A 72,089-nucleotide genomic window follows, 5' to 3' on the forward strand; every position below is an offset into this window, starting at 1 on the left:
AAGACTAAAATTACAACTCTATTAAAGCTCCTTCAATAAATTCAAGAAACTAAACACTAATCAAATCCATAAAAAATAACCAAGTCACTAAATCATGTCAAACCCTAAGGTAAACTACTCTATAATTATGGAGAAAGTCATCACAAATATAATTAAAGAGTGAGAAAAAAATCAATCTAACGTTACAATCCAAACTACCGTATTGAATTGATAGAAAGATGATGAAATCCCGTGTCTTGTAGCCTCCAATGCTCTCCCAAAGCTTCCAAGGTCAAAAGTCCTCTCAAAATTATATTTTTGGTGTATTTGTACCATATAGGAATGAGCCCGGACGAAACTATCCTTTTCAAGCAGAAGTGGGAAAATTGGACCGCAAAAAACACTAATGTATCGCGCCTCACGTCGTGCTAGTGCAAATTTTCAGAGAGCAGATTTTTGTTCGACGGGCCATTTTGCACTGTAGCGCAGCGCCTCGCGGCGCCCCATGCGGCACAGCTGTGATGTTTTCTTAGAGTAAATTTTTTTCTCCTCTTTTTGATATCCAGACTTGGCTCCCGACCCCCTAATGTGATCCCGAATTAATTTTTTGAGTTTTTACTCAGATTTCAAAGCTCTAACTTATTCAATTTAGCTCCACATTACCTTAATATCTCGAAATCATTTTCTGCAAGGCATAACATATGTAATAAGTGCAATTTACTATCATTTGAGCTCAGACACATGTAAAATGCAGTAATTAGAGTGCTAATTATGACTAAAATATGGGATTCTAGCCTACCATCAAAAGAGTAAAACTAAGATAAAAAAGGCGGGCATGGAGAATATAACTTCATTCTTCATAGATTAAACATCTCTTCTCATCCTCAAGTCATCCAAGGGTTCCCATACTAACCTAGGATGAGATTTTAATGCGATTAACGTTAGAATACTATTTTCAATATCAATTTTAACAATTGTCCATCTCGAAATCGCTAGATTCTCAACAAGAATTCAAGAACAAGATCTCTCCGCCAGCCTAGGGTTTCGCGATTCAAGGTATGTTTCATAACCGCCTTCAATCAATATTGTTAGAGAGGTTTATGGTTGATATTCTTTCCTAGAAACTACTACAAAAACTTAGATTAACAACGAACCTTAAAAATTGAGAAAGATAAAACCTAAGGTTTCTAAAGCTGGAAATTTTAAGACTTTTATAATTGAATGTTATATTAACTATATGTATAGATTGGTTTGATGAGTTGAACCCATTGAATTGGAGTAAACGGAGGTATTCAAAGCAAGGAATAAAGTGAGTAGAAATAGTGCTTTTACTAAAGTTGTCTTCTCATAAAGATCATGACATAAGTTATTGTTAGAGTGTACATGATGTTAATATGGGCTCTGAATGGAACTAGCAGACTCACTTCATCCATTAGAATTGTAGAAAAGATCTTAGATGATTATCATGTTTAATAACTCAAGAATCGTCTGTTGTTTCATAAATCATATCTCATGTATTCATGACTTGCATATGTTTTCTTAATGTTATAGACTATTGAAATTTCTTTTGCATAACTTTATGGAATTGTTTTGATGAAAACTGTGAAGATAGATCATTATTTTAAATTTCGTTATGTAAGAATTACTCAGAAAAATATTTTGGTAGTTTCCTTAGATATATGAGAAGGGTAGTGGTTTATGTTATCCCGAAAATACTCGTGCCAGAGTAGGAGATTAGTGTGTTGTTGGTTCGAACACCATAATAGAAGTACCCTGGTAAGGCACAAGAACGCGGGCATGCTAAAAACTTGAACTATGAGGCACCACAAGAGTAAGGTCTAGGCGATCGTGCTGGATCGTCCATCATACTCATCATATGGTGACATTTTTCAGAATAAGAATAAGAATGAATGTCAGAATCAATAGTATTCTCCAGCAAAGAAAATAAAAGAAAAGAAAGAAAATACTTTAGAAAATTTACAAGGATTGTTTCGAGAAAAGTTTATATATTTATTTGAGTTTTATATTTCCCTTAGAAAAGAAGAGAAAAAAAAAATTCATGAACGAGATCAAGAACTTTACAATAGATATATGAGTTGTTTGTTTCAACTCTTTATCCGAAGCTTTTAGAATTTTCTTATATCATTCATACATACTTTTTTCAGAGTCTCGTTCCAGCTTTAGTGAGAGCATTGCTTTACTCAGGGACGCATCCAACTTATTACATGTGGGTTCCCGTGAACCCAATAGCTTTTTCACATACCCTATATATGTTTAAAATAATTTACTAAATATTCACAAATAGTTAATTATGAACCTAGTTACTTATTGTACATTTACTTAAGGTCACTATAGGAACCCATAGACTTTAAATTCGGGATCCGCCTCTGACTTTACTTACTGAGTACTGCTGTGGTGTACTGGCATTCTCTTAGTGAGAACCTACATTGACCGCCAATGTAGGCACATATTTTGCAGGTAAGCATGCTACGAGCTAGAATATTTTCCTTCAATTACCAACAGATTTGGTGAGCTCCATTTTAGTTCATGAAATTCGTTTATTCCAGTATTTCTTAGAGGCTTGGTATACATACTTACATTTAGTAATGTTGCTACTGCATGCTTGTGTGTAACTATAGAGATGTAAATGGAACAAGACAGGATGGAGCGGAATAGGGAAAGTCTTAACCTGCTAAAGTTGTTATCCGTCCATCCCTGCCTCGTTTGACAACTTTTCCATCATTTTGTCCTGTCTTGCTTTGCCCCTGCCTCGCGTTGTCATGCCCCATTTATATCGCTATATTTATGCGAGTGTAGTGGTTTATGTTACCCCGAAACTATTCGTGCCAGAGTAGAAGATTAGTGTATTGTTGGTTCGAACACTATAATAGAAGTACCCTGGTAAGGCACAAGAACGCGAGCATGCTAGAAACTTGAACTATGAGGCACCACAACAATAAGGTTCAGGCGGTTGGGCTGGATCGTCCATCATACTCATCATATGGTGACATTTTTCAGAATAAGAATAAGAAAGAATGTTAGAATCAATGGTATTCTCCAGCAAAGAAAAGAAAAGAAAAGAAAAGAAAAGAAAGAAAATGCTTTAGAAAATTTACAAGGATTGTTTCAAGAAAAGTTTTTATTGTTTCGAGAAAAGTTTATATATTTATTTGAGTTTTATATTTCCCTTAGAAAAGAAGAGAAAAAAAAAATTCATGAACGAGATCAAGAACTTTACAATAGATATATGAGTTGTTTGTTTCAACTCTTTATCCGAAACTTTTAGAATTTTCTTATATCATTCATACATACTTCTTTTAGAGTCTCATTCCAGCTTTAGTGGGAGGATTACTTTACTCAAGGGAGCATCCAACTTATTACATGTGGATTCCCGTGAACCCAGTAGTTTTTTCACATACCCTGTATATGTTTAAAGTAATTTACTAAATATTCATAAATATTTAATTATGAACCTAGTTACTTATTGTACATTTACTTAAGGTCACTATAAGAACCCATAAACTTTAAATCCTGGATCCGCCTCTGGTTTTACTTACTGACTACCGCTGTGGTGTACTGACATTCTCTTCGTGGGAACCTACATTGACCTATGTCAATGTAGGCATATATTTTGCAGGTAAGCATGCTACGAGCTAGGATATTATCCTTCAATTACCAGCAGATTTGGTGAGCTCCATTTTAGTTCATGAAATTCGTTTATTCCAGTATTTCTTAGAGGCTTGGTATACATACTTACATATAGTAATGTTGTTACTGCACGCTTGTGTGTAACTATAGAGATGTAAATGGAACAAGACAGGATGGAGCGGAATAGGAAAAGTCTTTGTCACGACCCAATTTCCCTTCTGTTTGGGTATCGTGATAGCATCTAGTCTTAAGGACTAGGTAAGCCTAACAATAACTAAAATAACAATATTATTTAAATAGAATCTTTTATAGTTCCCAAAACCGGTAGTACAAGTCATAAGCTCTATAGAGTGTTTGCTAAAAAATTTCTAAATATAACTGTCCAGAAATAAGAATAAACAGTGCAAAACAAAAAGTTGAAGGTGACTCCGAAGCCTGCGAACGCAGCGACAGGTTTACCTTGAGTCTCCGCAACAACAGTCCACACAACTAGCTAATGAACAATTACCTGGATCTGCGCAAAAAAATGTGCAGAAGAGTAGCATGAGCACACCACAACGGTGCCCAGCAAGTATCAAGACTAACCTCGGTGAAGTAGTGACGAGGACTAGTCAAGACACCTACTGGTCTAATACACTAAACAAGCATAAGTATAGGGATGACAGAACATGACATCTATCTAAGGACCCCGCGATATGGCTAACGACATAGCAACTACAATAAGGAAGGAAAAACAGGGAGTAACAGCGGGACACCAGAATAAGACACAGAAGAATGAACGAAAACACAACCCAAATCCATAAATCACAATACAGTAAAGGCAAGTAGTAACTCAGCAGCTGCAACAGTTTCACATTAGGTCTCAGCCAATAACCCCAATAAATTAGTCAAATCCTTCAAGTGTAAACTTTCACCCGTAAGTTTTTAAATTGAGGTCTTTAGAATATAATCCTTTCCAATAAGAAATTATTTTTGAAATATACTTCCTTCAAATAAATATCTTTCAAACATAGTTCTTTCAAGATAAAACCTTTCAGCTATAACCTTTTCAAATAATTAGCCTTCAAACATAGTTCTTTCAAGATACATACTTTTCAAGTATAACCCTTTCAAATAAATATCTTCAAACATAGTTCCTTCAAGATAAATACTTTTCAAATATAAACTCTTCAAGTAATATCCTTCGAGTATAAGTCACCCTGTGACACCTAAGCATGGAAGATTAGCAGCTCCGAATACAGATATAACCACAGGAAAAATCTACCGGGATACCGTCCCGTAGTCCCGAATTAATTATGCAAGATAGGGGGATCTCCCAGAATACGTCTGTAGTCCCAATTTAAATATGCAGTGCTGGGAGATCTCCCGAAATACGTCATAGTCCCAATTTAAATATGCAGTACTGGGGGATCTCCCGAAATACGTCCGTAGTCCCAAAATAAATATGCAGTGCTGGGGGATCTCCCGAAATACGTCCGTAGTCCCAATTTAAATATGCAGTGCTGGGGGATCTCCCGGAATACGTTCGTAATCCCAATTTAAATATGCAGCGCAAACAACAGAGATAACAACTATAACACGACAGAAACCTCGTACATCACCACAACGAGTACAAAAGTAACAATGACAGAAATGCAAGGTACGACGAGCAAATCAACTCAAGAATTTAAATCATAAGAACGGTAGAACTCATTCACAAGGAATAACCACAGTAAAGAATTCTAGGCACAAGGAGAACAACTTAACAAGGGAAAACAAAACAAAAATGTAGCAACAATTCCACAATATTCAAGTCAACAATAAGAAGACAACACGAGTCAAATAGTTCCAAATAATGGCAAGTCAACTAAGATATAGGTTATCTAAACTCCTTTTGAGGTTGAGAAATTACAAAGAAAATTCAACAATTCAAGTAAGGATAAGCAGCGAAAGATAATCATAATTCCAATTAAGACTAAATAATTATAGGGTGAGAAAATAATGATTTCAATTAAAGATAAGCAGTTATGAAAAATATAGCACGATGATAGAAGAGGTAAAATCTTTGGTTAAGTCGAATAAGGGTCAAATAGACAGTAAGAGTGAATCCTAAAGCAATTATCTCTAATCAAAGCATGTAGAGGTGGAACTAGCAAATAGAAATTCAAACGTATCAAAAACAACATCATACACAGTGAATATAAGGACATAAGAACCCAAAAAGGTCAACTTCCCACAAATAAGTCCGAGCACGCACTCGTCACCTCGCGTACACAGACTACAATCAACATAGATGACTCAAATCCTAAGGGGTAGTTCCCCCACACAAGGTTAGGCAAGATACTTACCTCGAGTCAAGCTCAATTAGTCCGTAAGAATGCCCTTTCCACGAATGTCCGACTCTGAATGGCCCAAATCTAGCCAAAAACAATTACATACCATATTTACAATTATAATAGACTCGTCTAATTAATTAAATCAATACTTTAACAAAAATTCCGAAATTCGCCCTAAAAAGTCAACACGGGCCCACGTCACGGAATCGGGTAAAAGTCATAAAATACGAAATCTCATTCACTCACGAGTCTAACCATATCGAATTTACTAAAATCCGACACCAAAATCTTGATCAAAACCCCAAAATTCGGCCTAAGAACTTTTCTCAAATTTTCACCCAAAATCTGAATTTAAATGATGAATTCTAGCATAGATTAGTGGAATATAACCAAATTCCGCCTTCTACCGAGCTCTCAATCAAATTTGTGAAGTGACCTTCAAACCCTCGAATCTGCCCCTTTTCTGCCCAGTAATTCCGCATCTGCGGACCTTGGGTCGCACCTGCGACGCCGCACCTACAGAATTTCCTTCACAGGTGCGGAAACAACTTAAGAGGGCTGGGTCCTCTTCTGCGGAAAAAGGGCCGCACCTGTGAGTGCACTCCTGCGGACTATTGTCCGCTTCTGTGATCTCCTCCGCGCCTGCGTGACCCTAACGCATCTGCGGGCATCGCAGATGTAGAATTCACCTCGCACCTGCGACCCCTGGCACTCTTCCATTTTTCCGCTTCTGCACTTGCCTCCCCGCATGTGCGATCATGCACCTGCGGTCTCTCCACCGCAGGTGCGAAAATGACAGATGCCTGAAGACTTCAGCAGCAACACAAATCCAACTTTTGATCCGTTAAGCACTCAAAACTCACCCAAGCTCCCCGGGACCTCAACCAAACATACCAACCAATCCTAAAACAGCATACGAACTTAGTCGATCCCTCAAATCACATCAACTAATGCTAAAATCACGAATCACCTTCCAATTCAAACTTAAAGAACTTGAAACTTTAAATTCCTATAACCGATGCCAAAACCTATCAAACCACGTCTGAATGACTTCAAATTTTGCACACAGGTCACAAATGACACTACGAACCCACAACCACTTTCAGAAATCCATTCCGAGCTCGATATCAAAACTTCCACTATCAGCCGAAATCGCTGAAAATCTAACTTTCACCAATTCAAGCCTAAATCTACTACAGACCTCCAAAACAAATTGCGGACGCGCTTCTATGCTCAAAATCACTCAACGGAGCTAACGGAGTCAACAGAATTACATTCCGGATCCGTCTTCACACAGTTCCGACTACGGTCCAAATTCTAAGACTTGAGCTCTCATTTAGGGACTAAGTGTCCTAAATCACTTCGAATCACCCGATAATTGAATTCAACCATGCACGCAAGTCAATGCACATGATACGAAGCTGCTCAGGGCCTTATGCCGCCAGACTGGACTTAAATTCTCAAAACGACTGACCGGATTATTACAGTCTTAACCCGCTAAAGTTGTTATCCATCCATCCCTGCCTCGTTTGACAACTTTTCCATCATTTTGTCTTGTCTTGCTTTATCCCTGCCTCGCGTTGTCATGCCCCATTTATATCGCTATATTTATGCGAGTGTGCATGTGTAACATTTACTATTTCCTCTTCTCCTCCTCCTCCTCCTTCATAGTACCTTCAAATGTTACTCTTTCACACTCGTGCTAAACTTTATCTGTAAAATCTTTTCTCACTGTTTGCACACACACAGAGATGCATATAGGTTTCCATCACTACTACAAAAATGCATAAAATCGGCCAGAAATACCGACCGAAATCGGTCGAAAAACTGGAAAAATCGATCGATTTTCGACCGACTTTAATCGGTCAAAATTTAGTTGGTCGGTAAAAAATAGCGACCGAAGTCGGTCTCAATTTTCGATTAGGGTAAAGGACTAGGCTTTTCTCAATAGCTCATAAATCAGGAGAATTGTCTAGGACGGCCATTATCTGAGATTGTAGTGATGGCATGTCTTGCCCGTTAAAGTCATGCAATTATGTGTATTACCCATTCTCTCCGGTTTGCAGAGCAAAAAGGTCACAAATCTCTCTTTGTCCATGTGACTACATTTAAAAGAATTGACAAGGAAAACCAGATGGAATTCATAGTTGCACTATTGGAGGCTATTGCATCAACTTGTTGAGTTTATATTGTTTTATCCAAATGATTGAATGAATACGAGTACATGATTCGTGTTAGTTTGAGGAGTGCGCCTTGTTTCTGTAAAAATAGCACGGGCTAGCCACTATTTGTAAAGTCATTGAAAAATAGTCACATTTTACTACAACACGGACCAGTCGAGCATAATATACTGGAGATTGATGCACCTGTGTATGAACTTCCAGCATATTATGCTGGAACTCCAACACGCGGAAAGTTCCAGTATAATATACTGGAGATTGGAGCACTTGTGTATGAACTTCCAGCATGTTATGCTGGACCGGTATATTATACGGAAACTCCAATATATTATGCTGAAATATTTTCCGTATTTTGAACAGTGTTTTCGTTCAGATTTATCGTTACATGAAAAGTGGCTAAATTTCGATTACTTTTGAAATTATGGCTATTTTTCAATTATCACTTGTAAATCTGATTATTTTTGAATTTCTTTTCTTGTTTCTGCCACTTTTTTGGTAGGCTCCCTATACGCTGTTATAAGTTATCTGGATTCCTTTTATGTGGCTTGCATTCTTTTACCAATTTTCCTTCTTTGGTTTTCTCCTTTCCCTTTTCTGCATCTACTGAAGATATTATATTCTTCTATCGCTGAGAATTTCCCTAAGTAAATGTACTCACCTATTATAGCCAAAGGGTAGATATTATGAGATAATGGTGGAGTAGTTTGAGCAAACTTGCAAGCCATGCCATCACCACAATCTTCATCCGACCCTAATCCTTTTCTCATTTCCGAAATTACATGTTAAAGTCATTTTTTTCGTTTGTAACAGTAAAGTTATTTAATTATGCCTATAACACTCAAAAGGTCACTCAATTAGATTTCTCAAACATTTGATTGTCAAATACCTATTTTACCCTCTAAATTATCAATTGTTTTCTTCTTTTTATTTTTTTAAAACTTTTTAATATTATAATTTTTTTCTTTTTAATTTATATTATGAACTTACCTATAGAATAAATAAGTTTTATTATAAATTAAAATAGTGTTTACGCACATGTAATGTTGGAATAATAAAATATTGAGCATAGTAAAAAAATTAATTAGAATAATTTGTTCGTAATAATAATTTTGATATTAACAACAAAACTCAAAAAAGTATTGACATGATTGAGAATGAAAGAAAATAAAGGTTTTATGATATAATATTCCATGTACGTAATATAAAAATAATTATTTAAAATTAAGGTATTTTTGTAATATACATTATATATTCTTGAAAATTATGCTCAATTATGTTATTATTCCAACATTATATAGGCTAGAAAACAATTTTTTATTTTTTATTTTATAGATAAAATTTAATCAAATACCTATTTTAGAGGGTAAAATAGGTATTTAACAATTAAAAGTTTGAGAAATCTGGTTGAGTGACCTTCTGCGTGTTATAGATATAGTTAAATGACTTTTTTATTACAAACAAAAGAAAGATGACTTTACTTGATAATTTCGGATATTTGAGTGACCATATAAGTAATGGATTCTAATATTCTTGTAATAGCCAGTTGCATTTTTATGTTTTTCACAATTAAATTGAGATATTTGCTTTGTGCAGCTCTTTTGTATTTGATTCTTTGCTATTATATCTACGGATCGTATATCGGGATGCTTAATACTTCAACTGAGATAATGAAAAATTATTTCATCTTTTTAGTTCTTTTTTTAGGCAGTTTTCGAAAAACGATAGCGAAAAAAAGTCTAGACTAAGAGAAATGTATAAACCAATACTTCCATAAATTACTTATGGGGTAAAGTTTCTTCTTTTATGAAATTATAGCTAAGTAGGATCAACATTCATTATTTTTAGGAATTTGCAATTAAATTTGATTGTACAAATAAAATTATATTTTTATTAATGTTTGTGTTAGTTTTAAAGTCTAATATTCATTAGGGGGTACACGCGACCCAAAAACTAGTAAATTGGATATGCAACGAGCCTATTAACAGAAAAGGGAAATTTAATCGCCAAAAAGGCTGTGTTTTGATAATCAAACTTAAATTAGGCCTATTCCAACTTAGTTTTCATCAAACTCTTGGAGATCCTAAAAAATGACTGGCTCGAAAATCGAAAGGGTAATTACTCTTGGCAGGAAGTTCAAATTTGATTAGAGTATAACTAAACAATGAAGGTTCAATTTACAATCTTCCTGTGTTCTACTATAGTAAGTCAGTAACCAAATGTAGAAATTTCAATCGCCAAATTGTTCTAATACAAACTCGGGTCTGTTTGCGTTATACTAAAATTATTTGCCTGGGCTAGTGTATACTTTTCAATATTGAGCACAATGCAGCAGAAACTTATCATTCAATTAGTTTTATGTTTATTTTCTTTAACATTGATTGCATGTTGCTTCAATTTCTCAGAAAAACGACTATTAGTTAACTCACCGCGCTGAATGTGAATAAAGTACTACTTTTGCTGCTAGAATAGAAAATTCATAACAGATTAATTCTGAATGAGTTAACTGATTAACATTTACTAGAAAGTTCAACTTCAACAGAAACTAATACATATATCATGTAATATTCATCGTAAAGTTACAAGATATCAACACTTGCTTGACAATGCAAAGCCTCAACTTTCTAAATTGCACGAGTGGCAAAAGAAGAGAAGACTGTGAATAGATATATATAATTAGTGCAAGAAAGGTGACACAACATAAGAGTGAACGGGATATAATTTGAAAATATAAATTTGTTAAAGTTAGATGTAAACGAGATGTATGTAACCAGACTAGACAACAGTGACCGAACCTTTCTATCTTCTTCTTTCTCTTTTTGTTCCTGCCTGCTGAGCATGGGCGCATCTAGTGCAATAGGTACAAGTTCACGTGAACTCAATAATTTTTGCCTAAATTCTATTTTTATATTAAAAAGTCCATTAATACTTGGAATCCAGTTCATTGATTTGGTTATTATTGTATATTAATTTGAAATTGTGTAGGAACCCATAAGCTTAAACCCCCGGACCCATATTTTAATAACGATGAAGGGCTACTAGAAGAGAAAGGGATTTAGGAGAGATGGTTAGATTGGATGGGTGTAGTTGATCAATCGAACTACGATGATTTGGAATAAAGATAGACAGACTTCTATGCGAAAGGCAGAACTCACTGACCCGCCTAATTCAGATTTGTACCACGTAGGGGCCATTAAAGAGGGAAGTGCTGCTCCATTTCCATCCATCCACCACACTTCTTGGCGGTGAGTTTCAATCTAGAACTGATGAAGTACTCAATGATTAACTCGTCCATTTGAATTTAACCAGGAAAAACATCTATATTGCAGATGCAATTAGTAAAGTAGTAGGAAGTATTGGAAAAATAACCAACATAAATCCATCTATCCACATTTCTAATATGTACTTCATTTAGTAGGTTCAATAGTAATTCAGTTGTAATATGCATAGAATATGAGGCCAGAATCCATAAATTAATATATATGTACAGGACTAACCCAGATGACTTGTCCAAAATTTGAAGACTCGAACAAAGTATAAAATGCAGCTTCTCCAGCAGTTTCAAGAGCTGTGCAAGTACCCAATGCCACACCCGGAGGCAATCTTGTCTTTTCAACATAATCTTTTATCGACCTGAGCGGTTTTGGTTTTGATGATTGACAAAGGAACACATGCATGAACCAGGTCCATGGACAGTGTTCACAAGTGACGAACAGAATCAAGCAAAAGGCATGTACGTGAAAGGGATAAGTATAAGTGGTTATTTCTGATAATCCCTGAACGAAAAGGTTGCATATTTGATAAGGAGCAGGACCCCTTACTTGAAGAGAACTCTATCCAAGATAAGGGAAGAGTTAGAAGTTGAAGTTGACTAGAACTCTTCCACCAAGGAAGAGTAAAGCATTAGAACTCTAGTTAATCTTTATTTACTAACTCTATAAATATCAGTGTTGTTCTCTTTTATAGGTGATGAACACATACTGAAGTTAAGCACGAATTGAGAGCAAAATAGCAAGGCATTTTATAAGCAATTCCTGTGAGATTTAAGAGTCCAAGTGAGAGAGAGCAGCCAAAAAAAAATGATATATGAAAAGAGGTTGCTCAAAACACATGACAGGAGATAAGAAAAGATTCCTTTCACTTGTGGCCTTTAAAGGAGGTAATGTCTCCTTTGGAAATGAAAAGAAAGTCTTGCAGGGAAGAAGATTGAAAGACATATATGGTGGATCTGTCCACACTCTCAGATAATGAATTCACTTGCTAGAGTGTCATGGACAGTGATCCCCTTCTTTGGCATAAGAGACTCGGACATGCTAGTCTAAGTCAACTCAACAAACTAGTCACCAAGGACTTGGTGATAGGACTGCCTAACATTAAGTCCAAGATATAATTTGTGAGGCTTGTGTAAGGGGGAAGCAAGTAAGATCTTCTTTCAAAAGTAAGAAAATGGTGAGTACTACCAGGTCGAAGGAACTAGTCCATATGGATTTGTGTGGACCAATGAGGACAATGAGCAGAGATGGTAAGAGATACGTTATGGTACTTGTTGATGATTACTCTAGGTTTACTTGGACACTATTTTTAACATCTAAAGATGAAGCATTTGACATGTTCACTTCATTTGTTAGAAAAACTCAAAAACAACTAGGTAATCAGCTTGCATCAATAGGGTTTGATCATGGTACTGAATTTAAGAATGCTAATTTTGCTGAATTTCGTGATGAGCATGGCTTAAATCATAATTTTTCTGCTCCTAGAACCCCACAACAAATGGACTAGTTGAAATAAAGAATAGGACATTGGAGGAAATGGTTAGGACTGTGCTACATGCTAGTAAATTTCCCCATAGTTTATGGGCAGAAACTATGAACATTGCATGCTACATCATAAATAGGTGCATGACTAGACCTCTTGTTGAGAAGACTCCCTATGAGTTACTTAAAGGGACAAAACTAAATATATCACATCTTAGGGCATTTGAATGCAAGTGCTTTGTGCACAATAATGGTAAAGACTCCCTAGGTAAGTTTGATACCAGAAGTGATGAGGGAGTATTCTTGGGATATTCTTCACATAGTAAAGCTTATAAGGTCTATAACAAAAGAACTATGTGTGTAGAAGAAAGTGTTCATGTGGTTTTTGATGAAATTAACATTCTTTCTGAGAGGCAGGAACATGATGATGAAGCAATTGGGTTGATAAGAAACTCAAATGAAACCACAACCCAGACTGAAGCTGCACTAGAGGAAGGAACAGGGGAAGGAACAGGTTCTTCCACTCAAGGCAACATGACAGGGGGAATAGAACAAAGAGGAAATGATTCTCAAACCTCATAGGAACCTGTCCATGAACCTGTCCCACAACAACAAAGCATTGAGGGAACATCAAGGGGAAACCAGTTGGTTGTAAAATCTTACAAATATCAAAGTTCTCATCTCATTGAGAACATAATCACTGATCCAACCTCTAGAATCAAAACCAGATCTTCATTAAAAAAAAATTGTGCTTTTGATGCCTTCTTATCTCTTATTGCACCTAAAAATGTTGTTGAGGCTTTGTAGTATGCAGACTGGGTAAATGCAATACAATATGAACTCAACCAATTTGAAAGGAGTCAAGTTTGGCATCTGGTACCAAGACCCAAGGACAGATCAGTAATTGGCATAAAATGGGTCTTCAGAAACAAATTTTATGAAGATGGAACAGTTACAAGGAACAAGGTAAGATTGATAGTTCAAGGATATAGCCAAGAGGAGGGCATAGACTATGATGAAACCTTTGCTCCAGTTGCAAGGTTGGAAGCAATAAGGCTACTCATAACTTTTGCTGCTTACATTGAATTCACCCTTCACCAGATGTATGTCAAGAGTGCCTTCCTCAATGGCTATCTAAAGGAAGAAGTTTTTGTCAAGCAACCTCCGGGGTTTGAAAGCAAGGAGAGTTCTGATCATGTGTACAAACTTGACAAGGCACTTTATGGGCTCAAGCAGGCTCCAAAAGCATGGTATGAAAGATTGTCTAAATTTTTTCTTGAGCATGGCTACAAGAGAGGTAAAATTGATAATATTTGGTTCTTGAAAGAAAAAGGTAAAGATCTCTTGGTAGTTCAGATATATGTTGATGATATAATCTTTGGAGCAACTACTAATAAGTTAAGTAAAGAATTTGCTAAACTAACGGGGAATGAATTTGAAATGAGCATGATGGGTGAGCTTAATTTCTTTTTAGTCTTACAAATTAAACAAAATTCAAATGGAACTATAATCCATTAGCAGAAGTATGAAAAAGAGTTGCTTAAAAGGTTTAAAATGAAAGATTCCAAAGAAATTGACACTCCTATAGCAACAGCCAAAATATTGGATGTAGATGAACCTAGTTCATCTGTTGATCAAAAGTTGTATAGGGGAATGATTGGTTCTTTGTTATATCTCGCTGCTAGCAGACCTGACATTGTTTTAAGTATAGGCCTTTGTGCTAGATTTTAGGCAAATCCAAAGGAGTCTCACTTAACTGCTGTCAAGAGGATCTTGAGATACCAAAAAGGCACCACTGACCTTTGTGTATGGTATTCAAAAGGTAGTAATTTCAACTTAGTGGGATATGTTGATGCTGATTATACAGGTTTTCTTGTGGATAGAAAGATCACCTCAAGTATGACACTTTCTTGGCTCATGTCTTGTGTCTTGGGCCACCAAAAATCAAAATTATGTGGCCTTATCTAGTGATGAAGCGGAGTATGTTCATGTCGCCTCATGTTGTGCTCAATTATTGTGGATCAAAAAGCAAAAAATGGACTTTGGAATTGATGTTGGTTATATCCCCATCTTTTATGATAACACTAGTGCAATTAGTATGACTAATAATACGGTTCATCACAAGAGAACTAAGCACATAGATGTTAGGCATCACATTTTGAGGGACAACTATGAAAAGGGTTTGATCACTGTGGAATTTTGTACTACTGACAAACAAATAGCTGATATCTTTACAAAAGCTCTAAGTAGAGATCACTTTGAAAGGAACATGTTAGAATTATGGATGATTAAGATCACCTAAGAGGAACCAGTTCTAACTCAATGATTGGTTAGATAATTTGTGAATTTTGTAAATAATCAGATTAGATATTGCTTAGTCTCATACTTTTATTAGTATACTCTTGTGCCATGTGCTAAAATATCTCACTGATGTCTAATGATATTATCCTTATTTTCTTGGAAAAAATCAGTCTTACACAAGAGAACTTTCAGTGAAGAACCTGGTTCATCGAGCTTATAAGGTATGTATTCTATACTACGCATAATTTGAAATACCTTTATATGGATCATGAACTGAAACTTCCAATGTGATTAGACTTCTAGACTTCAAAAAGGTGTCGTTATACACTCAAGCTTTCCCTCTTTAAATTGATCTGGCCTTACTCTCTTATCTCAAATATTTTCGAAAGATCAAAATCTCCAAAACCTTAAAACTCTCTCTATTTCTCTCATGTTTCTAAACTGATCAAATGGCAAACGCCCATGAGAATCCCAAAAACTCTAAACCCTTCCTCACCACCCAAAGAACCTTCACCCACACTTTCAACCACCTAAACCCCCAAGAAAAAGCATATCAAAATGATTGCATGCAATACAGTGGCCAGTAGAGAACAAGCTAAGAAATTGAGTGAGATGCTACAAGCCAGTCAAGCAGAAGAACCCTAAAAATCTGATGAGTCCTTCAAATCTGCAACTGAGGGGGAAGAACCAGTTTCATCTGAAACTGAGCAGATAACTTCTAGGTTAGAAATTTCTAATGTTGCTTCTAACTTCAGGGGAAAGGGAGAAGAAAGAGTGGTTGGATCTCCTTCACCCACTCGTGTTAGTTTGGCTGAAGAAGCTAGAGAAATGATTGTATTAAGTAAAGAGATTAGTGATAATGAGGAGACTATGAATGAAAGTACGGGGATAGAATCACAGGAGATAAGTGATGGTTCTGGTGATAGAAGTGCAGCAGATGGGCTAGTTAGGTTAAGGAAACGGCTTCATGAACAAGTTTCTTCTCTTGCTAAAATAGACAAGAGTCATGATATGCTGCAAAAGGTGTCAGATAGTTACAATCAAAAGAAGAAGAACAAAGTTCGAAAGACTGTAGGAAAGAGCATGGGTGGCACCAAGAGAAAGAGTGATCCTTCTATCCCTGTAGCAACTCCTTCCACAAGAGGAAAAACTACAAGGATCCAGAAGAAGCAGAGTAAGGCCAATGTAAAAAGGCCTTAGCTGAGAGTGCTAAGAAAGTCGTTTCGAAAGAAAAAAACTGGTAAGCCAAGTAGAGTAGTTCAAATTGAGGAGATGAACCTGGTTCATGAGGATGAAGCTAAAGATGTGGAAGTAACCATACCTAGTGCCAAAAAGATAAAGATTTGTCAAGAAACAAAGGTTGTGGCAGAGGGTTCAGTTGTGACTAAAACAACCACGTCTACCTAAAAGGAGCAAGGAGGCTCAATTAGTGGTAGAAAATGGGCTAAGGATGCTGAGATTAAAAGGCTGAAGAAACGATTGGCTAAAGTAGAGGATGAGAGAGACTCTCTCAAGTGTGAGCTTTCAAAGTAAAAGGAGAATAATGATATTATTCTTCAAGATATGTTGAAACTGCTCCAAGCCAAGAACCAAGAACCTGGTCCTTCCCAGTTTTTAACCCTTCCCAAGCCTAGTTGTAACCAATGACCCAAGTGAGATTTCTCTGTATTTTGTTCACGGTTCTATATTTTTATTTCTTCTTATGCTTTGTGGTAGGATCTTATCAATCAATGAAATTCACTGCTTTTGCTCTAATTGTTTGTTGATATTTCTTAGATGGCTAATATCCTTAGATTGATAAAGAGAAAAATTGAATCCATTATTACATTTGAAGTAGCTCCAGTGGCCATGAGTGATATCTGCTAAAATCTAATTAATTAACTTAATTATGCAACTTTTCGATGATGCCAAAAGGGGGAAGATAAGGTGTGTTTTTTCTTTGGATTGTGATGTTTATAACCTAATGAACCTGGTCCTTGATGATTTGTGACTTTAAATGAAAAGTGTTCTAACATTGTGTTGATGTTGAGCTGAGTTGAAACAGGTTCCATGCTTACAAAAAGCACTGAGTTTGTCATCATCAAAAAGGGGAAATTTATTGACCCGAGCGATTTTGATTTTGATGATTGACAAAGGAACACATGCATGAACCAGGTCCATGGACAGTGTCTACAGGTGACGAACAGAATCAAGCAAAAGTCATGCACGTGAAAGGGATAAGTATAAGTGGTTATTTCTGATAATCCTTGAACGAAAAGGTTGCATATTTGATAAGGAGCACGACTCCTTACTTGAAGAGAACTCTATCCAAGATAAGGGAAGAGTTAGAAGTTGAAGTTGACTAGAACTCTTCCGCCAAGGAAGAGTAAAGCATTAGAACTCTAGTTAATCTTTATTTACTAACTCTATAAATATCAATGTTGTTCTATTTTACAGGTGATGCACACGTACTGAAGTTAAGCACGAATTGAGAGCAAAATAGCAAGGCATTTTATGAGCAATTCCTGTGAGATTTAAGAGTGCGATCCTGAAGCTACACGAACCAAATTGAAGAACCAGATGCATAAAGAGTTTTATGTGACTTTTTTTTATTTCTAGTTCAAAATATAGTAGGCGTTTTGAATTGTACTTTTCAGCTTTCTAAGAAGCAAATTGTACTAGGTACCTAAGTTGTATCTTTCAAGTTAGAGGTAACTTGAAGCAGTTGCAACAGCCTGTGGCGTGTTGCTATAAGGGTTAGAGTTAATCCTTAGGTTTGCAAGAGGTTGTAAACTCTAGTTGTATTGTTCAAGTTAGAGTTAACTTGAAGTAATCGCAACAACCTATGGCTGGTTGCTACAAGGGTTAGAGGTAATACTTAGGTTTGCAAGAGTTTGTAAACTTTGTTGTTGGCTCAGAGTTGTAGTAAAGTGTTTGGAGAAAATCCTATTGGGCAGTAGGTCGTGGTATTTTCACCTTTTGAGCCGGGTGTTTTTCTTCGATAATACAGTGCACGCAAATATCAGGCACCACACAAATCACACAAATCACCCCGTGTTGCGTGGTATTCAAGTATAAAACATCATCTTTTAAACTGTTGGCGATTGTCTTCTGAGCAACACCTTGGAATTCCTTGAACCCTGTCACATTAATGGTCACAGATTTGTTTTTCTTCCCATGGATAGATTTTCAGCAGGCAATATGAGGATTGAGCTTGTTCCCAGCCAGGGTAGAGAGGTTTTACAGGTACCTCATCTGGAGGTAGAGCGCAGATCAGTAGGGGCCCTCCTAGTAGGCCAGCTCAGCATGTGCCGCGGTACGGTGTCTCGGCCATCTTTCTCCGGTTCCATCATCTCTTCCACCAAGTTATTTATTTTCTCTTATTTTGTATATGTGATGTTTAAAAATCCAAAAGTCATTTCATTTATCCTCTTAATAATTCGTTTTTCTGTCATCATCAAAATATGGATGGCCGCGAATCAATACTTAGCGAGCAAATCGGCATTCATCATTTACCCCAACATTTCAGTCTTACACAAATTCACACACATGAAATTGAACATTTAGATTCCATAAATATCACAGTAAGTTTGAACTAGCATCCTATATATATTTTCTAGTGACCTTAGAAAAACCACGCGTAAACAAGTATTTCTGATTTCTCTTTCTGATCATGTAAATAGCAACTCAATTAGGGTGATATGATGCTTGAGATGGATATTTTTTTTATCAGTTTCAGGAGATCATCTGGGATAAAAACCACTGTTAGATAAGGTGGCAACCGAAGCAGAATCGCCTTCTCTAAGCGGGTCACTTGAGTACTTTTCCCAAGGGTCATGAAGTTCCATGGTTTTCTCATCTATAAAAGGTGGATTAGTGGGTGGAGGCAACTCTTCTTCTTTCTTGACGAGCATTTGTAATGCCTTAGACATGTATGGCCTTAACATCGCGATTTCTTGAGTGCATAGAAGTCCCACATGTAACACTCTCAGCACCTCATTTTTCACATTGATTGTGTGGTAGTTATGCAACATGAGATTCGGATCGAATAGTTCCTCCGTTCTCCCACGTTGAAAGTGTTCCCATGCCTGTTTCATCCAATAGATAAAGCAGTGAGTAACAAGTTTTCTATTGAGCAGAAGAGGATTGAAAAGGTGATTCATTAATTACAATGGAAACTAAGCTGTCCGTATATTCTGCGTTTTTGCTCCTGTTATTTTGCCTTCCGGTAACAATCTCCAGCAGAAGAACTCCAAAGCTGTAAACATCTACTTTCTCAGTCAATTGGCCATGTGCTAAGTATTCCGGAGCCATATATCCTCTGCATATAAAAAGGGTACATCAAATTTCTGAGGTTGGTTCATTAAAGTCTGCTACAAATTAGAAGATGAAAGAAAGAAATGCTAACAATGTGCCAGCAATAGCAGTGCTTATGTGACTCTTGTCTTCTTGGAATGTCCTAGCCAACCCAAAATCAGCAATTTTTGCACGGAGCCTCGAGTCCAACAGGATATTGCTTGCTTTTATGTCTCTGTGAATTATTCGATTCTTTGTGTTTTCGTGGAGGTATACCAAACCTTCTGCAGTCCCTATAATTATCTCAAATCTTTTCTCCCAGTTTAGAGCTTTACCTTTGTTAGAATCTGTCAATTTTTGAATTAGAATCAAGACGTGTGACAAAGTCATTGTGGTGTTTATATGAAAATACAACATTTAGCAAAATCCGTTACTCACCAAAGATATAACGATCAAGACTCTGGTTAGGGAGGAACTCATATACAAGAAGGCTTTCCGGTCCTGAGCAGCTGCATCCCAATAACCTTACCAAGTTTTTGTGCTCAACACTACTAATTATGTTAACCTCATTATAGAAATCTGCAGCTCTGTGTTTGTTGTTGAAGAACAGTCTTTTGACTGCAATCTCTCTCCCATCTTGCAGAACACCCTGCAATGAGTTGACCTCAGACTTGGTTTAATGTCAACACTCATAGTATTGCATTAATGTTATGGACAATCTACAACTTTGAAGATTTATTATAATTGTACAGCATTCAGCCATTACCTTATAAACTGTGCCAAATCCACCTTGCCCGAGCTTGTTGGCCTCGTCGAATGACCCTGTGGCTTTGTCAAGTGTGGAATATTTGAAGTTCAAGCTGCTGTCGTGAAGGATCTTAACTAGTTTCTCCGCATCATTTGCACCTGACAAGTTCAAATTGGAAAAAAACACGAGTTGTTGACCGTTATTCAAGGTAAATGCTCAGCTACAAAATGTTGCTAGTTTCTGCTTTTACAAACCAGTTTTAGCATAAAGATTCAACATCTGTTCATTATTGATATCCTAATGTATTTTAGTAATAATTTTGCCACAAAAGACTTTACCTTTTCTCTTCTTCTGGATTTGTTTGTTCTTCCAGATATAAATACCAATGACAGCACCTACTGCCAAGACCACCACAGAACTAACAACAACAATTACAATGGCTACAACTTTTCCTGCAATATGACCATTTGAGAGTAAAAAAGACCATTTATCAGCATAATTACTTTTTCACTCAATAAATAACAGGCGAACCAGGACGAAAAAGTGTAAAGATTACCTCCTGATGATGAGTCTCCACTAGTAAGGATAGCATTGAGAAAATTTGTATCAGAATATCTCATGAAGCATCCAGTGTACAACGCTCGACCTTCTGACCAAGGTAAGCATCCCAACATGGAGGCAGATGCATTTCGTAAACACGCTGTGCATGCGTTTGCGCTCAGTGTCTTCCAGCAATCAGCAAGAACATAAGCTGTCTCGTTGGAAGGCCCGGGCACTGGCACTTCAGCACGTGCATAGCCATTATTACTCGGTGCATTTGCAACCGCTTGCTGAACAGCTTGCCGGGCAGTCTGTTGGAACAAAGAACCTTTTGTGGTCCTATTTCCACATACATGCCTGTCCTCTGGACCTAAGTACTGGTCATAGAATGTGTAATTCTCTGCTCGCATAAAGCAGCCATCAAGATAGATTCTCCCTCCGTTATAAGGGAAGCACTGGGGCAGAACTGTTCGCGCTTCAGCATAGCATAAGACACAGTCAAGTAAAGAAAGATCGCCATAGCATTGCGCCAGTCCATAGTTAGTGTTCGGTCCAGTTCCAATAATTGCTACTCCATATCCTCTAGTCCTCATTTGCTGACTTATTGTTTCCATTGTGGCAACAAAGTTTGGGACAAAAATCATTGTATTTTCCTCGTGTTGGTTTCCACATATGATCTGGACTGTCCGAGTTCTTGGCTCACCCACTGAAAGATCTGGTAGAAGTAGGATCAATGCAATGAAAAAGAGACTACATAAAATTAAAGGTGCTGCTCTCTCCATTTTGCCAGATGAAATGAGACCTAACTGCAAGAGCTTATATTGATCTTGAGCCTGTACAACATAGAAACAATGTGAGAGAACTATTTGAAGTACTATTAAAATGACATAAACGCATAAGATTTTAATTTGTGCGTTAGGAATACACCTTCCCAAATGGTAAAAAAGATCTATAAGAAAAACAACAGACTGCAAAGACAATTCATAAGGTTAAAGGTGTTTGTAAGATGACAGCTACGGAGAAGCAAAAAGGGAAGAGAATTAGCCAACTTAATTGACTACTGGAGTTTAATGTAAGGGTACAACTTATTTGGAAACTATAAATTTGCCAGTTTCCTGAACCTCTATGCAAATTCTATACAAGGGCTGGGAACCATCATTAGAAGTGGCATATCTAATAGAGAAAGGCATCAACCTTGAGAATCAATTCTAGCCTTGCTGAAAAGGAAGAAAGGCACAAAAGATATGCAATACCTGAATTTCTTAGATTGCAGAACTTATTTATACAAAACTCATCTTTGCAAATCCTTTTTCTTTTCCCTTCTGTTTCTTTGTTAAGATTTTAGACTTAACTAGGTATTGAGAGCTGCTCGGGGTTCGGCTTGAGCCGGACTTGGCTCAGCTTAGTTAAGTTGAAACTCGGCTAACATCAGCTCGGCTCGGTTAAAGATGAATCAAGCTTGGCTTACTGAGCCAACTCGACTTGGCTTAGTTGACTATGTTGAGTGATGTAATTAATGTTTTAAATGCAACTTTCATCTTTGATTATGTTGCTCATATTCTTCAAATCCTTGTTGCATTTATGTCGACCCGACACGTGGGGTGGGATCCGTACTGGATTTGGTCTATCTAACTTGGGTTCTTTGAGTACACTTATAACCGAGAAGTATAAGTTGGTTGAGTATTTGGTTTAATTTTGGTTTTATCTCACATTTATATTTGTATAATGTATTAAAATAAGGGATACACTTTAATATCCACTAACCCTCTACCATAATTTTCGACCTCCACAACCTCATGTTAAGGGTCATGTCCTCAGAAAGCTGAAGAAACGCCATATCATGCCTAATAACCTCTCCTCAACACTTCTTAGGTCTACTCCTAGCCCTCCTTAGACCCACGTTGTGCAACCTCTCACATCTCCTTATTGGGTCATCTAGACATCTCCTCCTCACATGCTCGTACCATCTCAGCCTCACTTCTTGCAGCTTATCCTCTACGGGGGTTACTCTTACATTGTTCTGAATATCTTCATTCCTGATTATGTCTCTCCTCGTATGCCCACACATATACCTCAATATCCTCATTTCGCTACTTTCGACTTCTGGACATTAGAGTTCTTAACTGGCCAATTCTTCGTCCCATACAACATAGTCGGTATCATTCTATAAAACTTACTTTTAAGTCTTGGCGGCGACACCTTCTTATCACACAAGACACCAGAAACAAACCTCCATTTCATCCATCCTGCTACAATATGGTGTGTGACATCCTCATCAATCTCCCCATCAACTTAGATTACTAACTTAAGATATTTGAAACTATCCCGCTTGGGGATGACATGAGTATCAAGCCTCACCTCCACTTCATCCTCATGAGTTACGCCATTGAACTTACACTCCATCTACTCCGTTTTATCCTGATCAACTTGAGCCCTTTGAATTCCAGGTCCCGCCTGACGTTAAATCCATCTCGTGTCTCGTCAATTAGCATTATGTCATATGCAAATAACATGCACCAAGGCAAATCCCTATGAATGTGCCGCGTTAATACATTTATCACCAAGGCGAATAAGAATGGGCTAAGTGTTGATCCCTGGTGTAACCCCATCATGATCGAAAAGTATCCTGAGTCTCCTCATATTGTCCATATCGGATGCTTAGATCCTTTATACATATCTTTAATCACCCTAACATATGCTACAAGGACACATCTTGCCTCCAAGCACCCCCATAGAACTTCTCTAGGGACTTTGTCGTATGGTTTCTCCAGATCGATGAATACTATATGCAAGTTCGTCCTCCTCTCCCTATACTTTTCCACCAACCTCCTAATGAGATGAATGGCTTCTGTAGTGGATCACCCCGGCATAAATCCAAATTGTTCTCGAATATACGTACTCTCTTCTTCACCCTCATCTCCACCACTCTCTCCTAAACTTTCATAGTGTGGCTTAGCAGTTTGATATCCCTATAATCATTATAGTTTTGGATATCCCCTTGTTCTTGTACAACGGGATCAAAATACTCCACCTCCATTCTTCGGGTATCCTGTCCTAAAAATGACATTAAATAGGCCTATGAGCCAATCCAAACTTGCCCTGGCCGTGCTCTTCCAAAACTCAACCAGAATCTCGTCGGGCCCGATCGCTTTTCCTCTGTTCATCTTACGCATAGCCACTCTACCTTCTCGACCTTTATCTACCTACAATATCCAAAATCTCGGTGACTCTCGGAGTGCTCCAGTTCACCCAACACAATGTTCGTATTTCCTTCCTCATTCAAGAGTTTATGAAAGTATGCTTGTCATCTCCGTTTAATATGTGCCTCTTCCACTAATACTTTTTCTTCCTCGTCTTTGATGCACTTCACTTGATCCAGGTCATGGGCCTTCCTCTCTTTCACCTTGGCTAGCTTGTATAGCTTTTTGTCCTTGCCTTTGCCCTTAAGCTTTTAATACAAGTGTCCAAACGCAACTGTTTTTGCCACTGTGACTGCTATTTTCGCCTCCCTCTTAGCCGTCTTGTACCAATCCATGTTCGATTTCAACTCGGCCCTCTTTTCCTCATCGTTTTTGCTCTCTATCAACTTCAAATATGCCATCTTCTTAACATTCATCTTCCCTTGGACCTCTCCATTCCATCACTAGTCTTTTCTGTGTCTCCCAGAGCGGCCCTTCGAGTCCCCTAACATCTCTCTAGTTGCTTCCCCGATGCAATTCGCTATCTTGGTCCACATATTACTGGCGTCACCACTAGTCGTCCAGGCCCTCATGATTCTTAGCTTCTCCGCCAACTCTTGGGATTTTTCTTAGTTAAAGCTCCCCACTTGATCTTGGATTGACCATACACAACCTTCTTTTTCCGCTCCCTTTTAATCCCAAAGTCTATAACTAAGAGCCTATGCTGGGTCACGAGGTTCTCACTCGGGATAACCTTACAATTCGTGCATACCCTTCTATCATACTTCCTGAGAAGTAAGTAATAAATCTGGATCTTGGCCACTGCACTCTGGAAGGTGACCAAGTGCTCCTCTTTTTAATATTAAATATTTACAAAGAACTTAGTTGTGTTAACTTTAATTTAATAACTTGAATTGATTGTCGAAATATACACTTATGTATATCATAACATACATTTATTGGATGTATTGTAACACAAGTATTCGTACTCCTATCTGTATCCCTTGAATGCTAAAGTTTAGGTGATGAATTCAACTTCTAGATAGCACCCGTATCGGGTGGCCACACCCATATATCCGAAAAAAATAGACTATTAATATAAATTCGCAATCAACTTAAACTTTATCATATATTAGCTTAATAACAGGGTAACTTAAGCCTATTTTATGTTTGACATGACATGCGATGAAATATCTTATTTTAATGACTGAAATTGTTATTGAAATTCAATTTAGTAAAACATCTTGATATGCTGTTTTTGTTTTAAAAAGTTCAGTTTTGATATATTGAGGATCAAATCTAAAAGGATATGTCCATATAGTGAATTAAAAAAGGCAACTATTTGTACAATGAACATCATAGAGTATCAACATAACACATCTCAATATCTTGTCTATTGAATTCATTTCAGCTTATTTCATAGCCTTTATTTTTTAAATTTCAATTCGTTATATACTTTATTACATGCTTTACTCTTATTAAATCAATGGTGACCACATTATCGTTCTTAAGCTTTCACTCGTGACTTTCAAGATTAGGATGCCTTCAACTAGCAAGACTAGAAACGTGAGCTAACTATATTTAACATTTATTTGGAAATTATTACTTAGTTGATAAATTCAGCTGCCACAACTATTGTCCCTCTTTCTTTTTATAAGTCAACGGTAACATAGTTAATCATCTTTCAACAGGTTTTATACAAATCTTCAAGTGAACTTTGCGATTGTTTTTCACACTGCAGAGCAACTTTCTCTTTTGTTCGTTCAAATACTCCTCCTTAAACCAGAATTCCCAGTAAAAAGAAGAATAAAAATAAATTGGAGTAGTGTTGTGTGCTGAAACTAACACAAAATTGTATCTAAGTAAAAACAGAAAAAAAAATAAAAAAAATCTGGGCAATTAATAAACTGCCACCTTCTTAAAAAACAGCAGAAGAAAGCTATCAGTAAATGAGCAAAACAATTCTCAAAAAGATTACAGGAGGACTTCTATTTTTGGCAATTAGACCACCATAATCTTAATACTTACCTCTTCTTTACATAGATTTTCCGGATTTTGAGTCCCGAAGATGGGCGCGCCCAACTAATCAGCTGCTTATTTCATAGTTGTAGAAACAGAGTGAGGAAGGGGGTGACAGGGAGGCAAAAAGAAATGGAAAACAAATAAGGAAAATTTCTTAGATGAATCAAAATGGAAATGATAAGAGTGAATAAAATAGTGGGCAGTTTGAGAGAAGTCAACAAGAGGAAAGAAGTAGAAGCATTTCTTGTGTGAATTTTCAAAAGAAAGACTCAAATAAATCAGCGGGGGATGAAGACTTTTGAAAGGACGCGCCTCTTTTAAATTAGAAACAAAGGAAACAAAAAGTATGTTTAATTAGAAAAAGTGGCAGGGGCATGAGATTTAATCCTATGTATTAAGTTTTAACTAAAGAATGATTAAAAGAAGAAAGAGTATGGGGATACATCTCCTAACTAAAAGGTAGAGGTGTACCCGCGTTAAAGTGCTTACTTCAGCTTGGGATTGCCCATATTAATTTAAGAATTTGAGCTAAAATTTGTTGGTACTGTACATAATTTAGGCCTTTAGGCAGAGGAGGAAGTTTAATGTGATATGTAAGTAAAACTCCGGTGATAAAAAAGGTAAGGACCTGTTTATTTTATGCAAATGATAATTCATTAAGACTGGTTTTCTGATTTTTTTTAACCCATCGTCAACTAACAAATTTAGAAGTATTACTTGGTCGTTCGTCTCCTACAAGTGTTAAACTGTTAAAATGCATGTATGATGTAACTATTAACGAAGATTGATCCTAACAATTGAAATATCATAAAGTAAAGAGATAATTGTAATCTAACAGTTATTTACTATTTAACCGTAGCTTGTACTCATTCAACAATACACCTACTTCAATATTATTGGATTTAGTATCGTCTATATGCAATTTATGCCTTCTATTTATGTACCCAAAAAAAAATATGCCATCTATTTGATAAGGAATTATTTTGAGATCAAAATTGCCTTCAATATCGGAAATACCGATTTCATCTTCAACGTATTAAAACATTATCATTCAAATAATATTACAAATATTACTGCTATCGGGCGACCATCATGGTATCCCAAATTAATATAAGTACATATTTTATTTAAAAAACTAAAAAATATTACTCACAACAAACAACAACAACAAGAAGCCCTTTGAAATCTCATAAGTGGGGTCTAGAGAGAGTAGTGTATACACACACCTTACCTCTACCTTGTGAAAGTAGAGAAGTTGTTTCCGATAGACTCTCGGCTCAGGAGAAATACTAAAAACTATTACTCACTAACTATATAAAAAGATAGCGTGAAGCGCCAGGGGCGGATCCATTCCTTTCGTACCGGATTTATCTGAATCTATTACTTTCGAGTTTCGACGTAAAACATAAATATATGTGAAAACGTTTATTAGAAGTACAATAAATTAATAGTAGTAGATATAAACCCATAGAATTTACGGAAAAAGGGTCAAAAATACCCCTAACGTATTGAAAATGGTTTATATTTGCCCTCCTTCCACTTATTAGGCTATAATTGCCCTTAACTTTAACTTTTGGATTAAAAATACCCCTCTTTTTAACGGAATTCTTTGATAGCATATGTGGGTCCTTTAATTAAATATGTGGCACTTATCTATTGGTCCACGTGGCTATTAGACCAATCCCAAAATAATTCGACCCATCCAGGTTAAAACCCAAAACAATTACAAACCATTTGATTTTCTAACAGAAATTGTCCAAAGATTTTCAGCACTAGAAGTTTCGATTACGATAATGGAAAGCTTGAAGTTCAATCTTCATAGCAAGGTACTCACACAATGTTTTAAGTTCCAAACAACTTTAGCCAAGCAATTTAACATAATTGATCTCAATAAAGAAATCCAACAGTAGAGGATTCAACAATGCCTAGTACGAGCTCCTCGAACCAGCAACTATACTCGATTCTCAGCTTCAATTCAATAGGTTTTTTCGAATGATTTCCAACAACCCTTAAATTAGTACTACAAATTTTTATCAACCCCAGATTCGTTCTTGAGAACCTAGGAAGGAATTCAAAATTTTCAACCAATAGACTTCGAATTCAGTATAAACTTCTCAAAGACTGTAAAAATGGTTTTTTGAAACCAGAAACAACTCAAAATCCAAGATTCAAAACACCTAATTGATCCCTTAACAAATTTTCGGGGTTAAAATTCAACTCAAGCTTTCGGATCGTTCAACAATGGCTATACAAAATTTTCTGGCGCAAATTCAATTCCAACAAGTATTGGCAGAAATCAAATTAAAATAATTTTGCAGCCTCAATAATGGACAAACTTCAAGAAAATTCCACTAATTTAAAATCTGTTTGTGCCCCGTTTCTTCAATATTTTGCGTTTTACGACTGAGTGGATTCAGAAGCTACGATTTTCGGTTAAAACTAGCGCAAATAAGCTCCAGCCTATTCTATATCTAAGCTCAGCTAAGCTTCTTCATTTTGTAAAAATGGTGGATTCTTCGAAATCCAGTTCCAACAATCGCCAAACTCATGTGTAAACAAATAAATCCTAATGGGTCGGGTCATTTTGAGTCGGATTATTTATGGATCGGGTCTAATAGCCCGGTGGACTAATAAATTAATGTCACTTATTTAATTAAGGGATCCACATATGCCATCTCATGATTTTGTTAAAAAAGGGATATTTTTAATCCAAAAGTTAACGTTAAGGGCAATTATAGCCTAATAGGTGGAAGGAGGACAAAGTTAAACCATTTTCAATACTTTAGGTGCATTTTTGATCTTTTTCTGTAGAATTTAAATCCTGAATTTGTCTTTCCTAAATGCGACTTGTCGATCATTACCGTAAATAGTGGAAGAGGAGAAAGAAAGGAGGTAACAAAGTTCTAAGCCCAATTTGTGGATGGTAGAATTGTGTTACCATGAAGTCACAAGCGAAACCAAGTAGTTTTCAAATTCTATTTTTACTTTATTTAGAATATAATGGACTTTTTACTCTTCCGTTGATATCCAAACCCCCAAAATGTGGTGGGCGCAGTTTTACATTTCCAGGGGGCTTTTCCATATAATATAGGGAAAAAACTAATTAAGATAATATCTATTTATCTATTTATATCTATCTATCTATACGATATTAAAAGCACAAAAACCCTTAACAAAATATCGTTCGTCTTTTATACCCTTTAAAAAATAATTTTACACTAGTCAAAATAGTCATTTAATTATTTTCCTAATTTTTAGGATTTTGAAATCAACTAAAGTTCTACTTATTATACCTTTCCTTCTTTGGGCTATATAAAAAGTCCTAATACCTCAGCCAACATGTAACTAACGAGTATATTTTATCATCCAACGCAAAGCTAAACTTCAATTGATAGATATCTTTCAATAAATTTAAAAGCAAAAAAAGAATAAAAAAAGACTTTGAATTGGATATTACATTACTTAATTTAATATCATGAAGGCCCTTAGCGAAATAATACTTACCTTTTATATCTTTTAAAAATAAATTTCACACTCGGCAGAATAATCATTTAATTATTTTTCTAATAATAAGAGTTTAAAATTAGCTAAATTTTGACATTATTTTTCTAATATTTAGAAATTTAAAATCAACTAAAATTTTACATAAATAAATATTTCCTTAGTTGAACTTCTATATAATGAGTCCTACATGCAAGCTATAACATGACATGTCAAAACAATTTCCTTTTCTGAGGGAAAAAAAACTTAAGGTTTCGTTTATGTCCTAATTATGAAAGAAAATATTCAAATTCAACTAATTTATTCTACTCACTATTACAAAAGTATGAGGAAAAAACAGGAAGACCAACAATTAATATTGTAATTACAATTAGTGTAAAGTAGATGCATTTTTTATTAGGATATTGAGCATGAAAACCTAAAAAAGCTAACGAATATAATGCTAATGAATTAGTATTTTCTAATTCCTTATGCTATTCAATGAGAATTCACATCATACTTACTTTTGAAATTCTAATCCCTATCAAGTTTTAGTTTTTTAGATATCTCTTTTTTATAATTTCTAAAAAGTACACGATTAATTTAAAATAAATTACTGAAAATATATTTAAGAATATAAAAAATAAAGAGCGAATGAAAAGTGGTTGACAAGAGTTAATGACGTTGATATTTCTCCCAAAAGTAAATACACATATAAAGATCCAAAAGTAAAATATTATACCAACATTTTACCCTTTCAGAATACAATTCTTGTTGGATAAAATTATAATTAAAGTTAAATATACTAAAAATACGGATGAACTAATATATAAAGAATTTTAATGAAAAAAATAAACTATTTTCTTTAATAATGAGAACAAATAATTAATTTGAATTAACTAAGTAATAGAAGAGTTTAAATTTAATTATTTTTTAAATTCATCATGTAAGTAAAGTTATTTTTCAGGCTGACAAAACTCTTAGAATACATTAATTTGTCTACATAAGAAGAGCATTGGTGGTGACAAAAATTAAAATACACAGAGCAAAATTAGTGTATAGTATAGTATTAAAAGTCAAATTGGTAAAACCACAAACTTGAAGTGATAAGGATAAAACAGTATAATAATAATAATAATAATAATAATAATAATAATAATAATAATAATAATAATAATAATAATAATAATAATAATAATAATTATTATTATTATTATTATTATTATTATTATTATTATTATTATTATTATTATTATTATTATTATTATTATTACAAATGACTACGCCCTATATTTATATATGTTAAGTTATTTGTTGTAAAATATTAGATCAACATTAGTCATTTTTAAACTTTATATTGTTACTTATTAATTTTTGTCTATGAGCTATAAGGCAATCATCTTCTTTCCAAAAGACCAAAAGATTAAAATTTTAATTTGTTTTATTTACTTGTTGATAAATGTATTTTTTATAATATTTGTTTGTTCTGATATTAAGTCATAAAAATAAAAATAATTTTCATAAAATATTCACGCAGAAGTCCTCATAAATCACAATAAAGAATATACGAATTATAAGAATTTTTTTTGGCAGGATTCCTTTCTTTATTGAGCTAACTAAATGAGATCAACATTCATATTTCTTAGAACTTATACTTTCTTCTTTAATATTTATTTTATAAGTCAAACACAAAGTTTAATATTTAATGACGCAAGGTACACGTGCAACGCACGTACACAAAGACTAGTACTATATTAAAAGCACGAAGGCACTTAGCGAAATGTTGTTCGCCTTTTTTTTATCTTTTAATAACAGCCTTTACAACGGATAAACTTGTAATTTAAATTATTTTTTTAATATTTAGGACTTTATAAAATCAATTAAAATTTTACTTATTAAATCTTTTCTTATCAAACTAGGTAAGAATTCCTAATATTTAGGAATTTAAAATTAATAAAAATCTTTTACCTTTAATAATTTGTACTAATCTAAAATAACTTCTTTGTGCATTCTTATAGAATCAAGATAAGAACTAATACGGTGACTTCAATGATTTCTAATAAAATTGTAATATGGGGACATAAAATTGCATATTAAATTAAAATTATTTAATACAATAACATCTAAACTAAAATTATTTCAATGCAAAATAATTAAATATTTATTTGTAAAATTCTCCTTTCAGTCATACAAAATAATTAATCCAATTCGATTAAGCACCCAAATAAAATATTTTGATACCATATTTAATCATACAAAATCATACAAGCCTAAATCAATGTTATAAAAGCACGTAATCTCTATACGAAATATTGATTGAATTTTTTACCTTGAAAAGTAAATTTCATATTGAATAAAAATATAATATAAATATTTTACTAATATTTAGGACTTTAAAAATAATTAAAATTTTACTTACTAAATTATTTCTTATTTGAATTATGTAAAAAGTCCAAATATTTAAGACTTTAAAATGAATAATATATAAAAAATGTATAACTTAATATGTATGCACACACTCAATGAATTCAATAGCTTTTCGTAGTAACTTGTTCGTCCTATTTAATTTTCACGTTTTAGTAATGATTTCTTTGTCGATGCACGCTTCGACAGAGTTATGAAATTATAATTTTTTTTCTTTTTATTTCAACAACTAAAATCTCAGTAAATGAATAATATTAAAACCTTTGAAGGGAGATAAATAAGAAAACATAAGACTCAAATTTTTAATTTATGTTATTTGACGAATCTTTAAAGAATCGTAATAAAGTCTATACCTTATTATGTCTTTTCGAATGAACTTGAAAATATAATTTGAAGAAAATTTCAGAAAAATCTAAAATCATTAAGGCTTATGTGTTTTTTAAGAAACTAAAAAAGAAGCACAAGAACTTGTGAAATTGAACTGATAAAATTATAAATGGTAAGGTGAATGACATAAGACTTTTATGAACAAAGTTTTTCCTTTATTGAGTATATGATCAGTATTCATCACTTTTTATAAACTTACACTTTATTTTATAACTCAAATACAATTTTAAAAAAATATATATAATTCTTTTACAAATTTTTACTTATTGAGATGGGGAACACGCGCAACACGCATACACTAAAACTAGTAGTAATAATAATGAGTCACATAATATCTCCAGAAATACAAACAGAACCTGTTGTTTCACTTTCTCTCAAGTTTACGTAACTACAACTTTATAGATAATATATTTCATCATTTGCAACTAGTTATTAATTTACATATTATACAACATCATTATCTTTATTTTATATAATTAATATATATTCAAGTTAAAAAAATCTCTCTACGGGCATTATTCAACCTATATTAAATGAAGATTCCAAAATTTTAATAAAATTTAATAGAATTCTTAACATTCCCTAAATTTAAGCTTAAACAAATTGACTACAACTCAAACACAATCAAATTTTCCTAAAATATCTCTACATTCCTAAAGTTAAGCCTAACCAAATCGACACCAATTCAAATGCAGTGACACATTTTCTGGGAATTTACCTTCGACTACCATTCAAAAATAGGCGAGAAATGTAATCTATATAATATAGGAGTCAAATATAATAAATGTATGAAATCTGTTATAGCATATTTATCTTATACTATTATATTGTATTTGTACAATGTATACAATATACTATATAACGTATACATGAAATCTGTTATACCATATTCATTGTAAACTATATATGAGTATTTAAGTATATTAATATATTATATTATTTGAGGTTTATTTATTTCTTGTATAGATTAATTTAATGTATAGAAGAACGAGGATAAAAAGAAGATACTACATGAAAGAATATTAACTGCAATTTGAATTAATTTAATCTAGCTCATGATTATTTTTGTGTTGATAGCTCATTGTTTCTTTCATAACTTTCAGTATTTTTGTGTATGATGTGGAGAAAGTAGGCATATAAATGCATATATATTACTATTTTAATGCATACAAATGTTATATCACTACCTTAATTAATCAAAGTGTTGGCGTTTGCAAGTTTAGAAGATATTTAACATATTTGGCTTTACTTATTACATCAAAGTAATTACACTTATTTTTTCATTCCAATTGCGTGTTGAATCTATTTGAACATTAATTGCTATTAGACATAGTTTATTCTCATCGTATACTATTTTCTCACTAACAGAAGTCGTTTACACGTGAAAAGCATGTACTCTAAAACTAGTACTATATTAAAAGCACGAATGCCTTTTGGAAAATTATGTGTAAGTGCCAAATCTTGGATGAATTACAATTTGGCATTCAGTGCAGTGTTGACGGAGACTTGAGCATCCCCCCTTCAAGTCTCCAACTTCCGCGTTCATCGTTGGAAAAGAAAATTAAATGAAAGAATCTTATTGGATTATAGATTTGCTTCATCAGTCAAGGTCTCTTTGTGAAAGGATTGCTTTAACCACCGAGCGCTACGTCGGAATGGTCGTGATGCTCTCAAGTCTCATCATTTATCAAAAATCTCGAATTCTAATTCTAGAAATAGACGACTTTTTGGCAAGAACAACTCATCTTTCTTATCATCAAGTGTATTGGCTAAAACGCTCTAAATATACTTGTTTACCCACAAAACGGATAAAGTTAAATTTATTCGTAGTTCTAAGGATATGTGTATAGCTTAATACAAATCGTAAGGATAAAAGAAAATATCAAATATGGACCGCAAAGAGTGCAAAATAAACAAAGTTGTAAAGAAGGCGATTTTTAGGACTAAGCAAGATGAATCAGTTTATGAGGCTTAAAAGAGTAACTCTTGAATATAAGAGGATATGGTGCTTGAATTACAATGTGAGCTCCGAAAACTGCCCTTACAGAAATGATAACCCTTGCCTTTATAGTAGAGGGATCTTACTTTAAATATAATTAAAAATACTCAGTGGGAGATCCATGATAAATCAGCTTTTTCACAATTCCTGTCAAGATTCTCTCCTCTAGTGGGATTGCAACGGCTTTTGTTTGTGAGCTCGATCTTGACTCGAGCTCTCGATCTTGGCTTGAGCTCGATTCTGACTCGAGCTCTCGATCTTGGCTTGAGCTCAATTCTGACTCGAGCTCTCGATCTTGGCTTAAGATCGATTCTGACTCGGACCCTTGAATTGATTTGGGGTCAATGTTGGTCGGTCTCTGGATCATAAGCTTGATAGTTTTACTTTGCATCATAGTTCGATTTGGATTCGAGCTTGATAATGATATCGAACTCGACATTGATCGGCCCCTCGGGTTCGAAGCTTGTTTGTACCATTTTCGGAACCCATCTCGACGTCTCACTTCGATCGATTATCTTTCGAACTCGATCAGACGTACGAAGGCCGAAATCTATTTCGACTGTATACAGATAGTACCCTCATTTCTCAGGAAGAATGTTGTGAGAAACGATATGATTTTTCAACGGCTTGATCGGATTATAAGCTGACATTTCCATCGGGCTCGATCATGACGCACGTGATAGTTGTCCCGTTGATTTAGTCTTTCAAGGCATTTAATGCATATCAGACGGTGGTCGGCCACCGCTGATACTGAACCGCCATCGCTTAAACCTAAAATAACCCTTCCTTTTATCATTTACCATTTTTACATCTTCAATCTTCCAAATTTCCCAAGTCCCTTTTCGTATTCTCTGACTTACCCGCAAATCTGTGATTTTTCTTTGCAAAAAGCCCCTCTTCAATTTTACCAAATCTTTGTCACTTTCTTCTATTCCTCACCTTTGAATTCGAAAATAGCGAAAACATCACAAACCATTCCTCAGAAAGAGAAGGCTTCATCTTCACAGAGTGCCGCCGATAAGACACCGGCAGAACCACGGCCTGAGGAGTGCGTTCCCGGGGCGTGTGTTCTTACTTCTAATTTTAAGGTCGATAAAGGCTCATCGGTCCCTGGCCAATGTGATCCAGTATCGAGATACACGTGTTCGATAACCGAGAAGCACCTCAAACAGCTAAAGAAAGATTGCAATTGGGATTAAAAAAAAATCCTACTTGTGACGAAGATATCACCACTTACATGAAAGGGTTTTTGAATGTGTATACTTACCCTTTCACGTTAGGTCCCCTCGATTCCGTTATTATTGACTTCTGTCGTCAATACCAAATAACCCTAGTCCAGGTCCATCCTTCTTTTTGGCGGATCGTTATCTTGATCCGATACTTTGTGAACAAAATCGAGGGGATACCGTTCACCCTCGACCATCTTATCCAATTGTACCGTCCTCGACTTTTTTGAGGAGGATTAATAAAACTTCAGCGTCGGGCTACCAAGGATCTGTTCTCGAGCATTGACGAGGACAAGGATCGGGGCTGGATGGGCAGGTTTGTTCGAGTAAGGATTTCGGACCTGATTCCGACCGAAAAGATGCCCTTTCCCGAGGAGTGAATATGAAACGTAAGTGTGATCCTGTTGTTACTTCCTTCTATTTTGTTCTTTCATTTCTTTTCTCATCGATACTCTTCTTTTTGTGATGCAGCGGTTTCCTGGATGCCCGGAGCAGTTCCCGATCTCAAGAACTGGGTACGAGCTCTTGTTTTGACCTCCACATACGCCGAGCGCTCATGGCGTGATTTGTCAAAGGGTCGGTGGGAGGCCAAAAATCACAGTAAGCCTCTTTCTCATACTCTTTGATAATTCGAACGAGATGCTTTCCAAATATTTTAATAAAATTTTCCATATGCAGGTTTGGGAAAAGATGCGATTTTGAGGCCTTTGTCCAACGAGGAAGAAACTTTGGCCTCTGTCCCAAAGCCGATGAAGGAAAATAAAAGGAAAAGAGCCTCCGTTCCCGAAGATCCAAAACCGAAGTAGAGGACGGCTCGTAAGCCGAACAAGAATGATATTCCTTTGACCGTGGAATCAGTTCTGCATCTAAGGGATGGAGATGATGAAGAAGAAGAAAATGATGGGTCCGCGCTGGCGGCCCGAACGAAGAGAACCACCGATGCCCCATCGGCAGCTGGATCAATGATACTTCATGAGGCTCCGCCTCGAACTGAGGATATACCGGAGAAAGATTCGGGCGGAATCCTTGAATTATCGGAGATCGAAGATGCATCCCATCAGAGCCAACGGATAGGGGATATGTCTGAAGGGGCCCCTCTTGAATCCTTTCGAACTGAAGAAAATGCTCCAAGTGATTCATTTGGGGCAGCAACAATCGAATATTCGCCCACCTTTCCCGCTTTTTCCGTAGGGGTGATTCGGGAAGCCCAAGCTTTGGGGGCCCTCGATCTAGACAGGCCTCATGATGGAGAGGATCCCTTTCGTGACCTGTTTACCGGTATCGAGGACGTTGGCGGTACTAGTGATGAATCAGATCTTTTTTACGGGGTGCAACAGGCTTTGAATCAGGTAAGCCTTAAAATTATTTTGTCGGTACTACCTTTATATTTACTTTTCGTTTCTAACTTCATTTCTTGTTTCTTTGCAGGCAGCGACAGTTCATCGAGAAGCATGTTCTCGGTCCCAAAACGAGCCGCGTCGATATGAGGCCGACCTTCAACGGGTTACTGATGAGAGGAACTCCCTAAAACTTCTCTTAGGGCAAAGGGAAGAGGAAATAAAAGACCTCCGAGCTGAGTTGGCCAAGGCTTACCGAGATCAGATTGATCTGTCTGAGCAGGTAATGATACTTTTAAAAGCCTATGGGCTTGATACCGGAACGATGGCTAATTTTTTGGTCTCACAGTTGCAGCAAAAAAATGAGATGATCGGGAAGCTTCGTGAGGAGGTCGACGTGATAAAAGTGGAGTCTTTGCAGTGGAAAGAAGGTATGAACCGCTTTGCTGCAGAGAAAGAAACTGCTCGAGCCCAGTTATCATCGGACGAAACCCAACTTCAGAGAATGAAGGAAAAATTCCTGGTTCAAGCAAGAAGAATAGAGGAGCTCGAGGCTCGGTTGGCCTCTGTACTTGCCAAGGCTGAATCTGATACCGAAAAGGCAAAGGCCGATGCGGATGCACTCGTGGTCGTCTATCGGGCTGATGCTGAAGCTGCCCAGGTCCAAGCAAGAGAGGCAACCGAGACCGCATATACTGGAGCACATTGGGTCGCTGAACTTGCTAAGTGCCGATCTCGGAGGGAAACCCTCGAGGAGATCCATGCTCGTGGTTTCGACCTCGCTGAAGAGATAAAAAGGGCCAAAGAACTCGAAGCCGATGCTGAAGCCTTGGTTTCGAATGACGATGATGATGACAATGATGATGACGATGGGAGTAAAAGCGGATCCGAGAATGGGGGGGAGCCCGATAGAGAAGAGACCGCTCCTGGGGATGACCAGGAAGCTTAGTCCTCAATTTTTACGTTGTGATCAATCATGTAAACAATTTTGTATATAAAAATATCCCCTTTTTTTGCCGACTTGCTTCTGTTTTGTTTTCGGTCTTGTGAAGACTTTATTCATGCCTTATGAATGTTTTCACAAGGATTTAAATAACTTAATCAAATTTGGACTTCGTAGCCTCTATAACCGAGAGAGCGCTTACTCAAACTTAAAGTGATGTAGCCTTTAGGCTTATTAGTTGAGTCAATGATTAGAGCTCGAAGAAATATAGCCCGTAGGCATAATGGTCGAGTGAGTGCTTGCTTGAACTCGAAATAAAAGTAGCCCGTAGGCTTAGTAGTCGAGTGAATGATTCGAACTCGAAGTAATGTAGCTCGTAGGCGTAATGGTCGAGTGAGTGCTTGCTCGAACTCGAAATAAAAGTAGCTCGTAGGCTTAGTCGTCGAGTGAGTGTTTGCTCGAACTTCAAATAAAAGTAGCCCGTATGCTTAGTAGTCGAGTGAATGATTTGAACTCGAAGTAATGTAGCCCGTAGGCATAATGGTCGAGTGAGTGCTTGCTCGAACTCGAAATAAAAGTAGCTCATAGGCTTAGTCATCGAGTGAATGATTCGAACTCGAAGTAATATAGCCTGTAGGCATAATGGCCGAGTGAGTGCTTGCTCGAACTCGAAATAAAAGTAGCCCGTAGGCTTAGTCATCGAGTGAATGATTCGAACTAGAAGTAATGTAGCCCATAGGCGTAATGGTCGAGTGAGTCCTTGCTCGAACTAGAAATAAAAGTAACCCGTAGGCTTAGTCGTCGAGTGAATGATTCGAACTCGAAGTAATGTAGCCCGTAGGCACAACGGTCGAGTAAGTGCTTGCTTGAACTCGAAATAAAAGTAGCCCGTAGGCTTAGTAGTCGAGTTTATCTTAATTCTGTTTGCGTAATAAATCTCCAAATAGAGGAATTTTTCTTGGACATAAGATGTTGGTAAAGAGGAGAACTTTCTTTGCAAGTCATTATATATGTGTTCATGTTTCGTGTCTGGGTTCGGGCCAACTACATGAGCATGGTTCGTTTTGACCATTTGGCTCTTACAACATTTCCTATTGGAACCCCGTTGTTGCGAAATAACTTTCTTGTATCAGAACATGATATATTTGAGGGCTAATGCCCCCCAGTATTCGAGGTCGATTGTAAAGAGGTCTCAGATACTGTTATAAGTGCAGCATGATCATTGGTTGCCTCATTAAAAACTTTGCCGAAAAACCTATTTGGGATAAAACCGGTCTAAGGGAAAAAGAGTGCAACACGTGCTTTCAGATCTAAGGCTTCGTATTGAAGGATCCATCTTAGCTCCTGATCGGACTTCTGCAGGGGTTAGTTTTGAAATGTAAATGAATATGGGAGGGTCGTACCTTAGCATTAGTATCGTTTTAGATGTGACACATTCCAATTGCTCGATAGTTGTTTGCCGTTTATAATGCAGAGCTTATATGATCTCTTTTCGACATTCTCGAGAACCTGATATGGTCCTTCCCAGTTCGGTCCTTGTTTTCCTTCATTCGGATTTCGGGTATTGAGGGTGACTTTCCTTAGCACTAAGTCCTCGGGCTTAAAATAGCGGAGCTTGGTTCTTCAATTATAGTATCTTTCGATTCGTTGCTTTTGGGCGGCCAATTAGACGAGAGCAGCTTCTCGTTTTTTGTCAGATAATTCGAGGCTAGTGTTCATAGCCTCGTTATTTGATTCTTCTGTTGTGTATCGAAATCTGGCACTGGGTTCGCTGACTTCGACTGGTATCAAGGGTTCGGACCCATATACTAAGGAGAACGGGGTTGACCCCGTACTAGATTTTGACATTGTTCGATATGCCCAAAGGACTTCGGGTAAGATTTCTCTCCACTTTACTTTAGCGTCGTTCAACCTCTTCTTTAGATTTTGAATGATAGTTTTGTTCATTGATTCAGCCTGTCCCACTGGGGTGATACGGTATTGATAATATCCTTCTTATTTTGTGATCTTCGAAGAATTTCGTTACTTTGCTGCCAACAAATTGTTTTCCATTGTCACATACTATTGCGGCGGGTATCCCAAATCGACATACGATATGATCCCAGATGAAGTCTATAACTTCTCTTTCTCTTATTTTCTCGAACGCCTGTGCTTCAACCCATTTAGAGAAATAGTTAATCATAAATAAAATGAATTTAGCTTTACCTGGGGTCGATGGCAGAGGGTCGACGATATCCATTCCCCATTTCATGAATGGCCATGGGGATAGGACTGAGTGAATTTGCTCTCCGGGTTGATGGATCATTGGTGCAAACCTTTGACATTTGTCACATTTTTGAACAGATTCCTTCGCATCTTTGCCCATATCGATCCAAAAATACCCTGCTCTGATTATTTTTCGGACTAATGGATCGGCACCAGAGTGATTCCCACAAGTGCCCTCGTGCACCTCACGTAGGATGTAATCGGTATCTCCTGGACCCAAGCATACTGCCAATGGTCTATCGAATGTCCTTCGGTATAGCGTTCCATCTGAAGCCAACGTGAATCGAGCAGCTTTAGTCCGTAGGGCCCTTGAATCTTTAGGGTCTGATGGGAGCTTTTCGTTCTTTAAGTATTCAATATACTTATTTCTCCAATCCCAGGTTAAGCTCGTAGAATTTATCTTGGCATGACCTTCTTTGATCACGGATCTCGAGAGTTGAACGACAGTCCCCGAGCTCAAGTCACCTTCCTCGACCGATGATCCCAAATTCGCAAGTGCATCAGCCTCATTGTTTTGCTCTCGTGGAACATGCTGTAAAGTCCATTATTTGAAATGGTGCAAAGTGACATGTAGCTTGTCCAAATACCTTTGCATTCTATCTTCTCGAACTTCGAAGGTTTTGTTTACTTGACTTACCACCAGCAAAGAGTCATATTTGGCTTCGATGACTTCTGCTCCCAAGTTTTTAGCTAGCTCGAGACCTGCAATCATAGCCTCATACTCGGCCTCGTTGTTAGTCAACCTGGTAGTTTTAATAGATTGCCTAATAGTGTTACCCATGGGTGGATTTAAAACTATGCCTAGCCCGGACCCCTTCACGTTCGCAGCCCCGTCCGTAAAAAGGGTCCATACCCCCAATGACGTACCCGATTTCAACAGGAGTTCTTTTTTGACTTCGGGTACGAGAGTTGGCGTGAAATCGGCCACGAAGTCTGCTAAAATTTGAGACTTGATGGCCGTACGGGGTTGATATTCGATATCATACCCACTGAGTTCGACGGCCCATTTAGCCAATCGGCCTGATAGTTCGGGCTTGTGTAAAATATTACGAAGCGGGTAAGTGGTTAATACGCATATGGGGAGACAATGAAAGTATGGTCTTAACTTTCTAGAGGCGCTTATCAATGCAAGTGCCAATTTTTTTAGGTGCGGATATCTAGTTTCTGCTTCTCCTAAGGTCCGACTTATATAATAAACGGAAAAATGCGTACCTTGTTCTTCCCGAACTAGGACACCGCTTACTGCGATTTCCGATACTGCCAAGTACAAGCAAAGTTTTTTGTCTGTTTTTGGAGTGTGAAGTAGTGGTGGGCTCGATAGATATCGTTTTAGTTCCCCTAATGCCTGTTGGCATTCCGGGGTCCAAGCGAAATCGTTCTTCTTTTTGAGTAGAGAGAAAAATTTGTGACTTCGGTCTGATGATCTCGAAATGAATCGCCCTAAGGCTGCAATCTGCACCGTTAGCTTTTGTACAACTTTCACGCTGTCCATGATGGTTATGTCTTCGATGGCCTTGATTTTATCGGGGTTAATCTCGATTCCCCGATTTGACACCATGAAGCCGAGGAGCTTGCCCGAACCGACCCCGAAAGCACATTTTTAAGGGTTGAGCTTCATGTTGTATTTCCTCAAAATCTCAAACGTTTCCTGCAAATGGGTCAAATGGTCCTCTGCGTGCAGGGACTTAACTAGCATGTCATCAATATAAACTTCCATTGATTTACCTATTTGTTCTTCGAACATTTTATTTACTAGGCGTTGGTAAGTAGCCCCTGCATTTTTTAGCCCGAAAGGCATCACATTATAATAATATGTTCCATATCTGGTGACAAATGAAGTCTTTTCCTGGTCCTCCGGGTTCATCTGGATTTGATTATACCCGGAATAGGCATCGAGAAAAGTGAGGATCTCGTGGCCGGCTGTGGCATCGATCATACGATCGATGTTGGGCAGCGAAAAAGAATCTTTGGGGCATGCTTTGTTCAAATCCTTATAGTCGACACACATTCTAAGTTTGTTCCCTTTTTTAGGCACTACAACTACATTGGCTAACCATTCGGGATATTTCACCTCCCGAATGGACCCTATCTTGAGAAGTTTGGTTACCTCGTCCTTTATGATTGTATGCTTTATCTCGGACTGGGATCTTCTCTTTTGCTTCACCGGTCTGAACCTAGGGTCTAAGCTTAGCCGATATGTAGTTATGTCCGGTGGGATCCCTGTTATATCTAGATGGGACCAGTAAAGCAATCAATGTTATCGATAAGAAATTGAATAAGTTTCTTTCTGAGTTCGGGGCTCAACCCCGTTCCCAGGTATACCTTCTGTTCGGGCTAGTGCTCGATTAGTGTGACTTACTCCAGCTCCTCAATTGTTGATTTTGTGGCATCAGAGTCATCAGGAATCACGAAGGATCAAGGGATCCTCTAATCATCATCTTCTTCGATCTTCTGGTTATCTAGTTGGGTCAAAGCCGATGTCTGTGATTGCTATTTGGTATCTCGTTTCCCTTCAGAGCCCGATCCCTTTATTGGCGAAGGCGAGGATATTGGTTTCGCTTCCTCGACGGCGAACATTTCTCTTGCGGCTGGTTGTTCTCCATACACTGTTTTGACTCCTCTCCATGTTGGGAATTTGAGGACCTGGTGTAGGGTCGAAGGTACAACTCTCATGTTGTGGATCCATGGCCTTCCGAAAAGGGCGTTGTATCTCATGTCGCCTTTGATCACGTGGAACTTCGTTGCCTGGATGGTTCTGGCCACGTTTATTGGTAGAATTAGCTCGCCTTTGGTGGTTTCATATGCCATATTGAATCTGTTTAGAACTAGGGTTGCGGGTACGATCTGGTCCTGCAGGCCGAGTTGTTCTACGACCTTCAATCTGATGATGTCGGCCGAGCTATCTGGATCAATCAACACACGCTTAACTTTAGTTTTATTCATGAGTACGGATATTACCAGTTCATCGTTATGAGGTTGTATGACTCCTTCTGCATCTTCATCATTGAAGGATAGAGTTCCTATGGGTGTGTAATCTTGAGTTCGAGATCGCTTTTCTCTCACAATTGGTGTCTTAGTGCATTTAAACACTGGTACCTGAGGGATATCGGCGCCGCCGATAATCATGTGAATGACGTGCTGTGGTTCTTCTTGTTAATTTTACTTGCCGAAATCCCTATTTTTAAAATGGTTCTTCGCCCTATCGCTCAAAAATTCTCGAAGGTGCCCTTTGTTGAATAACCGGGCCACTTTCTCTCTTAGTTGCATGCAATCTTTCGTTCTGTGGCCATGGGTGCCATAATATTCACACATTTGATTGGGATTCCTTTGGGCAGGATCGGTTTGCATGGGTCGAGGCCATTTAGTGTCTTTGATGCGTCCGATAGCCGAAATGATGGCGGATGCATCAATGCTGAAGTTATATTCCGATAACCGAGGTGCTTCCTTAGATCTGGCAGGCCTATCGAACCTACTTATGTTCATCAGCCCCCGGGACCCTTGACCTCAATTACTTCTTTTGTTATTTTACCCGAGGTTATGTCTCGATTCACTAACTCTATGGCTTCCGTTGTACAGTTGGTATCGATCCCCGATCGTACCTCGTTCTCGATTAGTATCCCTTCGAATAGTGGGTTCAGACCCCAATTGATCATCTTTGACCCTAATTTTTGATTGGTACCGATTGTGCACGTTGGCCCACGCGATGGCTGGGTATTCGATCGGTTTATGCTTTAATCTCCGTGAAGCCGTCGAACTTCGTTCGTTCAAACCTTGAGTGAAAGCCTGAATAGCCTAATCGTCTATGACTAGTGGCAAGTCCATTTATTCCATTTGAAAACGAGATACGAACTCCCTCAGCATCTCGTTATCCTTTTGTCTTACCTGGAAGAGGTCCGATTTCCTTGTTGCAACTTTTATGGCGCCGGCATATACTTTTACAAAAGAATCTGCTAACATGGCTAACGAGTCGATGGAATTTGGTTGTAGGTTGTGATACCAAATCATTGCCCCCTTCGAGAGGGTCTCTCCAAATTTTTTTAACAACACAGATTCGATTTCATCGTATTCTAAATCATTGCCCTTGATGGCACATGTGTAAGAAGTGACGTGCTCGTTGGGATCGGTCGTTTCATTATATTTGGGAATTTCGGGCATACAGAATTTTTTGGGGATTGGTTTCGGGGCTGCGCTCGAGGGAAAAGGTTTTTGCACGAATGTTTTTGAATCCAACCCTTTTATCATTGGTGGAGCTCCCGGGATCTGATCGACCCTAGAGTTATAAGTTTTTACTTTTTTATCGTTGGCTTCGACTCGCTTTGTGAGTTCCTCGAGCAATTTAGCAATTTCGGGAGTAGTCCTTGGTTCTTGCTCATTTGACTTCACTATGGTTGGCTCCGTTCTGTGGGTGATTTCTTGAGGTGGATTGGGCTCCGGCCTACTTTGTAGCTGGGTTTGGCTCTGCAACTGAGCTATTGCTGCCTGTTGGGCTTGCAACATTTCGAAAATCATACGCAAGCTAACGCCGTTTTCCTCGACGTTATGGGTATCTCGAGCTGCAGACCGAGTGCCACCATGGATGCTATTCTCGGGTTCAGCATGTAGGTTTGCCTCAATGGCTACATGCGAATTGATATCTATTGGCACTCCGATTCGAGTTCCATCGTCGTTTACAAGTGGTCTTTCACTACTGGGTGTCAAGTTGTTGTTTTCGTCTTGAAGACCGGCTCCATTGTCGATTGGTAAAGCCATTTGATTGGTGGTTAGTCGTAGGTAATCTAGAATTTAAGATATTTTCGGAAACAAGCGCAAAACACAATGGCGTATTTTTTCAGATTCATATCAAATAACCACTGTTATCCTTAGCCCACGGTGGACGCCAAACTGTTTACCCAAAAAACGGATAGAGTTGAATTTATTCATAGTTCTAAGGATATGTGATATAGATTAATACAAATCATAAAGATAAAAGAAAATATCAAATATGGACCACAAAGAGTGCAAAATAAACAAAGTTGTAAAGAAGGCGATTTTTAGGACTAAGCAAGATGAATCAGTTTATGAGGCTTAAAAGAGTAACTCTTGAATATAAGAGGATATGGTGCTTGAATTACAATATGAGCTCCAAAAACTGCCCTTACAGAAATGATAACCCTCGCCTTTATAGTAGAGGGATCTTACTTTAAATATAATTAAAAATACTCAGTGGGAGATCTATGATAAATCAGCTTTTCCACAATTCCTGCTAAGATTCTCTCCTCTAGTGGGATTGCAATGACTTTTGTCTGTGAGCTCGATCTTGACTCGAGCTCTCGATCTTGGCTTGAGCTCGATTCTGACTCTAGCTCTCGATCTTGGTTTGAGCTCAATTCTGATTCGAGCTCTCGATCTTGGCTTAAGCTCGATTCTGACTCGGACCCTTGAATTGATTCGGGGTTAATGTTGGTCGGTCTCTGGATCATAAGCTTGATAGCTTTACTCTGCATCATAGTTCGATTTGGATCTGAGCTTGACAATGATATCGAACTCGACATTGATCAGCCCTTCGGATTCGAAGCTTGTTTGTACCATCTTCGGAACTCATCTCGAGGTCTCACTTCGATCGATTATCTTTCGAACTCGATCAGACATACGAAGGCCGAAATCTATTTTGACCATATACAGATAGTCCCCTCATTTCTCTAATTTATTTGCATCACACCATTAAGACTATCCAATTCCTTAAAGTAGCTCTTTTTTCTTTTCTACTTTTCATGTGAGACTTTGTTCACATACTAAACAAAGTGTGAATTCTAATTAAATTAATGGATCTTAGATACCGAAAGAATAACTAAACTAAAAAAGAGAATGAAAGAAATGATGATGGTAATACTTATTCATTATTATTTTGTTCATATTAAATTTAAAATATATTGTTATTATTAATTCTTACTGCTTGCTCTTCACCTTGCAGATCAGAAGCCTTGATACTATGCCATTTTTGTAACTGCTAATTTTTTAGCACATCTTCTAACACATTCTTACAGCTAGCATAGCTATAACCAAGTTCAGTACTCCTAATAAATTAAGTGTGCTCTTCACGCGGTTGGGAAAGAAAATAAAAAACTTATTTTTTGAAAATTTAGTTGAAATAGAAGAAATACAAATTTCATGTATATACATAACAACTTAATTAAATAAGCTGATCAAATTATATATACACCCTCTCCAAATACAAGATGTTAAATCTAACAAGGAGTAACAATTATAGGGCAAGGGGAAATGTTTGTACCATAGAAGAGCACATAATTGGATGTTAAAATATTTAGTAAATAAACTGCCATAAGGAAAGGGGAAAAATATGATATGTGGCATTGAATTAGCTAGACACTTTAGACCTCTTAAAATTAAAATGAGGAACAAAAAAATAAAAAAGAAGAAGAAGATAAATAGGTATTCTAGTCTAAGTGAGTGGCAGTATGTTACTCTTAGAGTTGCATGCTTACAATATTTTGCAAGTGCATTAATTTTTCTTTTATTAATTCAATATATGTGCATTCGTCAGCTCTATTTTACTAATGACAAATCCCTGTGCTTGCTTTACGTTTAAGCCCCAACTATCATCTTCAGAACGTCAGCTAATCAACAATTTCTTCGTCATTTTTTATAAATTAAAAGAACTTTTGCAGTTTCGAAAAAATAAAAAATAAAAAACAAAAAATATATATTTGGTGCCACTTTTTCTAAATTGAGCACTGAGCACTTAGTACTGAGGATACGGAGTTCATAAAAAATGAAGGTTAATACTATTCAAGTGATCAACCATTTTGTAAGGTGGACCAGAGAGTTCGATTTTCAAAGTCTTCCACTTTAGGGCGTTGGAAAAATATGCTATTCTTTTAAAGTATATATATATATATATATATTGCGATCTTGGTCCAAGCATGTATAAGAATTATGTTACGACATGTTGCAGAAAGTCGAGTTTTGATTGATAATGAAGTTTCTTTGACCAACTTAAATAACACGTACATCAGTCGTAGGTCATACAACCAGAGGCGGATCTGATTTAAATCATATGAATTCAGTCTTTAAGATTTATAGCATTAAACTCATTATATTTTTAAAGTTATGAGTTTAAATCTACTATTTGTTACAATTTTAATAAATTTTACATATAAATTTATGATTCGAATCGAAAATTATAAGTTAAGTTAAAACCGTCACCTATACGCTACGCCCCAAATTTTCTATGAACTGAACGCCAGGTCCTAATCAACTTAACTTAGCTGACAGCTATCAAGTACTTGAAAAATTGTAAGATTAGCGACATTTCACCCACCAAGATGAATACATGAGTCTCCACTAATTCTTTCATGGATTCGTACCACTAGATTTCTCTTGCAATTTGCTAGAGATGGCCCAACAGTTGCAGATATGGGCCCAAAGGATATTGAAGGCCCAGCAGAGATGCTACTATTTCTATATGAGAGAACTAGCCAAAAATAGACACTATATACCAAGAATTAGCCCTTAAGTCATACGAACAAAAATAACCGGAAAAAGTTGCTAATAATATATAACATTCAAAAAACCTAAGAAAAAAGAATTTTTTCAATGGGTATGTTTCGAATTCATTGAAATTAAATAGATGAGGCAATATGCAAAATTTGATAAAGATTGGAGGTGATTAGGAATGGTTTGGAGTCAAAATTCGTAGTTAAAATCGAATCTAAAAATTTTTCTGTATCTCACATACAAGTATACATAGTGAGATATACAGAAATACATATTTGATACATATGAGATACACAAATAATATACGGGGATACACATCTCGTCTTCTGTCATGTACATCTTTTATTTCAAATTTGGTCAAATTTCAATTCAAACCACCTCAAATCTCTACTAAATCATCTCAAAATTGAGATTCAAACTTCTTAAAAGGTACCAATTTGTTCCAACAATACACTCTCGCATTATATTCCAATTTTAGAAACCCAAAATTTTAAGTTCAAGTCTAAGCAACCTTCAATGGCTTGCAATGGTGTTTTACCTCATCTTCTTCACTTTTCAAAATATTTTGCTAAGCTACTGTATGAAAATACTCGAATTCATGATTTTCCTTCTATTCACTTTTTGTTGAATTACATGTTTGACAAACATATGCTTGTCGAAGTTTAAGCATTCATCAAGCAATGGCGCAATTTGAGCTTAATCAGTCAGCATACGATTCAGTTTCATATTAAGTTTAGACTGTTTTTGCTGTTTAATTTCAGCTTTACTCTCAAATCACTCCTATCTCTTTTGAGCCAAAGTACGTCCATAATATTATCGAGGCGCACAGTTCTAGGTGGATTTAAGAATATAGATATTATTGAACACACCTATAAGTATCGTCCAAAATTGCTTTTACTTTCTGCCAATTGGTTACGCGGGGGAGAAAGAGTGGAGGGGGAGGAGGTAGACTAAAGAGAGGGAATAGCATACAAGTAGCCAATTGGGCTAAAATTGATAGTATTTATGAGCAAGTGATTAATATTGGTAGTATTTTTTAATTAATTAATATTTATAGCATTTTTTCTCTAAAAGACCAAACTAGATAATTTTCTCTTTCTATCGGGGTGTTATCACTTTTAGGCCAAAAACTAATTACATCTGGTAGTCGAAAAAGTGTATAAAACTGTATAATTTTTGTATATAACATAAAGAATGTATATATATACAAAAAATATACAGTTTTTATACATTCTTTCGGCTATTATTTTTACAGTGACTATACATAATGTCATTTTCCCCCATCGAATACTTACTGTAAAAGATCTTCACACACAAAACACTATTATGATCCGAAGAAGAAGAAGAAGAAGAAGAAGAAGAAGAAGAAGAAGCTTGACTAGAAAACCCCACGACTTTTGCTGCCACTCTTGTATCATGCATCGTAATTGAGTAAATCTTTTTAAGAATTGAATTTAAAAAATTGTGATCTTGGCTAGGTACTCAAACAAGCTTTTTCAGTGTGAAGTAAAAAATAAAGAGAAAGAAATATAGATCTGAAATGGGAGATAGAGAAGGGAAGAAAAATGAAAAAAAAAACAAATAAAGAAAAAAGAAAGACGAAGAAGACACAGAGAAAGAAAGAGGTGAGAAAGAGGGTGAAAAAAAGAGAGGATAGGATTGAAAGTAGTAATGGAAAAAAAGATGTGTGCGTTGGATAGAATGAAAGAAAGATAAAAAGGGTGGGAATAAATGTAGTTTTGGGAAGATAAATGTATTGGAAATAGACAATGGCTACAAGTTGCAAATAAATTGGGCCGGAAGGCCATTTCGGGTCAGTAATGAAAACATGAGCTAATAAAATCTTTGAGTGGCCATACAATGTTATTTTCTCAACAATTAATCATATTCTTTTTTATTACATGTAATAGCTAGCCCATCATTTTATTTACACTATACACTTCCTCAGTCTCAGATTATATGAAATATCTTTTTAATAGCTTGTTCTAAAAAGAATGATACATTTTATATTTAAAAAATAATTTATCTTTAAACTTAGTATTTTACATATTTTATTCTTAATGAGAAACTTAATGGTATGGCCCCACAATACTTTTGCTTTTTATACTTTAGAGACAACAAGTTTCAAAAATCTTCAATTTTTTTAAAATGTTGTGCCAAGTCAAAGTGTCATATAAATTAAAACAGAAGAAGCAGTTTGATCACGTCCCAGTCACACCCTAATAAGGGATATGAAACTGTCATTAGCAATAATAATTACCCAATGCGAGTCGGGGTCGAACATCAAGGAGTTTATAAGGGTGTTACGGTAAACACTTAAGTAGGCAACTTGATGTAGCTTAATTTATCTTTCAAAAACAAGTGGTATATCGAGTTTACTAATTAAACTAGGATATATTTAGGGAGTTTTTCTTATATATACTATAATAGAAACTTATTTACCTATTTTTTTTAGGTTTTGTAGTTTTTGATAAGTATCTAGATTTTTCTTACAAATTGTATATATTTTTCCTTTAAAAGGCTCTCACCCCATTATTAATGCCTTCAACTAAGAGATTCAATTAAATCCTTTTCTTGTTTCCCTCTTCTCTCCTCTTTCCTTTTTTTTTTCTTTTCCTAATTTCTTCAGTTTGTTTTCCTAACATACTCATCCACAAAATGGTCCATTTGAAGACCAAAAATACATATGATTCTCGAGCATACATACATACAATTTCGGGTTTTAAGATTTTGTAATTTGTATGGATTGGATGTTCTTGCTAGGGGTGGACGTCGGTCGGTTCGGTCGGTTATTATGAAAGTACGGTTCGGTTAATCGGTTTTCGATTTTGTAATATTAATAACCAAATCAAACCAAAGTATTTACGGTTCGGTGCGGTTTTTTCAAGGTTCGGTTCGGTTATTTCCGATTTAGTTTTTCGGTTATTAACGGTTCAAGATTTTTATATCCGATGTAAACTACGGATCTTTAGGTCGGCCTCTGGCTAGCAGTCCAGTTATAGCTAAACAAAATTGCAAAGAAAGAATTTTTCCCTTCCAATTTCCATATGAAAATCAGAAAGTTGTAACAGTAATTAATCTCTTTGGCATGCACTATGAGACAGAAAATGGAAATACAAACCAAGAGATACACCATTTATGTAACTGAATATAGACAGACGTGCCACTGAAAGATTTCAGACGTGGCATTAATTATTTCAAACAAGAAGATAAGCAAACACAATTCATCAAACACTGTTTAGCTAAAACTCGCAGCTACCAAAGTCCAAAACAAGTTTAGAAATACCATCACCAAACAACAAAACAGTGGCAAACTAATCACAAGCCACAAGCCACAAAGTAAGTCTAGAAAAGGATACTTAAAGTCTTAAATACGAATCACTGGATGAGGCATGAGACACTTTTTAATATGCTTCACTAAGCCAAAAGTGCCATAATACTTCGGATGACAATTATAAACTCGACCACAATGAAGGCACTTTGCTTTGCGGGCTTCTTTATTTACTTCAACTAGCTCAAAATATTCCCAAATAGGCGATCTAGCTTTAGGACCACGCGGCATAGTTGAACCTATAAAAAAAAAGAAAATATCACAAGTTAGTAAAATATTTTTAATTATAAATAACAAAAGGAATAAAGGATATCATAAAACAAGCAAATCTTTAAACTTACCACGTGTTCAAACTATGCATCAACAATGCTAGTATCTCTTTCAACTATGCAAGTCTCTCTTCCGCTGTTTGCCATATCCAAATATAAGTTGATAAAGTGTGTCATTTAAACTTACAAAGTCAACTAATTTTTACTAAAACACTCATAAAACACAAAAACTTACCAAGTTCAATTTGCTCAAGAAACTCCAAATCTTCTTCAACATTAATAGGAGTACCCTCACATCTAAACCAATCTTGAACACAAATAAGACTTTGCACCAACCGAGGAGTCAATGAACTCCTAAATGAATCAAGAATGCGGCCACCGGTGCTAAATGCACATTCTGATACAACACTTGAAATTGGAATGGCTAATACATCACGAGCTAGCTCAGATAGAATAGGAAATCGAGGCGCATTAATTTTTCACCAATCTAAGATTTTAAAGTCATTAGAATCATCAGACAATGGCTCTTGTCCTTCACCAATATATCTTTCAAACTCAGATTTAGCACCTACACTTCCGGAGTCTTCCTTTTTCCTTTTCAATAATTGCTTTATTCTCACAGATTTTGTTCTCATATTCCCACTAGATGAATCAGATGTGTCATCAAATGAAGTAGATTTAGATGAAGATGATTTAAGATAACATCCTTTAGAATATTTTTTTTTATACTCCCCAAATAAAGAATTCAAATAAGCATCCACTTCGGCAGTTAATTTCTTCCCTGGTTCCTCCCCGAATATTTCCTCAAGTGCAAAACCAACATACTCTAATTTGTTATGAGGATCTATTAGAGAAGCAATGAATATTATTTTATTCATCTTTTCAGGTTCACTCCAATATTTTTTAAACTTCTCTTTCATCCTACCTGCCATCTTACTCAAATTAGTATCATCACTAGCTAAACAAGCTTTAAAATGACTATCAAGCTCACATATATCCTCAAAATGACAATTGGAAGTGACATAACGTGAACCTGAAACTTTTTCGGTGAGTTCGTGAAATCTTTCAAGAAACTTTATCACGTTTCTCACATTCACCCAATCATCACATACAAATGGACCTGCAACATTCCCATCCTCACAAACATGCATACAAAGATGAGTAGAAAATCCATTATCAAAAAGATGAAGCTTGTCAAAGGCTTTCTCAAAATTTTGCGCTGTTTCCAACATCAAGTAGGTGGAATTCCACCTAGTAGGAACATCCAAACACAATATTTTGCTACATTCTACCTCTTGATGTGCACAGCATTCCCTAAACTTTAAGGTCCTTTGCGGAGATGATCTCACATACCTCACAGCTTGTCTAACACGTTTTACAGAAATATCAATTTCCTTCAAACCATCTTGCACAATTAGATTAAGTATGTGAGCCATACATCTCACATGAAGATGCTTACCACTCATCGAATTCGTTTTTCACATATCTAGTTGCTTAGACAATTCTTTGACCGTGACATCATTCGAAGAAGCAGTATCAACAGTAACAGTGAATACCTTATCCAATTTCCATTCAAGCAAACAATTACCAATAACTTTTGCCATTTCGTCGCCCTTATGACTAGATATAGGGCAAAAATTTAGTATTCTTTTATGCAACACCCAATCTCTATCAATAAAATGACCTATCAAACACATGTAGTTAATTCTTTGTAACGAAGTCCATGTGTCTGTGGTAAGGCAAATTTTTGGTTTTACTTCTCTGAAAATTTTCATTAGTTTAAGCCTATCTTTATTGTAAACTTGAAAACAATCCCTTGTAATTGTCCTACAAGAAGGAACATTAAATAGAGGTTGGGCTATGCTCATAAACTTCTTAAAGCCTCTCTTTTCAACAAAGCTAAAAGGTAATTCCTCTGTAATTACCATCTCAACCAAAGCCCTCCTAACTAGTTCTTGATCAAATTTGCAAAGCACCCCACCATTAATTTGCCCCATCCTTTTGTAAACACAATTGTATTTATGTATTATCAACTTTTCGTGGTATTTTTGGACACTTCTTTAAATGAGTATTCAATGATGTTGTTCCATTCAATCGTGAATCAGCCTTATAATCACGACTACAATGTTTACACTTTGCTTTATCACCTCCATTATCATCTTTAAACTTTTCAAAATGATCCCAAGCAGTTGATCTGCATTGTACGGATTTTCTTTTTTCGGGTCTTGACTAGTTTCAACTGAATTTGTAGGTGAAGAAGTAGGTTCGCTTTCAGATGAATCCACCTCACTTACTCTACTTTCAACTTCTGCCATCTATAGAAAATTGAATTAAAACAGAATTAAAAATGCAAATCGGTAAACAATTTTAAGTCAAAATGTTCTAGTTGTGCAATATCACGCAAAGTTATATCCTATAACAAATGTATATAGATGTTATATCCTATAACAAATGTTAAACTATCATAACACAGAGAATATTAAAACTTTGAGTGATATCATATAACAAGTATATTAAAATATCATATGCATACTGCTTTCTATTGTTGTCAAAGTTATATCAACACAGAGAAGATAAAAAAGACAGAGATATAGAAGTTCTTTATATGCTTCGAAGTTTGAATGATCTTTCCTTTGAAAGATTTTCTATATAACTCTTGCATTTATAAGTTGAAGGTTTTTGGACTGGAAAAACGTAGTACACTGTACATGAGTGAAAATTATAATAGGAAACAAAAAGGGAGTTGGTATTGTCTGAAAATATATTCATAAATAAACTAACTAACTAAGTAGTATTTAACATCATGTGGTCGTCTTTGTAAAGTATTATTGAAGAGAACAAGAATAAGACACTAGAATAAACTAATGTAGCTTAAGTTGTCCCTAATGTCTTTATTGAATGGATTAGCACGTTTAATAAAAATTGACACAGAAGAGGTATCTTAGAAGTGTAGTGGAAGGAAAACACAGAAGAAGGAGGCAACCACTAATGACTAACCTGAGGAAGAAGGATGAGCGACGAGCTGAGGAAGAAGGCGTCACATGGGCGTCGGCACTCGGCAGCACTGTAGACAGAGGAGGAACCCTAATTTCTAATTTCTAAGGAAGGAAAATGGGAAGTAACGTAAGTTTTAGTTTGTAGGCTAATTAGGCTTAGGGTTTGGGTAAATTGGGTGAGCTTCAGATGTGTATTGGGCTTCAACCTTCAGATAGGTAATATAAATTTTGGACTCATACCCAAAATTTTGGTTTTTCGGTTTAACCGAAAACCGAAACACCAAAATCGTAAACCGCACCGAAAAACCAAAATTTTAAAATTTAAAAATTGCACACCGACCGAATAACTGATTAAACCGAAACCGAAAAACTGAAATTCACTGTTCGGCCGGTATTATGCCCACCCCTAGTTCTTGCAAGTAATTGAGAATATCTTTTGGAGTTTATATCTCAATTTTGAGGGAGATTGATTAATTATAGAGTTGGTTTTAGGTGAAAATTCAGATTGAAGCTCAAAGAGGAAGAAGTTGCAGGAATTGTATGATAATTGTCTAATATCATAATTGTATATGATACATCAATACCTAAAACATAATTGTATCATAAATGTATCATACTGTCACGACCCAAAATCCTGCCTTAAGGATCGTGATGACACCTAGTCTCTAAAACTAGGTAAGCCGATCACTTACAACAGTTAAACTAATAAAATATGATATTATGAAGCAAAGTTTAATATAAATGCAGAAATAAAGATGATACAAGCCAACACAGAGATAATTACAACAAATTCCCAAGACTAGGTAGTACAGAGTCACGAGCTCTAATTGAATACATAAAAATATCTCAAAGTACAATACTGCTCGAATAGAGAAATGACAGTATAAATATAAGAAAAGGACTCAAAGGGATTGCGACGAACAAAGCAGATCTATCTTGAATCCTTGCGATCAAAGAAGCTCTCACAACCTGGATTCGCTCCCTCCAACACCTGAATTTGTACAAAAATATGCAAAAGTGTAGTATGAGTACACCACGGTCAGTACCCAATAAGTATTAAGATTAACCTCAGTAGATCAGTGACGAGATTCAAGTCAAGGCACTCACTAGTCAAATATAACCTGCACAAAATGTCAAAGACCGACAATAGGAAGAATAACATAAGACAATGGCTGAATCTTATCAGAATAAGTGATAACAATTTAGAACAAATAAAGGTCCAGTCTCGACAATAAGTCATCAAATTGAATCACACACATATAGCAACCCGTGCCCACATTATCAATCACCCTCGCACAACAAAGACCTTGTGCCACAATATAAGTCATACTCGCATGGCAAAGACCTCGTGCCACGATAAGTCACACTCGCACGACAAAGATCTCGTGCCACATCGTGCATCGTACCTGTGTCAGTCACCAATAGCACGTTCAAGAGGGATTTATCAAGAATCAAATAAAGTAAAGCATGGTAACGACTTCCTTTTTACTCAATCCATTATATTACCAGCAACTCAATAGAATATGAGATAACAACTCCATGTAGGTAAATGAATCTTGGAACCAAATCATCAAGTAATAACAGAGATGGAAATTAGCACATTGGAAACAACACAACAAATCACGTAAAATGCATGATATACACAAGAAGTCATAAACAATTCCAACACAAGAATAACAACAAGAGTCACTCCGATGTGCCACATATCACAATCACAAATCATCCTTATGACGCTGCATGAGCTTCACATTTTAAAAATATTTTTCCGAAATAACTTCACGCGCATAGACCCTTATCTCGTTGCGTGTGCATCACAATGAAGTATTTTTCCTTACTTGTACTACGCGCATAAGTATCCCCCTTATCTCGCCGCATGCGCATCAATATACACACCACCCTTATGTCACCGCATGCGCATATCAATCACAACACAACATTCAACCGCACACCATGTGCCCATATGCCACAACCTTTCTCAAATAATTATACCAATGCGACAATAATACATAGGCCACGACTTAACTACAATGTATACAAGAATTACAACAACACAAGAGTACGTAAAGTAAATCAATAATGAAATGTGATTTATATAATAACAACTTCAATTCAAGACATATTAATAGAATAAGGGTCTAATCTGATCAATTACCACATATAAGCCCGTGTACATACTCGTCACCTTATGTACACGTCTTTTCACGTAGTTCAAATAATGCAATTAGACCAAATTCAAAGGGGTTAATTCTCCCACAAAGAGTTACGCAAGATACTCACCTAAATTAGGCCAATTCAATACTCTAGAAGTGCCACCCCACATGAATTAACCTCCGAACGGCTCGAATCTAGCCAAAAGCAACTCAAAAATATCAAATAATACCATAGGAAACAAACTCAAATGATAAAGGTCGAATCTTTAATCAAATACTCAAAGTTAACTAAAAGGTCAACCCGGACCTGCACCTCGAAACCCGACAAAACTCACAAATTCTGACAACCCATTCGAATACGAGTTGAACCATATCAATATCATCCAGTTCTGACTCTGAATCGATGTTCAAAATCAAAGATAAAACCCCAAAATTTCTCTTTTAGAGTCACTGATTAAATACCAAAATCAAAGATGAAATCATGTAAAATAATCAAATCCAAGTTAAAAATACTTATCTCAATCCAAATCGTGAAAATCCTCTTCCAAGATCGCCCAAATCCGAGCTCTATAACTCAAAATGTGATAAAATAACCAAAACCTTCGAAATAGAGTACTTATAACACTACTCGAGGTAAAGACTTCGAGATCGCGGGATAAGCTTCGCGAAACACAAATTCCACTATCCACAAAAATACACTTCGCGTTCGTGGCACAAACCTCGCAAACGCGATGCACAATGATACCAACCCTTTGCGAATGCGGCATTGACCTCATGATCGTGTAGGCAACTTCACCAGCTCCTAGCTCCCCAATGCGAACGCGGTACCACTGGCAACGAACGCGAAGAACAATCCAGCTCAAACCTTCGTGAACGTGCTCTACCTGTCGTGACCGCGATGAATGAAAGTACCCAACTCCAAGAATCATTACGCGATCGCACTTGGTTCCTCGCGATCATGAAGGACATCAACAACAACATAAAAACAAACAACACTAACATGAAAGAAAATGGTCTGACATCACCCGAAACTCACTCGAGCCCCTCAAGACCTCGTCCGGACATACCAACAAGTCCCAAAACATAACACGAACCACTCAAGGCCTTAAATCACACATAATAACATCAAAATCATGAATCATATCTCAATTCAAGCTTAATGAACTATTTTAAATTTTCACATTCCAAACTTACGCCGTACACGTCTAAACGACTCGAAATCACCTCACATTTTGCACACAAGTTCCATATGACATGACGAATCTATTCCAACTCCCGAAACCACAATCTGAACCCAATAGTATTGAAGTAACTCGCGATCAAACCTATGAACTTTCCATATCTCCAAATTGCCAACTTTTGCCAAGTAGAGCTAAAACCTTCTAGAAACATCCAAATGCAAATACGGGCATATGCCCAAGTCAAAAATCACTATCCGGACCTATCAGAATCATCACAACTCTGATCTGAGGTCAAATGCACAAAAGCCAAACATAGTCAACCCTTCCAACTTAATGCTTTCAAATTGAAAATCAATCTTACAAGTCAATACCGAACCATTCAAGAGCCGAAACCGACCATACACGCAAGTCATAATATATCTATGAAGCTACTCAAGACTTCAAACCACCAAGAAGAATGCAAATGCTCGAAATGACCGATCATGTCGTTACATTCTCCCCTACTTAAACATGCGTTCGTCCTCAAACGTGCCAATAGTTGTTCCAAAGCTATCAAAGCACTGTATAAACTCACCATACCCATATCCATGGGTGATCTCACATCACCCCAATCTATATAAGTCCGACAACATAACCTAACAAAAGATTCTTCCTTCAACCTTAGTCCATAACCTTAGAACCCAATCTCTAACATCCGAAATCCATTATAAGACCCGATTCTCGTATTTATACACTGTATCAAGTCATAACCATAACCCAAGATATAATCACATGACATACCGCATGACTCAGATACTCATAACAATAACTTCCGCCCGCAATAGATGTTCAATAACCAACCCGGTACCGGTAACAAATCTAATATCACATAGAACCTTGTTCTAAACCTTCATACACTGCCAATCATGAATAAGCACACAAAAACTCATAACCTCCCATCAGATTAGCAAGTCGTGGAGCTTTCTCGCTCGATAAGACATAGCCAAATGCTGAGCTGACTAATGACGTTATTCTTCCAAATATACTTTAATCAAGTCTGAAAGTACTCATTCTAGGTCCAATGACCTCATCTCATCCAGTACAAGTTACTCGACTGACATGTCACACCAGCACCACCTCGACCCACATATTGTGCAATCCGTGCACCAAATAAGCAACAACTTGAATGTACCCAATAATGGAAAGAGATTCAAATGAGAAAACTGTTTTGCAAGCTCAACCAATACCACCACAATGACAAGGCTATGAACCCATCTCACAGAAGAGTAGCAAAATACAAGAACTAGCACCAAGGATCATATCCCAACCTAACTCTGCTGTGATGCGTGACCCAATCCATACACCGATCCACCTTGAATACCTCGAACCGTGATGCTCACAATTAACAACCATATGCATATCAACAACAAGCACGCGAAGTGCATGACCACAACTATGGAGAAACGGATAGCACAACATACCACAAACAAGAAGACTATAACCAAGGCGTAATCAACCATTTAATACCCCAAGAGTCATCTCACTCATATTCCGCCAGAAGGCCCAAACAAAATTGCATCATGTGTGTAAATAGTCAACAATCTCACAACCCATCGTAGCATAGAAGAGTAACACATGAAACATGTTAGACACGAGTAAGACCAACTCTAGACGAACAACACATCCCTCAATAATAGATGTGCTGAGTAACCAAATCCAACTCGATATAGAATACACATCCTTATTAGGCCTAACAATGGGTCCCCAAATCAATTTCGATCATCCCAAAATAGATAAACATCCTTCCCAAAAATATGCAGTACCTTAACCATAACGCATGCCATCAGCTGACTAACTATCGCCATACCTTCATATTCTGCAACCAAGAAACAATCTGCCCCTGAGCACTCCCAGTCTCCAAATCCCTAGAACACAAGAATCTCTATGTTTGATTCCAACTCCATCACTCGAATGACTGACATAACCCTCATGCACAATCATCTCACGAGAAATACTTTCATAATTCTTCTATACTGCATAGCAAAATTCGAACATCAACAGTCGATTAACCAAGCATTTATCGTAATACCAGTCAAGCATCTGCAAGTCAAAACACAGTGCGCCTTCTGAAATGCGCACCCTTCTCGGTGATACTAGATAGTTCCAGCATTCTTATAAACATGTGAAACCATCCATGCTATCTAGAACTCGTGACCTTCCCTTCGAAACAAAATTGCAAATTTGTACATGTAAATATTGATCCCACACGGCGCACCACATCTATCAGGACATCATATAAAAATACGAGAACCTCATTATCAACCCTGAATCACAAGTAGGATACACATTCCGTCAGCCAGAAACCTTCCATTGGAACCCCATCTAAGAGAAAAATCACAACACGTAACATACTCATCATGCTTGTAGAAGACATCTTCCCCAAGTCGTAGTCGAAACTATCGAGAACTCTTCGAAACCCATTTGCATATAATCAAGCCATCAGAATTGAATCCTTCTAACTCAACAAAGCCATGCAGATCGCCAAACCCAAGAGCATTGCCACAACACACCTACAAAGCCCCTCAACACCAAAAGAACGAAATGAGCTGATTATTTCTATTAACATGCTGATCCAAACCACTACCAAGCTGACCTATTTCTTCGAATCCCTCTCGACGTTTCCTCAAGTTAACACTTCTCCTTGTTGATACACTATGATCCTTAACCAAAGCTCACCATAAGAGATCCTAGCATAAAACCACATCATCGTAAAGCCCATAAGCCACTGTATTCCCTCATAAGCATCCAAAAATACCGAAATTGAGATACCTACTCTGAAGAGACCTTTTGTGAATCTAAAGTTATTTTCTTATCCTCTCTGATACTGAAATATAAAATTCATAATGATACAAAAATGCCGCAAATCCCGACATCAACCAATGCAAATCTCAGATCTCGGCCATTTAAGAATCTGGGAAATCCTCAAATACCATATTTGAATCTTGAAGTCATTAGAACTTTCTTGAGGGTTATCCACTATGGTCTAATCTCCAATGCACCACCAACATGATCCGAACGACCTATGCTCTATTAGCACACAATTACCTAAAGATGTAACCCCCATTTTAAGCAACTGAGTGAATCTCTTCTCTTAGCACACTACATCCACCACGAATAACAATTCCGAATCATTCCTAGATTCCCTATATCCATAAAGTGTAATACATCATGCATTCAGAAATTTCCTCACTCAAGTCATCCTAAAAAAGAACCTCTTCCAGTCATAACTGATCTAGAATTATGCCTCAGACCGAAACTAATTAACACATACCCATGCAATTTGATCGTTGATAATAAACTCCCCCACTTTGCTCGAAGCCATAGAACATAACATCCGATAACCCATATGCTTAGCCTCAAACTGACATCACTCGATGACCCTATTGTGGTCACAACCACTATGCAATCACTAAATCCTCTTGTGTCTGATCTCGTCAACAAAACATAAGGATCTACTTTATTCCACAAATGAACAATATGAAAGATTCCCTAACATGCTCATAACCCGAGACTGCATAACACATCCATACAGAAATCAAGCATCCATAGCCCTTTCGCATCCCAAGAAAAATTCTTCTCATGATATCCATACCATCTAAGCACATTCCGCAGTCACATAATACTCATAATCTAGCTATCCTACCACTCTCTAATCCATTAATACCAATCCTAGGGACACTACCGGACATATACGTCCAAAACCACATACTCATACAACTGAAACCACTGAACTCGAGCTGGAGTCATAACCTGGTCTCAAGTCCTCCTGATTGGCCTACCTCCACAACATAGAAAACACATCTTTCACCTCATTGAAGACATCATAAATCGTCGATGCACAGCTGATACCGAGTTCTCACATAACATACAAGTGGATGGAAAGAAATTAAGAGATATGCTTCAAGCTAAATCAATGTCGTACATTAGGAAAGAATGATGGAAAGTTTACTACATGTCCTGTAGCCTCTCGAAGATAGTTATGGACATCATCATCCCAATCCACAAGACTCTACTGGACATTTACTCATGACTCGTAGAACCTATGGACCTAGGGCTCTGATACCAACTTGCCGCGACCCAAAATCCCACCTTAAGGATCATGATGGGACCTAGTCTCTAAAACTTGGTAAGTCGATCACTTACAACAGTTAAACCAATAAAATATGATATTATGATGTAGAGTTTATATAAATGCTTAAGTAAAGGTGACACAAGCCAACACGACGATAATCACAACAAATCCCTAAGACTAGGTAGTATAGAGTCACGAGCTCTAATCGAATAAATAACAATATCTCAAAGTACAATACTATTCGGATAGAGAATTGACAGTTTAAATGTAAGGAAAGGACTCCAAGGGACTGCGACGAGAAAAAGGAGCTCTACCTTGAATTCTTACGATCAAAGAAGCTCTCACAGCCTGGGTCTGCTACCTCCAACACCTGCATCTGCACAAAATATACATAAGTGTAGTATGAGTATACCACAGTCAATACCCAGTAAGTATAAAGAATAACATCGATGGAGTAGTGATGATGTTCAAGTCAAGACACTCACCAGTCAAATATAACCTGTGCAAAATGTCAAAGAACACGCTCTACCTGTCACGACTGCGATGAATAAAAGTACTCAGCTCTAAGAATCATAATGCGGCCGCACTTGGTTCCTCGCGATCACGAAGGACATCAGCAACAACAGAAAAACCAGCAACACTAACTTGAAAGAAAATGGTCCGACATCACCTCAAAACTCACCCGAGCCCCTCGGGAGCCTGTTCGAACATGCCAACAAGTCCCAAAACATAACACGGACCCACTCTGGGCCTCAAATAACATATAATGACATCAAAACCATGAATCACACCTTAGTTCAAGCTTAATGAAGTATTTCGAATTTTCAAATTCCAAACTTACGCCGAACACGTCTAAACGACTCAAAATCACCTCAAACGTTTCACACAAGTTCCAAATGACATAAACTTTCAAACCCGATAGAATTGAAGTCAACTCCCGTTCAAACCTTCAAATTGCCAACTTTCGCCAAATAGAGCTAAAACCTTCTAGAAACATCCAAATGCGAATTCGGGCATTCTACCAAGTCCAAAATTACCATCCGGACCTAACAGAACCATCACAACTTCGATTCGAGGTCAAATGTATAAAATTCAAACTTGGTCAACCCTTCCAACTTAAAGCTTCCAAATTAAAAATCATTCTTCCAAGTCAATACCAAACCACTCAAGAACCGAAATCGACTATGCTCACAAGTAATAATACATCATATGAAGCTACTCAAAATTTTAAACTACCAAATGGAATGCAAATGATCGAAATAACCGGTTAGCTCGTTACGCATACTTGTATCACAATTGTATCTAATTTGTATTTGATACATTAATACCTAAAATAATACCCGATACAACTAACACAATTCTCATACATCTACGATACAAACTATGCCACATTTATGAAAAATTATGATACAATTGTGATAATCATCTTTTTTAGGTTTTAACCGTAACTCTAAATATAAAATCTAATATAATATTTTATTATAATTATATTAGTATTGTATCAGATATTATTTTAGGTATTAACATTTCAGATACAAGTAATATACAATTTTAATACAATTTTAACACAATTATGAAACAATTGTGATACATTTATCATACAATTATCATACAATTTCTGCAACTTCTTTTTCTTCGAGTTTCAATATGAAATTTTACGTAAAATCAATTCTAAAATTAACAAATTTACCTCAAAATTGAGATATAAAATACATGGTATATTCTCTATCATTTGCAAGAACACCCAATCCAAACAAATCAAAAATTCATAAATTTTGAATATTAAATTCAAAGTTTCGAAGCTCTTTAATGAATGTCGATGGAGAACCCTTTGCTGTAGCAATTTTAGAGACAAAATTTTGCCATTTTCATTTACATTGTGAGAGAAGTACTAATTTTTAATGATAAGTATGAGGGAGAGAGAATGTGATGTGAAATCTTTTAAAAAATAGATGAAATTCGAATTTTTAGGAGGGGGTTGGTGAAGGAGAGAGAATGAGATGCTAAATTTAAGGAATCTTCTATTTTCTTCTTTTTTATGATTTTGTACATAAATGGTAAATATAGATATAGAATGTAATTAAGTACGAACCTAAATAAAAATGGTAAATAAGTTTTTATTATAGTATAACTAGGTAAAGTTTCCATGTTTTTAAGAAGTAAACTAACAAACACTTAATAAGCAATATATTTAAGAAGTTGTATCAAATGGAGAAAAGCCTAGAGTTGTAGTCCTAACCTAGGTGTAAACCTAATAGGTAAAGTCAATTATTTGTTAGATCAGTGTTTGTTATGACTTTCAAAACTCAAGTACTCACTCAATATCTCTAGATTAAAGAGTGATTATGCCAATTTAGCATTCTCAAGTCTAAATGGGTAGCTATAAGTGAAATGGATTATGATCGCAAGTTGGATTATCGCTATCTCTAGTCCAAATCCATAAACTAAACTAATCAATCCCTCGACTAGTTTAATTCCTTGCTGGCCAAGTTTTCCTAGACCTAGTTCCTCTTTCTTAAGCAAGAATAAGGTCAAAAAGGCATGAATCAACGTTTGCAACCATCGATTATAACTTTAAAGCATAAACAAGGATAAATAACGCTTAACTCATACAATAACAAGCATAATATTAATAACCTATAAGATTAACATACTAGGGTTAGATTACAACCTTAGATAAAAGTCTATATACTCATATTACAAGTCATGAAAAGAGAAAAATAAGATGAAATCAAAGACACAAAATCAAAATTAAAGAAAGAGTGAAAGATCTTCTCCAATTGTAGCTCACACTTGCTCAAAATAGCTAAAGTAACTAACTCTAAGCTGCTACAGTAAAAAGATGCCCTAAAAAAAGCTATAAAGTTCTATTTATAGGGCTCCCAAAATTTCTGACAAAAATGCCTTCGGAGGGTTTGCGGCCGCCAAATGGTGTTGCGGTCTGCACTTTGCTGGATTGACATTGCCTGTGCTTTTAGTTGGTAAAGTTTTGTGGTTTCACTTCAAGCATTGCATCCACACATCTTCTTTTGCGGCCGCACTTTTAGTTATGCGGACCACGTTTGAGGAGGCTTCAATATCGACCAACTGCTCATTCTTTGATCTTTCAAGTTTGTCAGTGCGAACCATTTAGCGGATCAAAGTGCGACTGTATATTTTCTTCTGTAGACCACAATTTTTCCTAGAGTTCCTGAAGCTTCAGTTCTCCTTCTGCGGCCATATTTGTTTTTTTTTTTGTGGAATGCAATTGCTTTTGCGTCCGCAATTGTTATTTTGCTGATCACACTTTTCTCTGCACTTCTCCACTTTAAACAAATGGCTAGAATCATCTCCTTTTTGAGTCATTCTTCGTCATTAACGTTATACTTTCTAGCACACCTTCAATTCAACCATATTCATTAGATTATGGGGACAAAATTAGTACTTTCGGACTAAAAACTATAGCAAGAAGGCACTAATAAGTGATTAAAATCCACACTTATTAATTCCCCCAAACTTAAATTTTTGCTTGTCCTCAAGCAACTAGATTAGCACCCTCTTCCCCACACTCTGTAGTCAACTCAAGGAGTTACCCACAAGTTATTCATACTCAGTTAGGACCAACAATTATCCACAATACTCATGCATTTTAGACAAGGTGTCAAATTTTCAAAGGTGCATCTTGCTCATCTCATGTAATTCTAGTATGAAATTTGAGCCTCAAGGGTTAACTTCATTCATCATGGATTCTTGTTCCTTCATGCTAATTATGATAGACTCCAAACTCTTCCTCTTCTACCTTTTATTTTGCATTGCTCACTTCAAGATTCATCACTCAATTTCTAGTGCACCAAAGGTTTCATTCTTCTCTCACAAAGAATAGTCCCAAGTTAAGCTTCAAGAACCATATGCTTGCCCCTCATGTACATCTTCACTAATGTAAACATACTCAGTTTGAAATCAAATAGGACTTCTTTCGGGTTGTATTGAAGGCTTTTGGTTCAGGGTAGGATAGTATATAGGAAATAAGTGGTTACACCTTTCCTTAGGCACTTCACTCATCATTCCTTTGCACACATTTTGCCATAAAACATCATAGATGGAACCCTTGGAGATTATTCTTCTTTTTGGAGGTTAGAGAGACTTGTCATTACTCTTTGTTGTCAATCTTATTCATTTTATCCATTGATTTTAGGCTAGAGTTACTTGACTCACTCTATTTCATCAATCTTCCCTTTTGCCCCTTTTTGGGTCCCTTCTTGTTTTCGTTGTTCACAATCTTCTTCTTTTTTTCATGAAGATCATCTCTTTTCTTTCTTTTTGACGCCTTGGTATCTCTTTATATTTATCAACTCCTCCACCAGACTTAGGCTTTAAGCCACATGATAATTATGAGTGCTTAGAAAAGTTCAGGTGCCAAGAGGAGATTATGATTGATCACAAATGGTGAAAAACTTGTAGTAAGGTTGCCAAAAGAACAAGGTCAATGGCTCAAAGGGGGTTGACTAGGGATAATAATCGTATGATGCCAATTGAAAGCTCAAACGGTCCAAGGAAAGCCTACAATCATCTTTCAAACAAAGCAAACTCAAAATTTTGCCTTGAAGCACATTCGAAGCAAGTTCTAGACTATCAACTCAAGCACTTGGACTAGCAACAAATTACACCTTACCTCTCATGCAAATAGACCATAAAAGAAGATAAAGTCTAAAACCCACAATAACCACAATCGAGGTATAATATCTCTATGGTCTACTCAACCACCTAATGATTTTAAAGACAACACAAGAGCCTCAAAGTCACTTTACTAGAGTTACTTCCTCAAAAACAATTCACAACAACCTTGTCTCAAATCATAAACATCCAGTTAAGGATGTTGGTGCCACATGAAATATAAATAACATGTTTTCATGAAAGAGCTTAATTAGGGATTTTATTCATTACTAGTTACTACTATTATTACCTAAATATGTAACAAACTAATTCTCTTGAGAAAGTTGTCATACTATCCATCCTCGAAAAAAGTCACCCGGTTCACACAAGATATAACCTTTGAAAAGAACCGTGGAATTAAGAAAATCAAAGGTTTATTGAACATAAAAAAAATAAAAACATATCTAACAAAGTAAGAAAACATAACTACCGATTACTACTAAATTTATCAAACTACTACAAACTATCAAATTATTTCATCAAGTTATTACATCCCAATTCAAATCATTAAATTAAATCCTCCACCCTCCAAATAAAAGTAAGCATTACCCCCAATACTTAAACATAGAATCAAAGAGTAGAGAGGGGTGAAGAGACTCCCTAAGCATCCTCGGTCATTAAAGTATCACCAGGTGGGTCAGTCCGGGATGACTAAGCTAACTGAACAGCGTTATCATCCATGGGAGCTGCCTAATATGTGAACATATCATGCATCACAGCAGCAATGCTGGAAGCAAGGCAGGGATCCTCAGTGAAGGTGGTAGGATCATCATGAGAGGTCTGAGCTGGGTGTGGGTGGGTGGGGTCAATCAAAATATCAAACGACAAGTTGTCGGCCTCAACTACCTGCTTCACTTCAGCTCACAGTGCCTCAACTGACTTCTTGGTGACATGAGACTTCCTCATCTTCTTCACTTGCTTATTCAACCTCTCGATCACTGAACCATGTCGAACCAATGTATCCGTGTTCACCTTGTGGTTGTCTAAAATCTTTGTAAGTTTCTCAAAAGTGTCAGGCTATACAAAAGGGTTGCCCAGAACCTAGAGTAGATATATTGGTCAGCTTTGATGTAGCTATCTGCATCAAGTTGTTAAGACTCACCAATATTTGAGAAAACCACAAAGCAGATAATGGGCTAGTAGGCATAGGCACATGCCTCAAAGCTGGTGTAGATGGTGGAGTAGAAGTTGATGGTGGCTCAGAATTAGTAGCCATGGCATGGGAAACAGGCTTATAGAAGGATGAAAATATATCAAAAGTACCGGTAACTGTTACTACAGGCTCATCAGACTGGCTAGTTATAGTGGGAGCCTGGCTTTTTTTTTTTTTTTTGCTTTGGGATTTCTGGGATCTTGCAGCTTGTACAAGTCAAAAGGGCCAGTTGGCTTTATCTTGTTGTCATATGGACTGGACTCCACCTTTGCATCTGTCAGATACTCTATGATAGTGGTGGGGGTATAGAAAGGAAGTGTTGTCCTGTTGTGACACCAATGTCATAATGGCCGACATCAAGGCACCCCTAATAATTGGATACCCGGACATAATTGAGTATTTTAGCCTCGTTCCCCTATTTATTTCCTCCTCTATGTGAAATTATGGTTATGTGACTTGCTGGGGTGGTTGGATTGGTTTCGGGGAAGTTTCGAAGTGAATTGGGAAACTTAGTCCCAAAGTTGGAAACTTAAGTTGAAAGAGTTGACTAGAGTTTGACTCTTATGTAGACGACTTCAGAACAGAGTTTTATGGTTCCGATAGCTTTGTATGGTAATTTTTGAATTAGGTGTATATCCGGATATTGATTTGGAGGTCCGTAGGTCATTTTGGCTTGAATTGGCAAAAGTTGGAAAATTGAGGTTGAGAGGTTTGACCGAGAGTTGACTTTATTGATATCGGGGTCAGATTTTAGTTGCGGAAGTTTGAATAGGTTTTTTGTGTCATTTGTGACTCGTGTGCAAAATTTGAGGTCATTCGGAGTTGGTTTGATATGATTCGGCATTAGTTTTAGAAGTTGGAAGTTTATTAGCTCACTAGGCTTGAATCAATGTGCGATTCATGATTTTGGTTTTGTTTGATGTGATGTGAGGCTTTGATCGAGTTCGTATTGTGTTGTAAGACTTAATGGTATGTTTGGAAAGGGTCCTGGAGGCATCATGTGTGTTTCAGATTGAGTTCAGACCATTTGTACATGTGTTGGGACTGCTGGTTTTCTGTGCTTCTGGTTTCCTTCATTGTGTTCGTGAAGGTTTAGTCGCGATTGTGTAGAGTCTTTGCTGGCAGATAGAAAATTGCTCTTAGCGGTCGCATAGATGAGGATGCATTCGTGGAACTTTAAGTGATTGTGCATCACGCAAGCGTGTGAGGGATCATATTCGCGTAGAAGGATTGATTGGATGTGTGGTGGCAGGCGTTATCCATCGTGTTCACTTGGACTTGTCCGCGATCGCGAAGCCTGGGGATGTTTTGTCTTCACATTCACGTTTGTCTTCTCGTGTTAGCTTAAGAGGTTTTTGTGAGCTGGTGAAAATTATTTTTTGCGATCGCGAAGGCTTGTCCGCGATCCTATAGAGTAATAACTCGGCAGCAGAATGTTAAAACCCAAATCGAGGGTTAAGTTATTATTTTCATATTTTGAGTTTTAGAGCTCGGTTTTGGGCAATTTTGAAGGGGATTTTCACATCTTGGATCGGGGTAAGTATTTTTGACTCGCATTTATTAATTAATCATGATTCCATCTTAGTTTTATCATTTATTTAGTGAACTAAATGAAGAAAATGAGGGAGCTTTGTAAAACGTTCTAAAGTGAAAATTAGGGATTTGAAGGTCGATTTGAGGTCGAAATTGGATAATTTTGGTATGGTTGGGCTTGTTATTGAATGGGTGTTCGAATTTTGTAAGTTTGGTTGGATTCCGAGGTGCGATCCCGGGGTTGACCTTCTTAGTTGATTTTTTATTTCTATTTAAAGATTGCAACTTTATTAACCGGAATAATTTTCTATGGTATGAATTTATAGTATCAAGTTATTTTGGCTAGATTCGAGTCATCCGAAGTTGGGTATTCGCATAAAAGGCTTATTAGTGGCTTGAGTTAGCTTGTTTGAGGTAAATATCTTGCCTAACTTTATGTGGGGGAACTAACCCTTAGGATTTGGATTAGTTGTGCTATTTGTGTTTTGTGAAAGCCATTTACGCAAGGTGGGTATTTGACCGGATTAGTCTATTTAGACTCGTTTCATAACTTTAATTGAATTGGTATAACATGTTGTATCTTTCATTGTTAATCTACCCTTACATGTGTGAATCTATCCTTACATGCTTTATTTGATTTTGTTAACACTTGCTCTATCTTTTACTTGTTATTTTGCTCTTACATACTTTAATTGAAGTTAGTGCTTTCCTTATTGTCTTGTATATTCTTTAATCCTTGATTTACCTTACTTGAAGTTGTTATTTCATGAAATATCTTCTTTTTGAGTGATTAGTGTTGATGTTGTAAAAGTCATTATCACATTGAGGTGAAGTTGTTAAATATTTGAGATATCTTTCTTGTTGAGCTATTCACTTTTATTTCATTATTTTTGTGATTCTTGTACATGTTGTGGACGAACCGCGGAGTCTTTATTGTGGAAACATTAATATTGTTGATTCTTTTGGCAAGTTGTGGCATATGGGCACTTGTGGTGTGAGTTGTTATTGTGTTGTGATATTGATGCGCATGCGGCAGTATAAGGATATGGGTTAATGTGCATGCGACGGCATAAAGTGGGATTTATATGCGTGTTGCTAGTAAGGGAATTACTTGAAGCCACGCGACGACATAAGGTGGGGTAAAGTGCGTGTAGCTATTTCGAGAAAAATGTTTTCAAACTATCTAAATATAAGGCTCACGTGGCGATATAAGGAAATATTGTAATTGTGATTGTAAAATTAGATTACGAGGCGGTACCTCGATTGTGATTCATTTCGTTGTCTCTCATTTACCTCCCTTTTATTAATCCACATTGTTTTCTTGATGTTCTTATTATGAGTTCCTTCCTTGTTGCCTTATTGCTTTAAATTCAATTGAATCTTACCTTGTTGTATTGCTTTATTGCCACTATTTCCTCGTTCCATTATTAGACTATACTATACTTGTTCAGCTTTTTCTTATCCTAGTAGGTGTCTTGACCTGGCCTCATCACTACTCTACCAAGGTAAGGCTTGATACTTACTGTGTACCGTGCTTCTGCACATTTTTGTGCAGATCCATGTACCTCAACTCAGGCTAGGCATTAGTGAGTGGATCATTCAGTTCGGAGACTTTAAGGTATACCGCTCGGCATTCGCAAGCCTCGGAGTCACCTAAGGAGGGAAACTGCGGTCGTGAGAAGTTGGTATTGAGCTCTAGGTTCATATGTGTTACGAGTCATAAGCAAGTTTAGTAGAGTCTTGCGGATCAGTACAGAGACGTCTGTACTTATCTTCGAGAGGCTACAGAACTGTTAGAAAATTCCACTTCTTTGATTCCTTATTTTGCAAACTTATTGATTTCGAAATCTAAACTTTTATCTTTCTATTCTCTCACAAATGGTGAGGACACATACTGTTGGATCCGACAATCAGACACCCGCGCGCCCTGCTAGATCCGCGAGAGGCCGGGGCTGGGCAGAGGCTGAGGAGGGGCACAGGGTGCAGCTAGAGCACCTGTACGAGCAGCGACTGAGGAGCTGCCAGTAGCTCCGGTTGGGGGACAGGCACCCGAGGTGCCTATTGTCACCCATGTACTTAAGGAGACCCTATCACAGTTCTTGAGCATGTTCGGTACTCTAGCTAAGGTGGGGTTGATTCCACTTGCACCAGACACATCTCAGGCTAGGGAAGGAGATCAGACTCTCGCGGTTATGCGCAGCCTGTCATTCCGGTTCAGCCCGAGGTTAGGGCAGTGGCATCTGAAGAGGAGCAGCTTAGACTTGAGAGTTTCAATAAATATCATCCTCCTACTTTCAGCGGCCTAGCTACAAAGTATGCATAGGATTTTCTAGAGAAGTGCCACCGCATTCTTCGCACCATGAGTATTGTGGAGATGAGCAGAGTTGCTTTTACTATATTCCAGCTGGCAGGAGCAGTGTAACAGTGGTGGCGGTCTAATGAGGAGGGTAGCCCAGCCGATGCATCTTCACACATATGGACTCAGTTTTCAAAGATATTCTTGAGAGAGTTTATTCCCCAGACCCTTCAGGATGCATGGCCCACGGAGTTTGAGCAGCTACGTCAGGGAACTATCATAGTGTCAGAGAATGCTGTCAGATTCATTGAGTTTTCCAGACATGCACCTTCCTTGGTTTTTACAGTCAGAGAGCAAGTCTGCCGATTCATCGAGGGTCAACTATGGTATTAGATTTAGTATGGCTCAAAAGTTGGAGACAGATACTCCGTATAAGTAGGTAGTAGAGATTGCCCGGAGGTTAGAGGGTATGCGGGGCCGTGAGAGAGAGGATAGGGAGGACAAAAGGCCTCAAAGTATTGAAGGATTTAGTGGTGGCCACGCTACAACGACATCCTGTCATGGTAGAGGCTATGTGAGCCGTCCAGTTCATTCTACACTTTTATCTTCTAGTGGTGCTCCGGCTACTCCGAGGTCTCAGGTTTCCCATTTTGCTCAGCCACTATCTAGTGCACCTCCTACACGGGGTGCCTTCAGAGGTCAGTCTAGCCAACCAGGCCAGGGCTAGTTTCAGTAGCCATGCTTATCGAGAGCTTGTTTTGAGTGTGGTGACACCAGATATATGGTAAGGGACTGCCCTAGACTCAGAAATAGTGCACCTCCACAGACTACTCAGGCTCCACGTGTTCCACAGGGGCCACAGGGTTCACAGGCCATGGTTACTG

General features: G+C 36.9%; 3 protein-coding genes across 3 annotated transcripts; all 3 read right to left on the reverse strand.

Moving 5' to 3' along the window:
- Nucleotides 1–18,642: 18,642 nt before the first annotated feature.
- LOC107820008 (cysteine-rich receptor-like protein kinase 2) lies at nucleotides 18,643–26,104 on the reverse strand. Its single transcript, XM_016646218.2, has 8 exons — nucleotides 25,945–26,104; nucleotides 20,754–21,570; nucleotides 20,536–20,649; nucleotides 20,216–20,355; nucleotides 19,888–20,098; nucleotides 19,562–19,796; nucleotides 19,324–19,474; nucleotides 18,643–19,241 (listed from the first exon to the last, which is right to left on the reverse strand). The coding sequence occupies exons 2-8, from the start codon at nucleotides 21,517–21,519 to the stop codon at nucleotides 18,897–18,899; spliced, it is 1,962 nt and encodes a 653-aa protein (XP_016501704.1). The 5' UTR covers nucleotides 21,520–21,570; nucleotides 25,945–26,104; the 3' UTR covers nucleotides 18,643–18,896.
- A 24,756-nt stretch (nucleotides 26,105–50,860) lies between these two features.
- Nucleotides 50,861–52,529, reverse strand: LOC142163994 (zinc finger BED domain-containing protein RICESLEEPER 2-like). Its single transcript, XM_075221154.1, has 3 exons — nucleotides 51,577–52,529; nucleotides 51,329–51,477; nucleotides 50,861–51,063 (listed from the first exon to the last, which is right to left on the reverse strand). Exons 1-3 carry the CDS (start codon nucleotides 52,527–52,529, stop codon nucleotides 50,861–50,863), a joined length of 1,305 nt encoding a protein of 434 aa, XP_075077255.1.
- Nucleotides 52,530–52,571: 42 nt separating this feature from the next.
- On the reverse strand, nucleotides 52,572–53,090 carry LOC142163995 (zinc finger BED domain-containing protein RICESLEEPER 3-like). The gene has a single exon (XM_075221155.1). It carries the CDS (start codon nucleotides 53,088–53,090, stop codon nucleotides 52,572–52,574), a length of 519 nt encoding a protein of 172 aa, XP_075077256.1.
- Nucleotides 53,091–72,089: the final 18,999 nt, after the last annotated feature.

This window comes from Nicotiana tabacum, chromosome 9 (assembly GCF_000715075.1).
Source record: "Nicotiana tabacum cultivar K326 chromosome 9, ASM71507v2, whole genome shotgun sequence".
NCBI classification, from domain to species: domain Eukaryota; kingdom Viridiplantae; phylum Streptophyta; class Magnoliopsida; order Solanales; family Solanaceae; genus Nicotiana; species Nicotiana tabacum.

Coding starts and splice junctions, on each gene's coding strand:
- LOC142163994 (XM_075221154.1), bottom strand. CDS start 52,529: ATGGCTCACATACTTAATCTAATTGTGCAAGATGGTTTGAAGGAAATT. Junction 51,478..51,576: donor GACTTTAAAATCTTAGATTG/GTGAAAAATTAA, acceptor ATGTGCATTTAG/CACCGGTGGCCGCATTCTTG. Junction 51,064..51,328: donor TCTTGAGCAAATTGAACTTG/GTAAGTTTTTGT, acceptor TTTTTTTTATAG/GTTCAACTATGCCGCGTGGT.
- LOC107820008 (XM_016646218.2), bottom strand. CDS start 21,519: ATGGAGAGAGCAGCACCTTTAATTTTATGTAGTCTCTTTTTCATTGCA. Junction 20,099..20,215: donor GATTTGGCACAGTTTATAAG/GTAATGGCTGAA, acceptor AACTCATTGCAG/GGTGTTCTGCAAGATGGGAG. Junction 19,242..19,323: donor CGGACAGCTTAGTTTCCATT/GTAATTAATGAA, acceptor TGGATGAAACAG/GCATGGGAACACTTTCAACG.
- LOC142163995 (XM_075221155.1), bottom strand. CDS start 53,090: ATGGGGCAAATTAATGGTGGGGTGCTTTGCAAATTTGATCAAGAACTA.